The 58,915-nt window shown below is 38.1% G+C and overlaps 3 protein-coding genes across 3 annotated transcripts in view; all 3 read left to right on the top strand.

Moving 5' to 3' along the window:
- Window positions 1-8,486: 8,486 nt before the first annotated feature.
- LOC100554051 (lysosomal acid lipase/cholesteryl ester hydrolase) lies at window positions 8,487-18,304 on the top strand. Its single transcript, XM_062977468.1, has 9 exons — window positions 8,487-8,593; window positions 9,347-9,464; window positions 9,927-10,125; window positions 10,798-10,907; window positions 11,192-11,331; window positions 11,608-11,754; window positions 13,340-13,411; window positions 14,226-14,291; window positions 17,232-18,304. Exons 1-9 carry the CDS (start codon window positions 8,489-8,491, stop codon window positions 17,463-17,465), a joined length of 1,191 nt encoding a protein of 396 aa, XP_062833538.1. The 5' UTR covers window positions 8,487-8,488; the 3' UTR covers window positions 17,466-18,304.
- Window positions 18,305-22,591: 4,287 nt separating this feature from the next.
- On the top strand, window positions 22,592-45,225 carry LOC100553856 (lipase member M). The gene is made up of 10 exons (XM_008116308.3): window positions 22,592-23,384; window positions 24,057-24,207; window positions 28,635-28,752; window positions 29,237-29,435; window positions 29,782-29,891; window positions 34,191-34,327; window positions 36,997-37,143; window positions 38,701-38,772; window positions 41,428-41,499; window positions 44,710-45,225. The coding sequence occupies exons 2-10, from the start codon at window positions 24,070-24,072 to the stop codon at window positions 44,941-44,943; spliced, it is 1,227 nt and encodes a 408-aa protein (XP_008114515.2). The 5' UTR covers window positions 22,592-23,384; window positions 24,057-24,069; the 3' UTR covers window positions 44,944-45,225.
- A 6,508-nt stretch (window positions 45,226-51,733) lies between these two features.
- LOC103282700 (lysosomal acid lipase/cholesteryl ester hydrolase) overlaps window positions 51,734-58,915 on the top strand; it is an 18,722-nt gene continuing 11,540 nt past the window's right edge. The window contains exons 1-4 of the mRNA XM_062976982.1: window positions 51,734-51,790; window positions 53,151-53,249; window positions 54,494-54,599; window positions 55,734-55,932. Of these exons, the coding sequence (XP_062833052.1) occupies window positions 51,734-51,790; window positions 53,151-53,249; window positions 54,494-54,599; window positions 55,734-55,932 (461 nt within the window). The remainder of the gene's footprint in view (window positions 51,791-53,150; window positions 53,250-54,493; window positions 54,600-55,733; window positions 55,933-58,915) is intronic.

The following is a 58,915-nucleotide window of genomic DNA, read 5'->3' as shown; positions in this document are numbered from 1 at the left end:
TTTATCAACAGGTGTAGGTTTAAGGCATCCTGTGATTATTCTGCATGTTTCGTTTAGTGCTATGTCCACCTGCTTCGCATGGGCAGACTTTTGCCAGACAGGACAGGCGTACTCAGCAGTTGAGAAAGACAAGGCCAGGGCTGATGTTCTTATTACTTGTGGGTCTGCCATGCGCTGCCAGTCAGTTTCCGCAGGATGTTATTGCGTGCAGCTACTTTGTGCTTGGTGTTCATGCAGTGTTTCCTATATGTTAATGTTCGATCTAAGGTGACACCAAGATATTTAGGGTGGAAACAGTGTTCGAGCTCTTGGCCTTCCCAAGTAACTTTCAGTTTCCTGTTGGCTTTCCACCTACGTAACCGTCAAAGGTATTGTAGTGGCCCAAGTCAGAAGAGTAGCTATGGTCTTGTTCATTGCCTCATTTTCTTCTAGATCAAGGAGTTCCAAACGTTTTAAGCTGCAAAGCCTTTTCTGAAGCAAAAGTTTCCCATTTAGTGTTTAATTGTATCTCTCTATGTTCTATGAGGCATATTACACACAATATGTATATGGAAGTATGAATAATAAGGCATATTTATTAATAAAGGAAACAATAGTTAAAAAAGAACTGGAGAAAATATTATTCTTTATTTAAACAAGGCAAAAGCAAAAACAGGAATGAATGAATCAGGGTCTTGTTCTCCTTCTAAGGGTGAAAGCTCTGCACAGTCATCAAAGTTAAGGAGCTCAGAGGAAACCTTGAGTAATCGGAGGAGTTCAAGACTGGGTCCCCCATTTGGCGGGCTTTGCACCAGAGGAAAAAACCACAAGGGCAAGATTGTGAGGCTGGGAAAAGGACAGGAGGGTGTGAAGCCTGCTTCTTCTTTGAGGGAAGGGGCTGAGGGACTCCTCATCTGCAAGATATTTGCCTTTGCAAAACCTCATCACTCTCTGCAAAGAAAAGCATGGAAGAAGGCAGGGACAGAGAGAAAGAGCGGCGAGAGACTGGAGGAAGTCTCTGCCTCAGTTGCACCTTGTCATGTCTCATCGCGCCTGGAGTTGCCTCAGGAAACGTTGCCTTTGGTGCCTAGTGTCCCTCTTACCCTGTGAAAGAAACATGGCAATGTATGCTTCTCTCTCCCTGTCAAGACTTGGCCACCCAAGGAAAAAAACAGTCCGGCTTCTTCTTGCGGGTCAACAAGCATCAAAATGGGACTCACGGACATGCACTTTTGCTCTTGCTTTGGGCACCTTTTCCCTCCTGAGATGAATGCAGGCTCCTCTTTCTTTTTTTCTTTCTCCTTTCTTTTTAAAATGTACCCAGTGGCTGAAGGGGGCTTCTCAGGAGGCAGTGAGATTGCAGAAGGAGGAGAAGGAGGATGCAGCAGCAGCAGCGGAAAAGGCGGCATCTTCGGAAAATCCGCAGCCAGCCATGCCTTCCTCATGCTGCTTAGGTGGTGAGGCAAGATATGCCAAAAAACACATACAGTCAAACAAGTTACAAACAAGATAGGTTCTGTAGGTTTGTTCTTAAGTGGAATTGATATCCAACAAAACCACAGCAATGGAGGCTAGGGGGAGGCCGAGAACAGCTTGGCATCTCCAAACTTGAATTTACTTACATTTCTCAGAAGGAGGAGGAGGAAGTGGAAAGAGAAGGATGTGGAAACAGCATGATGATGTGGAATACCAAGGGCTCCATGGAGCACAATTTAGGAATCTCTGTTTCCATTATATTTAGACTTAAGTATTTGTTATCTTGACCCTATCAGTGTTGTTAGTAGAAGTAATATCCTTTTAAACAAATTCGTGGTAGAAACATGCAATAAAAGTTTTATTGTTCCTAATAATAGTACATGTTCCCAGGGACATTGTAATTAATAAGAAATTAAGTGTGTTGTATTTTATTATCTTACTAGCTTTGGTACCCAGTGATGCCCGGGTTATTTGAAAAGGGCCTTGTTTGTTTTTGGATGTTAGGTAATATCAATTTGGTCATATGTTATGCTATTTCTTAGGAAAAAAACTCAGTCTTTCCTGTTGTTTTTTATTGAATGCTCCCATTAGAAAATGCATAAGGATGTGGGTGAATTACAGTTCCCAAAAATCTTGGGTCAATCCTCCCAAAACTCTGCCAGTATTCACAGTTGGCCATGTTGGGGCTGTGTGCCAAGTGTGTTCCAGATCCGTCACATGCTGGGTTCAGAGTTCTCTGAATACGGGTGAACTATAACTCTCAGATGCCAAGGTCAATCACTCAAGTTAGCAGTGTTGGTTCTGTGTGCCAAGTTTGGTCCAGATCTGTCATTGGTGGGGTTCAGAGGGCTCACAGAATACAGGTGAACTATAACTCCTAGAGTTAAAGGTCAATCACGACCAAGGTCCACCAGTATTCCCAGTTGGCCATGTTGAATTTGTGTGCCAAATTTGGTCTAGATCCATCATCAGATGAGTTCCGTGTTCTCTTATTACAGATGAACTATAACTCCTCGATGTCAAAATCAATCACCCCTAAACCCCACCAATATTCAAAGTTGGCTATGTTGGGTCTGTGTTGCAAGTTAGTTCCAGGTACATCGTTGCTGGGGTTCAGAGTGTTCTCAGATTGCAGGTGAACTATACATTCCAGTTCCTAAAACTCCTATAAATCATTATGAATTCTCCCCAAACCTCTTCAGTATGTTCAGTTGCTAATCAATTCCTCTGTTTGCTGTGCACCACAAGAAAGTGTAGGAAAGGTTTAATGGAGAGGCAGTGGGTGGGTTCATGCAAATAGAGAGAGAAAGGAACACTGGGATGTGCTCTCTGTAACCTGGAATATCCTAAAAGGAAATGACTTGGTGGCTTCTCAGCACTGGGAACTATAGCCTGTTTGTGGAGGCCGGAGGCTGTCTGTGTGAACCAATACCCATGCCACATACACACATACAAATTTTCACTTTTATTATATGTAAAGTTGTATGAATGATTAGTATTGTTACAATTACCATCACCTTTATCATATTTATTTGAAACCTGTCATGGAATATAAGGTGACTCAAGGGAAAAGACCTCTTTATTTTGATCATTATTTTAAATTTGTGTTTTTAAATGGACATGCAAAAGGATGATTTACTATTGTGCAATAAATTGAATGCAGTGACATGGAAATAGACACATTGATGTATATCCTATATTTTTAGTGATCTGGTAAACCACGGATAACATTCTAACATGCTACCTATGAAGTACATTTATCTCTCTGACATCTGGTTAATAATTAGGCGGTGCTAATGAAACTAAGAATGCCATACCATTCACCACACATACCTGTGATCAATAGCATAGGCTTTTATGAGGAGAATAAACAAACAACTCCACACTCCTGGCGAAAACATGAACAGGAATCCTTCAGAGTAAGGTTTATGCTGGTGTCATTCAGAAACATCACCCCAGCTCCAGTCTAAATACAACAAGAAGACTTTGGACGGTAATGTGTTTACTTATTCTGTCATCTCAGCCATCTTTTAGAAGGGTGCTCTCTCTAAGGTAGGGGTAAAGTAAATTGGCAAACCTCTTCCTATTGTATTTAGTTTTCCATTATTTCAAGCTTTGATGGTAAAATGTCAGATATTTGAACTTGTTTGAAGTCCTGGAGAAGGTAGAATTAAAGACAATTGAAAAGGCAAAGCATTTGAAGGTAAGGTACAATGATTATTGAATTGTTTCCAGTTGCTTTGGGTTTTGTTTTGTTGTTTGTTTTTTTTAAAAAAAATGGTTTTGAAAAGAAATTCTATAAATCTTACATGAAAATAAGCCCTATTGAAAATAGTAGTGTTTGTTTTTGAGAAGGTGTGCTTAAGATATAATAATATATAATAATAATTTATTTCTTATAACCCGCCTCCATCTCCCCGAAGGGACTCGGGACAGCTCACAGGGGGATAAGCCCTAAAAACATCAATTGATGTTCAATTAAATCACAATACAAATAACAAGATTAAAACATAGCAAAACAATTATTTAAACAATTTTAAATAAACACACAACCATATCAATTACAGAGCAAAAGTGGAACTATTCAAGATGAATGGAAGGAGCAGGCTGTGCAAGCGTGGATAATAGAACCAGAGTGGAATAAAAAGCTAAGAACCAGGCAGGAATGATTGGGACTGTGCAGTAAAGTGCAAGCTGATTTATTAAATTGTGCATTGAAACAACCATGTTTTCAAGTCTTTTCGGAATATGGCCAGGGTGGGCACTAATTTGATCTCCCTGGGGAGAGAGTTCCAGAGCCAAGGGTCCACCACTGAGAAGGCCCTCTCTCTTATCCCCATCAACCGTGCTTGTGACAGTGGTGGAGACGAGAGGAGAGCTTCCCCGGCAGATCTTAGAGCCCACGCTGGTTCGTAGAGAGAGATACAATCACAAAAGTAAGTAGGACCCAAACCGTTTAGGGCTTTGTAGGTCGTAACCTGCACTTTGAATTAGGACCGGAAATTTATCGGCGGCCAGTGGAGCTGCTTCAGGAGAGGCGTGGTACATTCCCTGTAACTAGCTCCTGTTAACAACCTGGCTGTGGACCTTTGCACCAATTGCCATGCTTAAGATTTAAAATGTGAATTCCATATAAAACATACCAAGAGATAATATGTGCATAATCCACAAATCGTATTAAAGCTTTTAAACTTTCCTACATACAGTACTTGAATAATATGTTATTATGGTTGTAATAAGTTCTGAGGATGAAAATCATGGGGTGAATAAAAATAAATGTGGATGTTGTAGGGCTGTTCAACGTAAAGTATGTTGTATAATTCTTACCTACGTAATGTAGATATGCAGTGACCACAAGCTTTAGTTTAGCCCTTGATTCAGTGCATCAGAAAGTCATACACTTAGGCTCAGGCTCATTTGGAGATAAACCATTCTGACTCAAGACCCACACATAGACAAAAAAGTGGAAATTCCAGGAATTGTGCTCTCACTGGTTTCTACTAGAATCTAAAAAATGCAGTTTGTTTGTCTTTCTCTTGGTCATAAATGGATGACATTTAAAGGTATTATTAAGAGATCACATGTAGTGAAATTCCTAGTTCTTAGTCAAACAACCTGAAACTCCAGTTAAAGTAAATTCAAAACCATACTTTATTAGAACAATGAAACAGCCTATAAAATTGGTATGCAATGAATAAATGATATAGGTAAATTAATCAATATAAAGAATGTGTAGCTAATAAGAAATCAGCAGTCTACCTTAGTTTCAATTGAAATTGATCTAGTTGGGCACCAGTTCTCACCAAATATAGAATAAAGCAATGAAGAACAATTAGAACCAACATAAACTTTCTAGTATTTCAATGGGAAATATAGGCCTGCTTTGGCTGATGAGTTAATTAGGATTGTTGCTGTTGTGTGCCTTCAAGTTGTTTCAGACTTCGGGTGACCCTAAGTCTAAACTTTAGGGCAAGGGACAGGTAAATGACCTTTGGGGGGAACCCCTGCCATAGACTATATGGGAATAGTGTGACCCTATTAATCTTGCTGGACCTCTTGGAAGTTTTCAAGAGTATGATACAAATATGGACTGACAGATTGGTTTTAGTATTGGGAGAACATTGTACTCACATGATGTGTTTATCACTTCATCCTTTTACATATTGTATCCCCTAGATTTCTATCCTTCTACCCATCATCATATAGCATATCTACATATTTATAAATGGATGTAATGTAATTGAGAGTTGATTTCAGGGGGAAATTATTTTTAATATCAACATTTATAAGTTGAGGGTCATTTCACAAAGAAGGGGGGGGCAGCTGCAGAAGTCACCACCATCATTTCCCTGCCCAGACACTCAAAAAGGTCAGAAGTAGTGCCACTGTAGATAGATAGAGGAGATATTTCTTTCATGTTATCTTGGGACAGACTCCCAGAAATCCTAATAGCTGGTAAACTAGCTGGGATTTCTGGAAGTTGTAGGCCAAAGCACCTGGGGACCCACAGGTTGGGAACCACTGGACTATGGGAAAACACAAGGCACCATTCTTGAGACACCACTTCTATGAGATCATTTGCCCCTCAAGCCCCTTACTCTAGAGGAGATAAGCATCATTTTTAAAATTCTTTTTTCAGTGGTACCCTCACTATCTTTAAACCAGTAATGGAAAACTAAAGGAGCATTCACAGACTGCCCATGCGAATGCCCACACTTTCACATGACTAAAATGTTCTAAAATTGAGTTGCCATTCCACCTAAAATAAACACCTTAAACAATTTCTTATCAAATGCGGGGCTCTGGACTCAATTACTCCCCGTCTCCAAAAACTGCAATTTCTACACACTTCAGAAACCAAGTCCCACGGGCAACTGACACAAAGTACTCTTGCGTCATTTGACGGGTTCCGTGGAACTTCATATTTAAAATGCCTTTACAGTGTGTAAAAATGGGGGAAGGCCTGTACATGAGCATATGATATGATCTTATCCAATATCTACATGTGGTTTCTGGGTGAGATCATTCAGAGCTTTGTAGGATGATGCTATCAATATGCTGATGACCATTAACTCTGATGACCATTTCCGCTCTTCCAATACTGAGGACATAGCAATACTCTTGAATGTTTCCTGCTTTAAAATGGGCATGACAAGGGTAAACAAACTGAAATGCATAAAACGGAGGTATATAATGCTGATTAAGAGTCTGGGTCAGAGTGTTCGGGTCAGAATGCCTTACTCTTAAAATATCTGATATGTTATCTGGAAGTATTCTTTGATCCTGTTGTGAATGCCCAAATTGCATGGGTGGCAAGGAATGTTTTTACATAAATCTGTTTAGTGTGTTAGGTATGAATCAGACTGATCTGGCAGCTTTAATCTTGTCTTAGTTGCAATAGGTCTGCATCACTGCAATGTGCTCTACATGGAGCTACCTTTGAAGAGTGTCAGTAAACTTCAATTGATGCAAAATGCCAGTAAATTAGCATATTGGGTGGGACTTTTGGATCCGTGTGTTTCAGATGTGGAACGCCCTGCAAATTCCAAAAAAGGGCAAATGGCCATGTCCCATATTAAATGTTGATGTTATGCAGATTAACACATCAGTACATCTGCATTCATGTTGACACTATTTTAAGAATTGGACATGATGACCCATGTATGCTGGAAGTCAAGGATCTGGAGGCTGTGGATCTAGCAGGTCTACTGTGTATGGTATTTCAGTCATATCCCTTGGCTCGTGAAAGAGATCAACTAATTGCCATTTGTTTTCTGTGTCTTGTTTTAATCTTTAAAGCTCTTAAATAGCAAGTGTCTAAATAAGAAACATGTATCTCATTATGTATATATATACTAAGATTCTCAGAAGAGGCTGTCTACAGAGGATCACTTGACAGTTACGTGGGAGAGGGCCTGTCAAAGCATGAGGGATGTTGTTCCCAGATCATAACAGAATGCTTTTCCCTGAATTGCAATTAGTTCTCACTCTCATTGCTTTAAAGAAGAAAGGGAGGAGGACATATATTTTCAGTCTGGCTGTTTAAATTGATATTAATGGTTGGTTAATAGTTTTAATATTTAATAAATAGTTTAAATTGTTTTTACAGTTTAAGTTGTTTAACTCATCTATTCACTTTTTTATTTTTGGGTGGAAAAGTGGGATAGAAATGTATCAAAAGAAATAAAAATAAATGAGTGTTGAATTTAGATGACGTGGACATAGTGATAGTCTGACTGGAGAAGAGTGTCATAGAGGAGAAAGGGAGCTTAATGGGAATCTTGATCTAAGAGAAAAAATGTGGGAAACATGAATGACATAGAAGCATATACTTACAGTAAGACAGGGGTAGAAAGAGAGTGAAGTTTGGGAACTGAAGCAGCCTTTAGCAAAAGGAAGGGAGAGAAAGGGGGAGTTAAAGAAAGCTTCTAGTTACTAATCCTGAATTGTGTATAAGATGCCCTGTGGTTTTCAAGCTGGAACTTTAAATTTGTATTTTCCTATCAAATTTCATAAAGATTCTTTTATTTGTCAATACCAAGAATTCCTGTTTCTTACATCTAGTGGTCTATTATTTAGTTTCTTATTTAAACTTTATCGTGCAGCCAGTATGGTGGAAGAAGCACACCTATTTCCTGTCAATAGTGGTAACTTCATGGTTGATACGTCCGCTTCATTTTCTGGAGCATGAAGGTCCTATCTTTGATAAAGAACTGAGGGGCATCAAGGTTGATTTTGCCATGGTTCTGCCCATGCAACCTCATTGTTCTTAGGAGTCTCTGCTTCTCTGGATAACATTTAAAAATGGGAAAAGGAGATCACACAGGATTTATCTGTGAGCAAGATCTGTTCCAATTATGTATTGCTTGTTTAAATATGTTCTTACTAACATAAAGGAGTATTCATGCAGTCCTCAATCCATCCCAAGTTTTAGACAGAGAGCATTCAGTTTGATGCATATATTTTGTCACTATTGTTGTTGCATGTGTTATTTTTTCTCTCCCCCGCCCCTCTCCCCACAAACAGAAAGAAGATGTGGTGGCTTATTGCAACAGTTTGCCTCATACAAACAAGTGGAAGTTCACAAGAATCAATCAGGACAAAAAGAGATGTGAATCCTGAAGCCCATATGAATGTTGTAAGCGGTCTATCATACGTCACAGATTATTCGGAAATAATAGCAAGGGTTTTTATAGCATGCTGTTCCAATGATTTACCCAGCTATTGATTTGTTTATCGATCTGCTCCATGAGAGTTTGCCATGAGAGGGGCACGGTCAGAAAAGGAATGCAGCGGTTCAATTGATAATGGGCTGAAATGAGTCTTAACATTCCAGCTATGTCAGATCATAGTATCAAAAGTGTTTAAAGACTTCTGTCTCTTTTTAGAATCAGTGGAAATTTATGCATCTCTTTCATTTCATTTATTTATAAGTCTTGGAATTTTTGAAGAAACTGTTTGGAAAGTTGAACAAAATTTAATTATAAATGAGACATACCAAAACTACAAACTAAGGGACCCTAGGACAGATCAGAATTTATTCTTTGAGGATTATGACAAATGCATAAATATAATGTGATGCTCACAATATTACTGCCATTTCATTCCTTTGCCACCTTCCTACCTTCACATTTGAGTGTGGGAAATTTCCTGTTTCCATTTCTGCAAAACAGTTTGATAATTACTTTGTTATTCCCCATCAAGTCAACTTCAACTTATGGCAACTCTCTGAATGGGAAACCTCCAAGAATCCTAGTCACCAACTTCCCTCCTCAGGCTTTACAAACTCAGAGCTATGGCTTCCTTGATAGAATCAATCTACCTGTAAGGAGTTCTCTGAGTGTTTTGCCCCCATGATTGTCACTTCAGGAGGTTTTTTTTCTCCTTTCAGAGTCAGATGATTGTCTACAGAGGATACCCCAGTGAAGAGTATGAAGTCTTGACAGAAGATAATTATTATTTGACAATAAACAGAATTCCCCATGGAAGGAGGCATCTTACAGTCAAAGGTAACCAATCTTTCTTTCAAATTCACAGTTCATCAAAACAAAAAGAAAGTTAAATTTATTCCACAGCTGTACGGTATAAGGTAGACTCCTGCAGTGGTTAGAGGATCCCTCTTATCCTTTGCTGAAAGTAGCATTTGTTGAATTTTCTTAGTGGGTCTGTAGATAGTTTGTGTTTCTTCATCAACTTCCCTGTGAGGTCAGTGCTTCCCTTGATGTATGGTAAGAATACTTTTCCTTTAGGTGAGTCTTTGTCTTTACTCTCATAGAGCTGGAATATGGCTATACAACCTGAAAAACTCAAAGCAACCTATTAAATAACAGTACTTCAGACTGTGACTCAAGTCATAATGTGACCCAAGACTAGAAAAATTGAAATAATGTACTGAAATTAATGCAAGAGAGTTTAATCATATATGTCTGTGTTATGATGGAACAAATGCTCTTTTTTATTTAAAACAACAGGTTCAAAGCCTGTTGCTTTTCTGCAGCATGGACTGTTTGGGGAAGCTAGCCACTGGGTTCTAAATATGGCCAACAACAGCCTTGGTTTCATCTTAGCGGATGCTGGATATGATGTTTGGCTGGGAAACAACAGAGGAACAAGCTGGTCTCGGAAACATCAGAATCTGTCAGCTGATGAGGAAAAATATTGGGATTTCAGGTGGTTTAATTTGAAAGGTGTATCAATTGATGCTATATCTTCTTATCTAACTATACTGATCTGTTGATCACTTTTGGAGCATATATCTTTATTCAACAAGTTACTGAGGCAACAGTAGTCATCATTCTTGTAAGATAAGCAGAGAATGCTGCAAAATTGCTTTGGAACATGCCTCCCTATACTTTGGATAGGTATGGGAAGGAAATAGTTCAACCCTCAAGTTAATTTGGAATAAGGATTTCAAAAGGAGAAAAAACATAGTAATGCCTGGTATGTTTAAAGTTTATTAATTTATATTGAATTTGGCTTTATTATTTATTTATTTTCCATTTTAAATTATACAATCTCTCTCAACAATGCTTCCAGTATACTTCTCGGCCTTTTCCAAGAACCCACATTTTAATCATGAAAATTTCAGTTTATTGAACATGTAGATCTCAAGCTTTCCTCTCTAGATTTCCACATAGCAGTATGTTGAGAGTAAAGCTAAGACGTTACATGACTTTTGATGGGAAGCAAAATGAATGGTTCTGTATGCCCTGAAAACATGTAACTGAAAGACGAGTAATTGTGGAAAAGAAACCTGAAAATGAAAGGTTTGCAAACTACGGTTCTAACCTCTATTAATTCTTTAATATATTAACAGCCCAGTTGTTTAATTTTGCATTTCAGTTTTCATGAAATGGGCATCTATGATCTTCCAGCAATGATCAATTTTGTTTTGAAGAAAACTCAACAGGAACAACTGTATTATGTTGGCCATTCCCAAGGATGCACTATTGGTATGCCTAATTATTACACATTATTTTCACAATTTTTTTTGTTTCAGTTGTGGGGAATAACAAAGGGTTTTTCAGAAAAAGGTTGAGATAAAGGGATGACTTCCCAATAGGAGATCAAGGTAAGTTACTGTGTGTTCACCTAATGCCTAATTTTAAATGAAAACCCTACCTAATAATTCTTATAATCTGATATGAGTGGAGTTCTGAGATGGCATCAGTGAACTTCTTTAACACAGTTATGCACTGTTATAAGTGACTATTGTATTTCACTCTTTCTTCCTTAGGTCTCATAGCATTTTCAGCCATTCCAGAGCTGTCTCGAAAAATCAAAATGTTTTTTGCCTTGGCTCCTGTGATTACTACGAAGTATGCTAGAAGTCCTACACTGAAAATTTTATCCTTTCTTCCTAATTACTCATACAAGGTATTCTCATCAGTTGCTACAAAGGACTCTAAAAGCCACATGTTCCAAAACTCTATAAAAAGCATCTCGGCAACATTGCACTGCTTTTCAGTATCTTGGGAAAATATTAACATCCAACCTTCAATAAGACCCTTCCAAATTAGATTCCAGTCACTAAAAGTGCTTCATGTAACACTCAGGCAAAACAAATTAGATAGTTTCCTGTATATCTAAGAAAATTCTACTGGATTTCAGGTTGTCTATCCATATACACAATAATGTTTTGTATTTACACAGGATATGCCTGCCAGCAGAGACTTTATACTGTCACGCAAGCCTGTGAAAGACATGATCACCAAGTTATGCAGCAATGTACTGTCAAAGAAATTATGCGGAAATCTCCTTTTATTTTCAGGTGGATACAATGCAAGCAATCTCAACATGGTATGTATATAGTTATGCAAGGTATAGTAGAGGATCTTTTTAGTGATGGAAGCCCCTTTTGTGAAATGTCTCCATCCTGAGGTACACTCAGAAAGTCCTTAAATTATGATATTTTTGAAAAATATTTTTATTCTCCCTAGGCATTTTAAGAACATTTTTAGTTTTATGTACTCACACTTTTATCCTGTTTCTGTCTTCAACTACTGTTTTATTTGCTGCTATTATTGTTGTATTTTGCTGTCTTTAATTGTAATTTTAATACTTTTAACACCATTGGGGGGGGACCTGACTAGTGAATGATTTAAAGTGCAATAAATTAGAGAATTAATACAATTTTTTCTTCTACTATATATTCTAAATGCTCACAAAGTAGGGCAAAATAGAAAAAAAAAGCTTTAAAGCACAATCAAATCATTTTCCAGACTTAATGTTACACAGGGGCCTAAATCCTTTTTGCTCTAATTATAATAGATCTATTGTATCCATTGGGCTGAAAAATTTGACATCTGATAGAACAAAACTACTGTGGTTAAGAAAAACCAACACTATATTAGCCTATCAATTTGAGATACAGGATGATATTTTATGCATGTGGTGAAGTGAGCAATTGTCTGCAAACATTTCACCAATTATATTATGTGTTGATGTGCTTTTTTGTTTTGGTTTTCCATATATATCAGAAGTCTTGAAAATAGAGATATTCAAAGCCTGTACATGATCTGATTCCCAACCAGAACTGGTTACTCAGCTCAGCAAGTATTAGTTTAGTTCTCTTCCATCATATCACAGATACTAGCCTGTGCTTCCAAGATACAGCATTCTGAAGTCCCTGTTGCTTTTATTCATTCACCTTCTGCTTGACAAGAAAAAAGCCTGTTAGCTTCCTCCAAAATAATATTTCCCAATATGATTTCCCCACATCATATTGTGGTGCTATCTCAACTAAGGAAGCCTCAAGGAGAAAGGCAGCTGAAATGAGGTTACACATTTGTTATGCTTCCAGTTATAGGAAAGATCTGTGCAGATATGTAGTAGCTGTTTACAATATTATCCCATTACTATAAATATTTGGAAATTCATCTGCATGTGTAATTCTTTTGCTTTGCTCTGTGTTTTCTGTGTTCAAGAATTATATATATTTAAGGCTCTAGGGATTTATTGCAGAAGAGATACATAATGAAGACATGATTGTCTCACCCTCGTTCTTAACTAGGTGTCATTTGCAAGTCAGATGTTTGTAACTTGGGGACTTCCTGTATACAATGCACTTTGTTTTGAATTCATGAAAAGGTGTGGTTGTATCACAACTCCAAGAAAGCTTGACTGCTCTAGCCAACAACAAATTATAAGAGTTGCTGCATTGCAATCCATATACATCTATTTCAACTCTTGGCTAGTGATCAAAGAGATTAGTACATATATTTTAATGCATCTTGTCATGGCTGTATTAGCTGTTTCTCAATAATAATATGTAAAAGTAGAACTGCATGGACATATTTGATTTTAATTGGATTTTCCTTGCCATCAGTTCTTCTTCCTAACTAGGTACAGATGTTCCCTACTGACTTCTCATTTTTTTTCCCAGAGCCGAATAGATGTGTTTGCAGCTCACTATCCTGATGGATCATCAGTAAAAAACATTTTACATTGGAAACAGGTAGAGGGTTACACATTTTAAACAAACGTTGTAATAAATATAAATCATTTCCTCAGCTATGTACTTTTATTAGCAAACATTTACAATACAGATTAAATTGCGAAGATGAATAATTATCTAATATGAATATTACTTCCCCCCCCCCCCCAAAAAAAAGCTATGAAATGTATGGAGCCATCATAGATTGGCAGTTGATGTGAAAACATATGCAATGTGACATTCCTCTATTAAAATGCATTTGATAATGACTAATAATAGAGATGCAATGTATCATGCCTCTCCTTCTACGAACCGATGTGGGCATTGAGATCTTCTGGGGAGGCCCTTCTCTACGTCCCACCACTGTCTCAAGTACGGTTGGTGGGGATGAAAGAGAGGGGGGCCTTCTTGATGGTGGCTCCCCAGCTCTGGAATGCCCTCCCTAAAGAAATTAGGTTACCCTCCACACTTCAAGTCTTTTGGGTGAGTTTAAAAACATGGCTCTTCAGACAGGCCTTTGATCCTGAGTAATCTATGGTCAGCTTGATGAACCACTGCTCCGCAGTTGGATTTTTACGGCAGATAGCCGACCTCCTGCAGGTTCTACTGCATTTCAGGAATTTTTATAATTTCATACTCTTACCATTTTATTAGTGGGATTTTATATGCACTGTTGATTTTACTTATGTCTTTGTATTTATACTTGTGTATTGTTTATATGCGGCACTTGGAGTGCTTCTGTGAGCCACCCCAAATCCCTTAGAGGAGATGGTGGTGGGGTACAAATAAAGATTTATTATTATTATCATCATCATTATTATTATTCTTTTAACAGACCACAAACTCAGGACTATTCCGACATTTTGACTATGGGAGTTACAATCTGATGATATATAACCAGGTAAAAGGAAAAATGTATTATAAATATAATTTAACATTAGAGAGGTTTACAAAATGAACACTTATTTATAATGGGTGAACTATCACTTATCATAATCCAGATGAGATTAGCCATTATGGGCCCTCATCTCAGTATGAAAGTTAAGCATCTCAAATCTCTAATCTCAAATTCTTAATATTTGCTTGATCATACAAATGTTATATTTGGTTGGTTGCTTGTTTTTTTAAAGTGCTTTTCTAGTACAAATTTGATGGATATGAAGTTGGCATTTGCCTCAGCAGTTTTAGAGAATGTAATAAAGATGGAGCAGAGTTGGGCCTTACATTTGCTTTCACACTGAATGACCCACTACCAGCTCCATGCAGGTACAATTGTACACAATGCACACTATCTGTGGGGGAATTTATTCCCTGGCTTCACATGGGTATTAGGGTTGTCCAAAAATTCGTTATGATTCTTATTTCGGAATTATTTCAGATTGTTCTCGCTTTTTGAACCGATTATTGAGACGTTGTCCCTGGGCGCAACTGACAATGTAATTCGAACCATCGTTGGCCCATTCTCTAATTGTGTCTTAATGTTTCGTTAATTCCCCCCCCCCCCATTTTTTTTATATATTTAAAAAAAATTTTTTTAATTTTTTTTTGTTTCTTCAACCTAACTTGAATGGGAGCCTAGCACAGCCTAAAATGGCTGCTGCTCCCTGGCCAATCAGAGACTTCCACGATGGCTGGAAAAGGTGGGGGCTAGCGTCCTCTATGTCCACGTGGAAGATCTCCATAAAAAACCCCTCCCTAACCCTGGCAAGCCATTCGGGGCTGGGTTACCGAGCGGAGAGGGTGGATTCGCAGCGCTAGGAATCAAGCCGCCTGCATTGAGGGGAGAGAGGGTGAAGTTCTGGCAGTAGAGAGACACTGAGACAGGGGGTTGGGTCTGGTAAGGGCTGGCTTTTGTTGCTGGTTCAATACTGTGTGTATTTTTTGGGTAATTGGCTTGGGGCTTGTAGGATCTGGCAAAGAGTCCTTGCTGAGGCTTTTTTTTAGTTTTCAAAGGACGTGGGCGCCAAGGCATTGCTTTCCTGGTGCTCCGATTCTAGTCCAAAGACCTCTGCCTTTTTTTGGATTTCAGCAATCACAAGATCAGCCATTGTTTTAAATCCCAAAAGGGTACACTGGAAGTAATAGTTTCCAAAGGACGTGTGCATTCGTGCCAAGGAATTGCTTGGTGTCCTCTCTAGTCCAAAGACCTCTGCCTTTTTTTTTGATTTCAGCAATCACAAGATCAGCCATTTTTTTCAATCCCAAAAGGGTACACTGGAAGTAATAGTTTCCAAAGGACGTGTGCATTCGTGCCAAGGCATTGCTTGGCGTGTGCTGCGTTTCTAATCCAAAGTCCTCGGCCAGAGTTTCATTTTTGCAATCACAAGGTCAGCCAGTGGCACCATTGATCAAAAGGTTCAAAGGCAATTTATAGTTTCCAAAGGACAGTGACACTCCTGCCAAGGCATTGCTTGGTGTGTGTTGCGTTTCTAATCCAAAGTCCTCGGCCAGAGTTTCATTTTTGCAATCACAAGGTCAGCCAGTGGCACCATTGATCAAAAGGTTCAAAGGCAATTTATAGTTTCCAAAGGACAGTGGCACTCCTGACAAGGCATTGCTTGGCGTGTGCTGCGTTTCTAATCCAAAGTCTACACAAGTAGAAGAGGGACTTTTATAGTGATAAGAACCCAATTGAACAGGAAATAAGACTTTCAAGCCAGGAACAGGTTTCTTCAAATATTGAAAAATAGTGTATTATAAAAAGTTATGAAAATTCGCCAAAAATCATAGGAGACAGGAAACATTCTGCAATTTGTTGAGCAAAGAGTGTTGAATGTGATCTCCCACTGTACCAAATTTGAGGAGGATCGCTCAAGAAATGAGGGCGGGAGAGCCCTGTAAAAGTCCCCCCCCGGTTTCCTTTTTTTTTTTGGCGATTGCGCATGCACGTCCGCCATTTTAGAAACATTAAGAATCATTACGAATTTTCAGAAATATCCGAAATTTTTGGATGGAAAATTCGGAAATACTTTCTATATCGAAGCGCCGGCACCCCCTACTTTAGAAACGAGAATTGAAACATTTTTTCCATTGATCGGACAAGCCTAATGGGTATACCAAACCATTTATGCAGCAATAACCTTAAAAAGTTAGCATCTCTCCATTTATCCCCCCCCCCCCCCACCACCACCAAATAGTGTCGATTTAAGGGCATTATATGCTTTCTAAGGCAAATCCATTTTATCTCCCACAGGGGATTTCCCCATATGTATGCCTAAGCAATTAGACTTCAGCAACCAATCAAAAACCATACAAAATACATAGATGGGGATTATCATTTCTGTTGCCAAAAGATCTTTTCTCTACCTAAGGGAGCATTTATTCCAAAACAGCATGAAATCTATCTTCAAGTTTGCTACTATGGGAAATGTTAGCTTTGCATTTACCACTTTTCTTGAGATTTTTGATCTTTTATGATTGAAAATTTGAGAAAATCTGGCTGAAAAATCAGAAAATCAGGATTCTGTTCACAAAGAAGCTGAAAGAATTCAAACATTTCTATTTAAACATGTAATTCAGGCAGGTTTTGATAAACTTATGGCTCCTGACTACTCACGAATGGGAATGGAGGGATACAAATCTTAATTTGTTACATTATAATGTATAAGCATTTTCTAAAGTTGTCTGCTGGGGAATATTACACGTTTTTTCTTTTGCATTTTGTGGTTATTTTTTTAAAAAATAGGTTAACTGTTGTTAAAACACAATACACTACACAAATGTAGAGGTCTGTTATGGTACCAAAACCTATTGAATACTACTTACATCTCTAGTGGAATGCAATATTTCCCATGATAAGATCTCATTGTATTTTAACTCTTTTTTTGCTTATGCTTTCCAGAGCTATCCTCCTTCATACAAAGTAGAAGACATGCTCGTGCCAACTGCAGTATGGTCTGGTGGAAATGACTTGATTGCCAGTATAGAAGATACAGCAGTTTTACTTTCACGCATTACTAACTTGGTTTACCAACAACAATTATCTGTCTGGAACCACTGGGATTTCATCTGGGGTCTCAGTTCTCCAAAACATATATACTGCAAAATCCTTCAGTTGATGAGGAAGGCTCAATAAATAAATATTTTGTCATAGCAGGTTTAATTGGCGAGCTAGTGTGGTATAATGGTTTGACATTGGACTACGATTTGGGACACTGAGATTTGAATCCTTGCTCTATCCTCTCCTTTCTGCTACTACATTTTCCTTAATTGCAACTCATCCAGAAAAAATGAGTGACCACTAATGTTGAAAATGTGCTTCACCCTTTGCTTTAAAATAGAGCTATCAGTAAAATAGTTTAATGCTTTAGAAGAAAGAATTGGCAAAATTGCCTCTTGCGTATTCCACATCTTAGAGAAATCCTCTGAAATTCATGGGATTGCCATAAATTGACAGGTAACCTGAAGGCACATATACACACAGCTATAGATTGTTTTTAACTTAAAAATTTACATACAAAAATATTTCTCATTCAGTTTGTTTGGTGAAAGTCAGAAGTAAATTCCATTTCTCCTCCAAGAGAAAAAGGGATAAATATGTTTCTCAAATTTCATAATCTTAAAGATAAGCATGTGAGTTATTACATTGATAGCAGAGGAAATCAGATTTTAAGTAAAGTATACACTGAATTGCTTTACTGGATTGTTGCTCAAATGTAAAGGGGCAGGCATTTCATTAACTGAGGTGAAAGCTTTTTGGGAAACAGATGTGAAATTATCTTGTGTGGGACAAAACACGTTGGAAGTCTTAGTGTTTAAAAGCAACCTGGCCTGCTTTTTGTTGTTATTGCTGCTGCTAAATAGATTATTAGCACTGTTACATTGCAAACCTTCTGCTTGGACGTTCATAACTGTGGTTCGGTATTCTACAGTAGAATTAACTGAATACAAATAATAAAGCTTTGAGTTACTTTCTGTCTGTGTTTGCTTCAACAAAGCAGCTTATCTTAGAGCAGTGAAAGTCCATGGACCTCATCACATTGAGGTCCTGAAGCTGGGGAACAGCAGGGACATTCATTGGGCAGTGGGGCAAATCTGGTGGGCAGAGTGGGAACTCATTGCCACACACCCTGCATGGCATACATACCCCCTTCCCCATTCAGTGGGGGTAAGTGTCACACTTTCCCCATTCTACCCTATGAGAACATGGACAGCCTCCCATGCTCTCCTTGCTCTGGTGTACAATGCTTCCAGCACAGTTGCTGGATGCATCCCTGCTGGAAGTACAACGGGTTTGTTTTCTCATGTGATGAAGTGGCAAGATCAATTTAAAATAATGAACAATAGGTTAGCAATTTGAAAATATATCAGAATGGACTCAATATATATAGCATCTTTGCACTTTGCATTGGGTCCATAAAAAGACCAGCAGCGATTCAAGCACTGTATCCATAACCTATAGACATGAGACTGTGAAGAAACTCCTGATTTCTTTCTCTGGATTTAACTTTGTAAGAGCACAATCACCATAACACAATGACTCTGATTCTCAGTAATGAAACTCAATCCAGTAGGATACCATTGTCAATAGGAGTGAAAGTCACTGGGGTGGAGTTCTCTGTCTTTCATTCAATGTGACAAAGTCTATTTCATTATGTTAGTCCAGCCTGAAACCTGGGTCCAAATACTTCCCTCAACAATATCTGAAACTGTCCCAAAATATTCCTTGCCTCCAAAAAGGATAATGGCAATAAAGTGAACTTACCTATGAGTACAGAAAAGTTCTCTTATGGGAAGAATGCCATGAAACTTCTTTCAAAGCAGAAAGCACGCACACCAACTGAGTGAAGAACTCCTCACTGTTGGACTCACACAGTTAATTCACATTGACCTTGGTCTTATCAGCCAATATGGATAAGAATCAAGTTTACTGATGAAGAGATTAAATGATTCAAGTTATTATCCATGTCATCAGGCTGCAGCCAATGAAAGTGAGTACAAAAAACCATGACTAGACAAAACTCTGAACATTCCTCCAAAGCCTGCAGTAATGATGATGTAACATTCTCATTAACAACAACAACAACAATAATAACCTTATTTTTATAACCCACCTACATCTCCCCGAAGGGACTTGGAATGGCTCACATCAGGACCAAGTCCAGAAGTCAAAACAGATAAAAGTTAAAAACACAACAACAATATAATTAAAACAGTTGAGCAATAAAATAAAACATCATAAAATGCATCAGCGGGGATGGGAACTGAAAGGTGGGGCTATTAAAATTACAAGGGAGGGGCAGGCATGTGCAAAATGCAGCACAATAGAATCAGGAGTGGGAGTAAAGTGCTGGAGATCAGGGCAGTAAGCAATTAAGACTGGGCAGTAATAAGTTACAAAGTGACCTATTGTTCAAAATCACGTTGAAACATCCATGTCTTCAAGTTTTTGTGAAATGTGGACAGGGTGAGCACTAATCTGATCTCCCTGGGGAGAGAGTTCCAGAGCCGGGGGGGGGGGGGGAGGGCACCACTGAGAAGGCCCTCTCCCTCGTCTCCACCAACCTTGTTTGTGACAGAGACAGGAACGAGAATATGAATATGAGTTACTTCTTCTCAAATTGGCCAGCTTATTCACTCCAGCTTTCATTCTCCATTAGATGCAGTTGAAGCCACCTTCCTGGTTTCCCCAAAATCTAATGCCCTGGGAGTTTCATGTTATTGCAGTAGATGCTCCGCTATGAGATCTTGCTCAAGTGCTCCCCAAAACCTGAAACTACAACTGGTAGACAATGTTCTCCATACACATTTACTTTAATAAAATATTGATCACAGCTTAGATGTGCATTATTCTGCAATTCTAGAGATAACTTGTATTTCTTAAGGCATTTGTGAAATATGTTGTAAAATATAAAATATGTTATAATAATATAATCAAAGCTTGCTTTTAATCTTATCCAAAGTGAACAGAAATCTCTCTCCTGAAATTTCTTCTCATTTGCCATTCGTTTGAAGGTGCAAATATTTGTTCAAGAATGCACTCTATCAACAGAAATGGCTAATTTCTTCTTTGCAAATTCCTGTAAGCTTAACTGTTAAGCTTACTGGAATTTGCAAAGAACTCTTTTTTTGGGGGGGGGGGGGAATCATCTGACCTTCCTTCCCACCTATTTCTAAATAGCAACTGAGAATCAGTGACCCAACATCAAAGAAATCTTCTCGTCATGTATGAAGTAAGAAAACCACTTCAACAGAATTGTTTGATGTTAACAGTATTGCAACAGGAATAAGAGGGTGAACATGCAGAGAAAGCATATCTGGAGCTCAAATCTGAAGTGGGTGTTTATGGCTATGCAAACAACTCTCTTCAAATTCCCACAAGGTAGTCAGTCACCTTTTGCAGTGAGCAACCCCCTGTATCTCTGGCCCCATCTCTTTGCTAGTTCCAGCACAGCTTTCAGATAATCTCTACCACTGTTTTTCCATGCTCCCCCCCCCACCCCACAAATCCATATCATAAAGAAGAAATCCTCTTTTCTTTCTTTTCACAGATTACTGCACCCTTGCAGGAACTTTGACAATGTGATACAACAGTTGCAGTGTTGGACTAGGATTATGGAAGAACAGAGATTAAATCAGTCATACACTGATAATAAGAAGAAGGTGATGCCAAAGCTCTTCGGAATAAATCTTGCCAGGATAATCTAAAGATAGGGGTCACCTTGACCTGACTTGAAGGCATATAACAACATCAGTGATCAACAAAATCAGCAGGTGACATAGTTAAGTCCAAGATACATTGCAGCAAATTATTATTTTATTTTTCCTTGAGAGGAAAAGGAGACCGAAAGCTCTTCTTGGAACTTTGGGACATTTTGAGTGTTTGAATAAAATACTCAGAAAGCTCTCAAAACTTTTATTAGGCATTAGAGTGTCCTTATTCCTTATTTTTGAGCATTGTTGGACATATAGCACACTGTCCAATTCTGGTACCCTCTACTTAATAAGAATAATTTGCTAGTGTGTAGCTACTGTGTCTTTGATGGACCAACTTCTATATTAACCACAACAAAATATAGTGTTCACTATTATCCATGATTTCAGATATCCACAGTGGTTCTTGGGATGTATCCTCCTTGAATACAAGGCTTGTATTATATAAGTCATATTGACACATCTCACCTGACAGCCTCGTGACTTGAAAGTTGGGTTGCTGACCTGAAAGCTGCCAGGTTCAAATCCCACTCGGGGAGAGCACGGATGAGCTCCCTCTATCAGCTCCAGCTCCATGTGGGGACATGAGAGAAGCTTCCCACAAGGATGGTAAAAACATCCAAACATCCAGGTGTTCCCTGGGCAACGTCCTTGCAGACGGCCAATTCTCTCGCTCCAGAAGCGACTCAAGTTGCTCCTGACATGAAAAAAAAAAAAAACCTGACAAAAGCTTCCTGAATTCTCCTATGGCTCAAAAGAATGGTTCCAACTGCAAAAGCTTTGCATAATGCCTGGAGGTTTTGCAATCCTAATTGCTAGAATGCTACAAGACATAAAAGTGGTATTGAGAGTGGCACAAACTGGAGTTGTGTCAACAGAATCCCAAGGAATGTTGGCAAAATCCAAGAATAGGCAAAATCCACATAAAATCCCATTTGAGGAGACCAAAATATTCTTTTAAAATTGTAATTTTAATTAATATCAGATTATTAAAAGGAGATACAAAATACACTTTGAACAATCCACTTAAGAGTGAACTCTTCTTGTTGGAAAAATTTAGCAAGACCTTATCAAGGGTAGAGAAGACAATGGAAATTTGTCAAGACAAATAATTATGGTCAATGTACCCATATACTTCTCTAAAGTTACAAGGCTCTGTTTGGTTAATTTATATCTGCTTTCTAATGTTCAGTTCAATAGAACGGTTCACATAGTAGAACTGAAAAATATATACCAGTATTCCCTACAGAAAGAACAATGATGACTTTTTCTCAGTTGCTCTGATATCTGCACTTTAATATGAAGCATCTAGAGGTTAAATACATATGTATTAATGGAACCACTATTCTTCTTTAAAGTCAAACTAAAAAATGCTTTCTGAGACTGAGGAAAAATTATTTCATCCAAGACAATTCAGGTTCTTTCGGTATCTAAGGTAGAATCTCCGTCAAACATCGCTTGGCCGTAAAATGCAATAATAATAAATTATATTTTAATACGAGTTTTCCCTTTTGAGAATATTCAAAATGTATTAGCATTGAATCAGCCCTGGACATTGATTGTGAAATACTTTGTTGTTCTTTAAAGCTTAGGACACTACAACAGTTTATATTTTCACACCCTACAGCTCATGGGAGTAGTTCAAGTTTCCCCATATTTGTCTTTGAATTAGTGATGCAATTTATGTTATGATAGTTTATTTAGTTGTGCAGTCCCAACACACAGCTGAATACATTAGCAAAATTATCAGAATGGAAATTCAACTCTTATTTCACTTCAGACATCAGTTAGCATATTTCAGGTACTTTCAGGTGACAGAAAACCTTTAGCCCTTTCAGGGCTGCCTTGTCTTTTAATAGCAATGAACCCAAACCTCTGCCTATAATACTACAATATGTAAACATATCATTCATTATTTCTTTCACAATTCACTATAAAGTAAAGACCCAATTAAGTAAAATGGCATTTTTTTCTTTAGTCTATCAGGTCAACCAAGTTATTTGCACTTGAGATTCCTTCCCATCAATACATACCCCTTCAAAGAAGCTTGAACTTTCCTCTAAACAACCCTTGAGAGTACAAAGAGCATTCATTCGGTATCTAATTTTCAATGACTTCCTTCAGTGTTACTAACTGAAGTGCTGGCTGAATGAACAAAGAGATGGCATAGGAATAAATAATAACTTATAGCATTTAACAATTTCCAAGGAAAAAGCTACATGTGATTGGTCCACTTATCTGTCACCTTTTTTATATATATCTGGTAAGAACGGTAAACCTGGAAGTTTCCATTCTCATCCCCAGCATTTGAACTTGTTTAGTGGAATAAATTGGGCATCAGGTTAGTATTCTTTATTATATATTAGATTGCATGAAGAATAGCCAAATGAATGGTATTAAACATGTATTCTGTGATTCAATTCTTGTTTTTCAGTTAGAAATATTTGACTTTATCATTGTGAAAATGTCAGATTTTTTAAAAAATGTTGCTGCATACTCTAGAATCAATGTTTCATATTCCTTTCTTCTATAATTCTCTTTAAGATACGAAAAAAGAATGAAAAAGGGTTTTATATTAGCAGAATGATACAGTAACATTTTCCTTGTTGCGCAGCAATTGAGCATAAATATTATTTTTGTGCATGTGTATATGCATGTTTATCTGTAAACACAGATTACACATTTTATGTTCTCCCAGCAGCAGCAACACAGTGACTTTTCCCACCAAAATAGGGTTGTTGAAACATAGATAGAAAGCTTATGTTAAGTAAGTAGAATTGTATGCATGTGTTTGAGTAAAATTATCTACTCCAAACAATTTCAGAATTTCACAGTTGTTGCATTTTACATGTATATATTTCCATTAATTGATCTTGACATAGTTAGGGGTACAGGGAGTACAGATCCTACAAATGGGAATTCTATCCCTTTTTATTTTGAATAGGGAGCTTGAGAACTGCTTCCTTCAATGCCACCTATTAACCAGTCACTCTCATTTCATTGGATTGAACAGAATACTATTATTAATGGATGGCTGTACAACACTGTTCAGGAACAGGATGTGGCCATGGATTGTTGTGATATACGTAGTCCAAGGGCTTGTTCATTCAAAAGAAGCAACGAGAACAAAAAGAGCTGTGGATCCAGAAGCCTTTATGAACATTGTAAGTTGCCATTCTGTTTCATCAAAACCAGTGGTAATAATAATAATAATAATAATAATAATAATAATAATACTTTATTTATACCCCGCCACCATCTCCCCATAAGGACTCGGGGTGGCTCACATGGGGCAAAACCCGAAACAACATAAATGAGCAAGACAGCAGCATAAATACAATTTACAATATACAAAAGATAAACAGTAGTACAATAAAACAATAATGGTAATCATTATCCGATTACAGATAGTGGTTTCCACAGAAATGAGTGGGTAAATTAGTGTTGTGTTTTAATATAAACTTTGAAGGAACTATTTGAGTGACAGTGCACAGTTCTTGAAGGGTTTTCTTACTTTATGGGCTAAAGAACTGAGTAGCCCACCCCACTGACATGGAAGCTAGCAACCAATACTGCCATATGTCCAGCAATATTTTATTTTATTAAAACTATTTTATTGAGTGTGTTTCATTGCACAGATTATGAGCTACATCAATTTCATACAATAAACCCATTTGATCTTATTTTTAGATTTCCCTTAAAATTTTCTAAATGAATCCTTTCAGTCATCCCCCTACATAAAACTAAAAATATATTTTTAAAAGGAAAAGAAAAGAAAATTGAAAATTAACTTCCTGTCTCCCCGCTCAGACATGTCTTGCGTCCTATCCCTGTCTATCAGAGCAACTAACAAAAATGGGACTGAAAAAATTTATGAAGGCTTGAGTGAAACATGTTCACAATATAAGACCCTCTTAAAAGGAAGAAACATGAATATAACAGACAAAATTGTATAAAGCTGGCTTTGGAAGTTAAGTAGAGAGATGAGGTTAAATTCTGGAATATGGTGCATTCAGGGCTAAATCCCCTGCAAACTCATTTTGGCTCTCAAATTGCAGCTCTTACATGGCAACCATATTTTGTGGAAATATTCAGTGGCCCATAGCTTGCCAAGGAAGTGCCTAAAACCACAAATTCCCCCGACTGGCCACAAGTTTCTTCAGAGGAAATTGAAGGTTTGCTTCAAAAAATAAAAACAGGAAAAGCACCAGGAGAAGATATGCTCCCGCTTGAATTGTTTAAATGCAACATCACCTGGTGGGGTCCTACCCTAGCCAAACAGTTTACACATATCAGTAAGACAGGAATCATCCCAAATGGATGGAAGACTAGTATAATTGTTTTACCATATAAAAAGGGCAATAGAACTGACCCTCACAATTATAGACCTATTAGTCTGCTGACCGTAGTGTCAAAAATCTATGGTAGGTTTTTGTTAAATAAATTACAGAGCTGGGCAGAGGAGAATAATATTATTGTAGAGGAGCAGGCTGGATTTTGACAAGGCAGAAACACAATAGACCAATACTTTGTGTTTTTTTTTTATCTAATCTGAAGAAACCAACGGGATGCCTATATGCTGCATTTGTGGATTTTACCTCAGCTTTTGACTCAATTGACAGACAGCATTTGTGGGCAAAGTTAGCAAAGACGAATGTAGATGGACAACTTTTGTCATTATGGCATCAGCTATATTTGGAGACAGATTTAAGAATGTGGTTAGGTCTGTCAGATAAGCTCTCAACAACAATGAAACAAGAAGAGGAGTCCAGCAAGGTTGTTTGCTGCCACCTTTTCTGTTCAATTTTTATGTGAACAATCTAGTTGCTGAATTGTGCTCCCTGATCATTTCCCACCATCAGGAAGTGATCAGGGAGAATTCAAATTTTATTATACACTGACAATATGGTCCTCCTGTCAACTACACAAAGAGGACTTAGGAGACTCTTGATGACACTAGGTAGAATTTATGATTAAGAGAAGTTGAGGTTTAATCATTTTAAAACCAAAGTGATGGTATAGTCCAAGAGGAAGCAGATACGCAAATGGAAACTGGATGGTCTCCCAATAGAGCAGTGCCGCAGCTTTAAATACCTGGGCATAAACTTCTCATATAATGGTAACTGGAAGAGTCATATAGAGGCAGCCAAATTATCTGCCTGGAGATTAGAAAAATCAATTCTAGCCTTTGGGAAAACAAAGGGGTGTTCCTTGGTGTGTCCCACAATTAAGATTTTTGCCACTAAAATTCTACCACAATTGTTATATGAAGTGGAAATATTGGGACAGGCTAACATAAAGCAGATTGAATGTATCCAGAATAAGTTTGTAAGAGGTCTCTTAGCCCTTCACCCGGGACATCATCTGCCTTGTTAAGGCTTGAATTGGATCTTCCCTCACTTAAGGCCAGAAAGCATAAGCTTAATATGTCACATGGGAAGAGTCTTCTGAAAATGGAAGATGAGAGTATAACAAAGCAATGATTGATGGAGCAATATAAGCAGAGAGGTTGGGCTCAGTGCTGGTTGTCCCTGCTCCATCAGCATTTTGATGTGTCAACAACAACCCTAATGAAGTTGGACAAGAAGACAATTAGAGATAAAATCTTTGAGATGGATGCATCTGACAACTTGTGGACTAGTAAACAGCAGGGTTTCACTGCTTGGTATCCTCTACAAAAAGAGTGATCAATATTGTCAACATGCTTATTATACTTTTAAACGTTGTATATTATTTGATGACATGGCCTAAGGCTGGTACAATAAACAACTCAATTCAGATGTGTCACGTGCACCATTGTATGTTGTCCCACTTATACTATATATACAATATCTCTTTCTATCCTCTATATTCATTTCTTACAAAAATGCAAACCAACAAGTAACTTCACATTTTTCTTTTTGATGTAAGTTATAAAAAGTTTCCAGTCATTTAAAAATGTGTCTATTGACTTCTCTTGAGTAATTTTACGTTATTTTTCCAAACTGCTTCTGTGTCAAACACCTTCCAATCCAAATGCCAACCATCAATTTCATAAGCCTTTGCAATATCTCACATAGCACTAGTGGACATTGGGTGTATGTGTGCGTGCGCAATAAAACATGTCTACGAGAATGGCAGATGTCGAAGTAAGATATAACTTTTCTGAATAGTTGTATTTATGCTAACACAAAGAGGAAGGTGTGTTAACAACCTTACTTTCACACAACAAAAAATTTAAGATCTCAAAACAGTGAAAGCCCTCTAATCAAGAGGACAAATCCATCCCTCTTGCTTTTATTGATGTTCATTTTCTTTGAAATATCCATGTCTTTCCATCACATTTATGAAAATTCTACAAAATGTGAAAAGTTGTTATGGAATAACATTCAGTCTTATCCTTATCTTTTGTATAAAAGGAACTATGAATTGAAGTACAATATAAAGATATTCAATACTTTCTTTTTCATATAAATATTCTTATTCAACAAAACAAACCTACAATCAAACAAAGACACATACAGAAAGACATATTTCACAAAGCAAAAAGATTTTGTTCTGAATATAAAACACAAACATAAGCAATGAACAAACTCAATCTAACACAATTGTACTCACCACTACCACTTCACGTAACCCTACTAAACACGTCTTACATATAGAACAATAAAAACTAGTCTATGAGTCTTGCGCCCCCTGGCTATTGGTTTTCATTTTTCAATTTGCTGTTTCCTTGAAATATTTCTATATCACCGCTCTTCTGTCTTTTAATAGCATTCTTTTAAGTAAAAAAAAAACCTCAATATTAGATTTTTGTCCTCATCTTTGATGTAAAAATGGTAAATAAATCCCAGTCTTCCTTGACATTGGTCAAGGATTTCTCCTGATACTCAAAGTTTTCTTTACAGATGCAGCCTTGGCTCTTTTCTCTACACAATATAACCTTTTCCTGAGTCATAACTCTCTCAAAAGATCTTTCATGTAGTTTGGAAACAGAGGCCCCAGCAGAGTTTGGAGACAGAGGCCCTAGCTAACCAGATGTTGTGTAGACTCAAGTAGTCAAACCATAGAGCTATGGCAAATATTACTTTCCCTTACCTTTGCACTATTCTCCAAATATAAGTCCCTCTTACTTCCATTGTTTTTTCATCTATATCTGTTGTGCACAGTATAAGCAATGTAGAACAAATATTAGGATTCCCACATCATTTTCCCTCTCCTAAGCAAAATGCTTCCTTACACTGAAATAATCTATGAACTGGGAGAAATATATTACATTAACATTTATTGCCAACTCCATATTCAGCTAAATAAAATGCATTACATGATGCAATTGTACTCCGTATTTTAGTGTCCACAGGAAAAAGTGGACTTTGAAACAAATAGTGAACTGAAGTTTTCTGTGTAATTAAACATTAAAATTGCAATAGTTGCTACTATACATTTATTGCAACATACACAAGAGATCTTCTTACATAAATGTACTGACAACTCTCTAAAACATATACTGTTCTTCACTAAACCATATTATTTTGCAGACACATTTGATTGCCACATATTGTAAGCAGAACCCTTCAAGAGAAAGTAATCATTCTCTCTCTGTCTCTTGCAGCATGAACTTATTACACACAAAGGCTATCCCAGTGAGGAATATAAAGTGATGACAGAAGATGGATATATACTTAGCATTAACAGAATACCATTTGGTGTTAAGAATCAAGGGAATACAGGTATTTTTTATCTGTGAGGAAACATGATGCAAAGTAGAGATGATATGAAGTGAATTAAAGAATAGGTAGATGTAATAAAACAATACAATTAGTTTTGTTGTCAAAATCACAATCATTAACGGGTGATGAGAAAGTATTGCTTTTCTTCTTATTTGTTGGATGAATTGTGTTTCATGTAACAAAATTTGGATTAAAATGCTACTTATGATATCTACAATACAAAGAACTGTGCATAGGGAAAGCACCACAAAGGACCTGTGCTGATTAAGAAACTAGTTCGATCAGATTTTGAAAGTGTGGTTACCTATAATATTTAGCCATATCCTGACATGTTTGTCAGATGACAACTGAAATTCAGAGCAAGAATCTGAGTATCATGAAACCACTTATCATGGTAGACTATCATTTGCTAAGTTAGTTTGCACAAATTTTGAATAATTCTTGTAGTGAGGAACTGTTTTCTAACATTGTGTTTCTTCTCCAGTTTTGAAACCAGTGGTGTTTCTACAGCATGGTTTACTGGGTGATGGAAGCAACTGGGTTATGAATTTCAATCACAATAGTTTGGGCTTCATCCTGGCAGATGCTGGCTATGATGTTTGGCTTGGAAACAGTAGAGGAAACACCTGGTCTAGAAGCCACCAAAATCTGTCTATAGCTCATGATGAATTTTGGGCTTTCAGGTATATTTAACTTGCCATCTTTGTAATTTACAGTGATAACAATTATAATTAAGAGCCTGAATATATTACATGTGTTAATACTTAAGTCTTCTAACAAGCTATCTCCGGCAACAGAATTGGTTGGTTAAAGGACAACAATCCTTTCTCTCATTAGTTCCAACTTCGCACAGGCTGAAAAGTTGATATTTCATAATACCAGTTAGGTTTTTTCATCTCTTTATATTTAAGAAGTATAAATTCACTCCTGATTTGTAGTGACAATGACATTAGTCAGCAACATTTGTAATAACCTAGTTCTGAAAGTAGATTTTGTAATCTTATCAATAGGTTTGTTCCTTTCTTCTAGTTTTGATGAGATGGCAAAGTATGATCTTCCAACTATAATCAACTTCATACTGCAGAAAACTGGACAACAGAAGCTGTATTATGTTGGCTATTCACAGGGTGCTGCAATAGGTATGTTACTTCAAATAAAGTGTAAATCAAATACTTCAGTGAGCTGCATTATATTAGAAATAAAAAGCTGGACCTTTAAATTATGCCAAGGATGAAAATGGGATGCACTTTTTTCACCAACGCATACAGTTGTAATTGACTTTTTTGACCGAAGAGTTGGATAACTTTCATTCAGTAATCACCCAAACAAAAAATAATATACATTTGAGATTATTATAAATGTGGACTGAGAGGGAAGCCAAAATAAGAGAGAACTACATGAATAGTGCTTGAATTGAAACATAGCCATCAAGTAAGGTTTAATTAAGCAGATGAGCCTAGTTACACGTGGATTTTACCAGAAAACTCACCAGGACAGATATTTCCAGACTCAGTTCCAGCTTAAATTGGTTTATAAGATATCCATGGTAAGAGGATGTTTATCTACATACTTTGGTTCATGGTCATCTACAGAAAGTCTTTCTGTTGGCAAATGGAAGATATTGTAATTATGTAGCTAGTGTTGAGTACTCATATAATAATAATAATAATAATAATAATAATAATAATAATAATAATAATAATAATAATACTTTATTTCTACCCTGCAATCATCTCCCAAAAGAGACCTGGGTGGCTTACAAAGTACTCATAATGTAACAATACATATAGTGCAATAAATACAGATCCATATCAAAGGAAAACATACTGTAATTCACATTATCAATACATAACAATACCACAGTAAAATTAATTAATCAGCCCTAAAATAACATCAATAAAATGTTATGATAATTATAGACATAAAATGAATAACAACCAACCAATCATATAAAGTGCTTTCAGGGAAAAAACCAATGGGTCTACAATTTGAACCTTTTGGGCTCTATATCTATTAGAAAGCTTGGTTAAAGAGCCAAGTTTTCAGGTTGGAGCGAAAACATTGGAGGGTAGGGACCAGCCTAATTTCCCTTGGGTGGGTGTTCCAGAGCTTGGGGAGGCCACCACCGAGAAGGTCCTCTCCCTCTTCCCCACCAACCGTATTTGTGAAGGCGGTGGGACCAAGAGAAGGGCCTCCCTGGTGGACCTCAGAGTTTGCACCAGTTCATAAAAAGAGATGTAGTCATGAAGATAGGCTGGATCAAACTGTATAGGGCTTTGTAGGTAATAACCTATACTTTGAATTGGGCCCAGAAACTTGTCAGTAGCCAGTGGAACTGCTTCAATAGAGGCATAGTATACTCCCTATAAGCAGCCCTGGTTAGCAATCTGGCTGCTGATCTTTGTACTAATTGTAGTTTCTGAGCCGTCTTCAAAGGCAGTCCCATGTAGAGTGCATTGCAGTAATCCCTCCTGGATGTAACTAAGGCATAGATCACCATGGCCAAGTAAGGTGTTTTGAGGTACGGTTGCAGCTAGAACACAAGTTCAACTGTGCAAAAGCCCTCCTGGCCACCACAAACACCTGAGCTTCAAGTATCAGTGCTGAGTCCAGGAGGACCCCCGAGACTGTGGACCTGTATCGTCAGGCGGAGTGTAACCCCTTCGAGCACAGGTTGCCACCCTATACCCCAATCAGCCTCATGACTGACCTCTGCCTTATCTGGATTAAGCCTCAGTTTGTTGTCCCTCATCCAGTCCATCAGAGCTGCCAGACACTGGTCTAGGACCCAGGTAGCTTCCTTGGAATTAGGTGGAAAAAGTATTGGAGATGAGTATCATCTGCATAGAGATGGCACCCAACTCCAAAACTCCAGAGAAAAAGAGATGCAGTCACAAAGATAGGCGGGACCCGAACCATATAGGGCTTTGTAGGTAATAACCTGCACTTTGAATTGGGCCCATATGATGCTCAACTCTACTACTCTTTTCCATCTAATTCCAAGGAAGCTCCCCAGATTATAGAGAAGACTTTAGTTCTCCTGAATCTTGCACATTCATTGACAGGAGCCTAAGCATTACATTAATGACTGAGCTGCACAAGGATCAGAAGCTCTGCCCGAGAAGTCTTCACCAAAAGCCAAATCTTATCAGACAGGATTTTAATTCCTCTCTTTCCCACGATTTTGTCATTGTTGGAATCAACTTCTGTTATTGAATCTGCATGCATTCAATAACAACTCATTTGGTAAATGTAATCTTCAAATTATATCTCAAAGGCATTAAGCAATATGAAAACTGAACGTTATACATCATTGATTCCCAAACTCTGATCTTTCAGATATTCTGGACTTTAACTCCCAGAAGCCTCAGCTGCTGTGGCTAATGATCAAGAATTCTGGAAGACTAAAGTTTGAGACACATTGATATACACTATAGGTATACCACTATACTATAGGTATATAGGCATGCACACATACACAAAACAGCAAAATAACACAAACACACACAAAAGTGTGGTGAGTAATTTATTAAAATAAAAGTTTAAACACCAACCCAAAGAATCAAGAGCAGCAGTAGGAATAAGTACTTCAAAATTGAGAACATATTCACCAGACAGTAGTGTTGTGCTTTTGTATGGAATTGCTGTTCGTTTTGTGTAGTTTCATTCATTTGGTTTCATTTTAACATTTGTTTCCACTAACAAAAATGGGGCGCCTATACGAACAAATGTTTTGTCTGGCTTACAAAAAAAATGAAAATTTTCGGACCATTGGCGGCAATGGGAGGGCTCCCGAGGCTCCCCCCACTCAGTTTTTGGGCTAGAGGGGTGAACATTGCCACACACTGTGGGCATTTTAACCCCTTTTAGCCCAACAACTTTTAAAACATTTGGGTCTTCCCCAGAGTACTATTGTTGTTAATAATATTATTATTAACACCCATTGGCACACATCGGATGTAATGGGGAGGCACTCCCCTCTCAGACTCAGCTTAGGGTCCCAGGATAGCTATCCTTATTAATATTATCATTAACACCCATTGACACACATCAGATTTCATGGGGAAGCAGACCTCTATCAGACTCAGCTTAGGGTCCCAGGATAGCTATCATTATTTATATTAATATTATTATTAACACCCATTGGGACACATCAGCTGTAATGGGAAAGCACTGTAGCCTTTTATCAGTACCTGCTTATTGTTAAGGGGCTGAAACAAAAGGAAAACGAAAGCAAGCACGATGACTGTGGCTTTCATTTTTGTGTCGCCTCTCGTTTCCTATGAAAATGTCAGCATTCATTTTGTGTAGATGAATGGTCAAAACAAAATGATAACACGAAGGAAAAGAAGGGAAAAAAATTGTGCACATCTCTACCAGACATCCCAGAGACAAGAAGCTTTCCACCATAGCACTCAAGTTTGATCTAGCACAAAATCTGACTGTTTTACTACCTCCGTCACCTTTGATGTCTTTCCGTAGCATATCCTATCACATTACGAACATCACAGGAGTGCAAACTGTTATGGATCCCAGGGCCCCAAAGTGAAAATATCCAAAGGGGAATATTCTATGGTCTTAATCCTTTAGGCTACCCCAGCTTTTGCCAAACTGCCCATTAGCCTCCTGAATTATATTCAGGGGGACATTACACATTCTTTTCTATGTATACACACACACACACACACACACGCATCCTTTTGAAGTATTTATCATAACCAGAATTCTAGTTGCTGGTATTTCACAGGAAGTAGCTAGATTTGCACCCTTTTTTTACACATGTCCATACAATCTTAAATGGGTGCCATATCCCCATAACTCTGAGAGGCAGACTTTTACAATCTGCATTGCAATAATTTCTGCCAGATTTCTCAAGAGCAATGTTGGGGATGAAGAGAGGCAATTGAGACTGGTTGTTCAAAATTCATTTTCAGGCATCCAAACATTCTGATCACCACACAGCCACTCCTCCCAAATTATCTATTGCATCAAAACATATTTTCTGGTGGCTTTTACAAATATGTCAGTATCAACAGCTAAAAAGAAGTCTTGGAAAATATGTGCCATGGGCACTGGTGATAGAAGTGCTTCAGGTGCTATGGAAGTTTTAAAAGGAAAGATATTATCTTGAAAATATGAAGTTAAAGATGACCAAGTTAAAACAGTTTTGCAAGGAGTTGAAATATGCCCATAATGTTGTTTCTGTGAGAGTGATATCTATCTGTGTGAGAGAAAGAGCATACATGTCTAAGAACAATGAGAAAACAAAAAATATATGATGGAGGTGAAAATGTATTTTCCAGCATGTCACATATATTTTTGTTTCAGGCCAATATTTAATTTTTATAATTTTGCTATATAAATTGAAATTTGGTGGGGCACAAGGCATCTGTGGTCTTTCTTGACTTTTCTTTTGCGTTTTTGACTTCTTCTCTCAGGATTTATAGCCTTTTCAACAATGCCAGAGCTTGCTCGGAAGGTGAAAATGTTTTTAGCATTAGCTCCTGTGGCTAGAATTAAATATGCCAGAAGTCCTGCAATGCAACTCTTGAATCTTCCAGAAAGATTCCTCAGGGTATGTATTGTTTCTACATCCCCTAAATTTGGATTACTCTCCAAATATCATTAGGGTTGTTTTTTTTTTCATACTGTATAAGCTCAAGGTCACCATTATATGTGGCATTTTTCTGTGGAAATCCCACTGAACTTTGGGGTGATGACTTGCAAGTAGCCATGAATAGGACTACAATGGTAATATTTATAATCTCAAGCACAACACTCAAGAATAATTTGGTATTTCTCATAAACTGAATAAACTTGTTCCTGAAGTGCAGGAACAAGAAGATTCTCTAAGTCATGTCTTGCCCCTGATTTTCCAGAACTCACACATATCTTGGTATACTGTAGTTGTTCAGAGATTAAAGCTATCATAGTAAACACTTTTATCTGGAGGGAAGTCCCTTAAACTTTGGAGGAAACCTATAGACAGGACTGTTTTTCTTGTTGTTACACTGCATGTCCTTGGAGATAGACCCTGAAAGAGGTATGTGACAATAAACGTTAATATAAAGAGACATAGTTTGAATGGGTACACCTATATTGAGAGTCTATCAGCATTAAACCCCAATTTGCTGAAGGTTCTGCCCTGTGGAAGAGAAAGCAACCAACTACCTATCTAATATGGCAGTTGTTATCTTCCAGGAAGGCTGAAATCCCAAGAAAAAAACAGCATTTAAATATTTTAAATATCGGTTTCTCTCAGGATTGCAGCCAGATTCCCTCCCGAACCCCCAGTATTTTCCAGGGAGGGAGGTATCATCTCCAACCCCACCCTGCTTTTCTTAGAAATGTACCGGAGAGGACTTCAAATGGAGGCAGGTCTCTTCTATGGAGCTGCTGTAGAAATCTTCCCTCCCCTCTCCAAAGGTCCTGTTGTGTCATTTTGACACAACAACAACTGTGGAAATGCTCCCTCAGGCTCCTGAAGTCTAAAGAACCAGGATGGTTGTGGGGATTGGCTCTCAGGATCAAGGTGATCCTGAGAGTCAATCCCCACAGACCCCACACCTGAAAGATTTGGACCTTATTGAAAGGTCCAGATCTTTGAAGGTGTTTTTTTTCAACCTGGAGCATGGCCTGAGGCATTGTTTGGATGTCTTAAGCTATTCCGGTAAAAATGATGGGTTTTAGGCCTATCTGGGAGAACCCTGAAAAGTTAATCTGAGGCTCCATTTACATTACCATTTAATCTAGTTTCTGAATCCAGATTTGAACTGGATTAGATTGTAGTGTAAACTCATATAAACCAGCTCAAAGCAGAGAATCTGGATTCAGAAATTGATTTATATGTCAGTGTAGATCCATTCTTCAAAGTAAGAGGGGTTAGGTTCAATAAATGTTGGATGAAATGTATGGGGGAAAAAGATAGAGCATCGAGAAGGGAATTTTTGAATGGGCTACTGAAAACTGACTACCTACATGGATCACATAGCCTGAACTGGGCCAAAAGTCACTCCTGGATGTTCAGACGATGTTCAAGGACTCCCAACCCTTAATGTGGAGTTGTCAAGAATACTTTTTGAACCTTGAAATGTTCTTTAATGTATTTTCAGTGGGGCAGGGTACATTAGGTTCTTTCAGAGAAAGAAGTAGACACACAGACCCAGTACTAGTTAATAATAGCTAATACTGATTACACAGACAAAAGGGGAAACATTCACATTTACTCTAACTTTCACTCATAATCCATTCATTCATCATTTATGCTTACCATCCTTTTTCATTAAGTTGATCAGCTTCTTGAGAGAAGGTGGCTGTTCATAATGGTGTTCTTTCAGGTCTAACACATGTTTTCTGATAGAAAGGGGTCTCTTTTATGTAGCATTTTTGCTGTTGTTCTAAATTGATTGACAACTTGTTATTCAGCTAAGACTTGCTGAAACTGCATCAATTCAGAACAGATGTTGTTTTTCTTCCTTAATAAGGACCCATTGCTTCTGACTTCCTTCTGACCATGTAAACATATCCTGTTCACAACAACAGTTCTTGGGTCAGTTATGTCAGCAGTTCAGCAGATTTCTTTGATCAGTGATTTTCATCTGCTCCAAAATGTCATTTTAGGCCTCAATCTTCTTAGGATGGTATCTTCAGTATTGGCAAGTCTTAATAGGCCCTTACCAGACCCCAGTCATACAATTTCATGCATCCATCCTCATATCACAGGGTAAAATTTGTTAACTCAATTTTATCTTGCATTAGCAGAAGTCAAGTAATGCTCCAGAACTTCCCTGTAACTGCAAACAACCCAACACTTTGTGGTTGGTGTGAACAGCTTAGTTTTTAATTCAAATTGCCTCAGGTGTTCACATTGGCTAGTGCTGCCATCCTGTTTCCTCAGTGCACTGTGGGGCAAGAAGAGGGGATTGTAGTTAACTTTTACATTCTTTGTCACAGAGGGCCCTTTCAAAAAGGGCTAAATATTAAAAGGAACCAGAATTTAAAATTTCAGTTTCTCTCGGGATTTAGGCCTCACAGATGGCCGAAATCCCACAATTTTAGGGGAGATGATCCGGCTTGATCAGAGATGTTCTTCATCAATAATTTTTGTTACCTTGACCACATTCTGGTATTATTTGGAGACAATATGCTCTGATTTTTATCTGTGAAATGTAGGAGGGAAGCTGGAAAAGACTTAAAGAAACAAGGGCAATTTCAAATTATGACAGTCCTCTTTTTATATTATAGGTTATACTTGGCAAAAGAGAATTCCTTCCTCAGAATCAATTAATCAAAAGTATTCTTACCACATTCTGTGGCCAGGGACTCTTTCCTAGGATTTGTAGAAATATCTTCTTCCTTCTCAGTGGATACAATACAGAAAATATGAATACAGTAAGTGTTCTGTTGAATTTTGACTTATTGTTTTTATCCATTGAATTTTTTGCAGATGAAAACACGAAAATAAATGTTATTTTTCAGAAGCATGGAACTGCCAGGTGTCTGGGAACTGCACTGCCTAGAGCTCTGAGGACTTTGAAGGGCCTTTTGTTCCCTCTCCCCAAATGTTCTAAATGTTAGTCACATGGGAAATCTTTACCTAAACGGGAAATGAAGAGAAAGTCAAAATGCAGTTCACCTCCTGTAAAGGACTAGGGGCCACTAGTTGTTGTTTTGGTTGTTGCATGCCTTGGAGTTATTTCCAACTTATGGCAATCCTAAGATTTGTTCAGAGAAGGTTTGCTATTGCCTTCATCTGAGGTTAGGAGAATGTGACTTGCCCAAGGTCACACAATGGATTTTCATGTCTAAGTGGGGATCCAAATCACTACACTGGGTCTCCAAAATTCCCTAGAAATGTGTTCCTTAGTGGGAAATGTGTGCCTTTTACATTAAACTGGGGGTACTGAAAGTTCATGGGTTCTTAAAAACAACCTTAGTATAAGGACCTCTTCTGGTGGTGCCCAGCATGGGGTGTGGAAAACCTGTTGCGCCATGCCCTGCATGGCCCGACCCATTTCTTGCCCCATCCCATGAGGGAAAGCATTGACTACCCAGCTTTCCTCATCATTGAACACAGGGCACCTCCCATGCTGCGGCAGTAGTGGCATGCACTGCTTCCTCTACAGCAGTGGTTCTCAACCTGGGGGTCCCCAGATGTTTTGGACTACAGCTCAGAGAAATCCCAGCCAGTTTACCAGCTGTTAGGACTTCTGGGAGTTGAAGGCCAAAACATCTGGGGACCCACAAGATGAGAACCACTGCTCTACGGTTTTACAACAGAGCCCACTGGAAGTAGTTCAATGTCAGGGGATGGGAGCCAGTAAGTTCTGTCATAAAATTTTAGATGAAGTAGCCATGTTGATGAAAGACACACTGTTTTATGAGGATCGTAAAACTGTTAACAACTAAGTAAAAATAATATGTAATTTAAACTCTCAAGATGAATGCATCGAACTGAATGAATTTGGCATTAATAGGGCATTAAAACAAATTATTTCGGCATTAGTAGCATTTGAATCCCCAGGTTGACTTTGAACCAGTCAAATTATCTCATGCTCCGAGAAAGGCAAATGCAAACTCTATCTAAAAAAGTATTGTGAATAAAACTAAACAATAAACATGAAGATATACAACAATAACAAGGCACTACAAATACCAGATTCATCCTAAAACTTAGGGACAAATATGGTATTCCTAGTATGTTGTTGTTGTTTTTGTTATTGTGTACCTTCAAGTCCTTTGTTAGATTTTACCTAGTTTTAATTATAACTTTTCTGGATAATATAATTATTTTTTAATGTTTATATAAAGCAAATTTTAATTAGGTTTCTTTTACATTTGTAAGCTATTTTAAGCTCCAAACTGTAAAAAAAGCAGTGATATAAATGCTAACAAAAATATATGTTTTGTTATGAAGAAATCATCTTCTTTCCTTTCATTATCTTCTAGAGCCGAATAAATGTGTATGTGGCTCATTTACCTGCTGGAACATCTGCTCAGAATATACTGCATTGGAGCCAGGTATGTTTGCCTTGCATGCATGTGTGTTTATGTCTCTCTGTGTGTTTGTATATATACACACAGAGACACACACATATAAAGAGGGAGGGAAAGGGAGGGAAATAGAGCATGAGGAGAAAAAATTCAATATATAATAAATTCTATATATCACTCTATCAAGAGATAACAATTCGGTATGGAAATATGCATATTGTAATGATCACCAACCCTTCAAACAGTAAGCCAACAATAAGCACAAAAATTCATTAAAATATAATATAAATATGAAATCTCTGAGGTAATAGAAAATGTTGTAATCTATCTATACACATAATAAAAGTGAAAATCTGTATGTGTGTATGTGGCAGGATGTCCGCTCACACAGACAGCTTCTGGCCTCCACAAACAGGATAGAGTTCTCAGTGCTGTCGAGCTACCAAGTCACTCCCTCCCAGGACATTTCAGGTCACAGCGAGCACATCCCAGTGTTCCTTTCTCTCTCTATTTGCATGACCCCACCCACTGCCTCTTTCTTAACCCTTTCCTAAGATAAAAACAACACATTACAAAAAGTCCAATTTAAAAATCAATAAAACACAGTAGAAATTGCCATAAAATGAATAATACAACATCCCAGCAACAGCCCAATTCAACCAATAAAGGGCTGGTGACCATATTAGATTGTTTGGTCCTTAGATTAGCAGATGTCTTAATCATTTCCAAAGGCCTGCCTGAAGAGCCATGTTTTCTCCTCCTTGCATAAGCACTGTATTTATTTATTTTATTTATTTATTACATCACTTTATTTATTTATTTATTTATTTATTTATTACATCTATCCTGCCCTTCTCACCCATCAGGGGACTCAGGGCGGCTTAAAATATAAACATATACATCAGAAAAACAGTTTACATCAGATTTAAAAGTCTTTCAAAATTAAAAAGTTACAATAAAAATTAAAATATACATTAAAAACCTACATAATTATACATTTAATGTGGGGGCAAGCCTAATATCCCTGGGGAGGGTTTTCCAAAGCCAGGGGGCCACCACCGAGAAGGCCCTCTCTCTCATCCCCACCAGCCACAGTTGAGACGGAGGCGGGACCGAGAGGAGGGCCTCCCCGACAGATCTTAAAGCCCATGCCAGTTCAAAAGGGAGATGCGGTCATGAAGATATGTTGGACCTGAGCCATGTTGGGCTTTGTAGTTAACCTGCACTTTGAATTGAGACTGGAAAATTGTTGGCAGCCAATGGAGCTGCTTCAATAGGAGTGTTGTGTGTTCCCTATAGCTGGCAACTATTAGCAATCTTGCTGCCAACCTTTGCACTAATTGCAGTTTCTGAGCCATTTTCAAAGACAGTCCCACATAGAGTGCATTGCATTAGTCCATTCTGGATGTAACTAAGGCGTGGACCACAGTGGCCAAGTCAGGCTTTCAAGGTATGGATGCAGCTGGCACACGAGATTTAACTGTGAAGGCCCTCCCAGCCACCACAGACACCTGAATTTCAAGTATCAGCTCTGAGTCCAGGAGAACCCCCAGACTGTGGACCTGTGTCCTCGGGGGGAATGTAACCCCGTCAGGCACAGGTTGCCACCTATACCCCGATCAGCTTCATGACAGATGAGGAGGACCTCTATCTTGTGTGGATTTAGCCTCACTTTATTAGCCCTCATCCAGTCCATCACAGCTGCCAGGCATCAGTCCAGGATCTGGGGAGCTTCCTTGGATTGCGGTGGGAAAGAGTAGTAAAGTTGTGTGTCATCTGCGTAGAAATCTCTTCTTAATTTATCTTTAATGCACATACAGAATCATGGGAGAAGAGATTTTCATTTGGATGTTTGAACTATATGCCACTTTAGTACTCAAAAATGAAAACAGTACCTTGAATTCTGCTTCCTATAGCAAAGAGCCATTATAATTTGTTTTGAAATAATGTAATTGGGCTCCATCAAGATGAAGCAAGCACAGTTCTAGTTGCCATACTACACAAACTCGAACTTTCATACTGTTTTCGAGTGCAGCTCAATGTATAACACCTAGATGAATCACTTACAAAGCTATTCTTTTATTCAATTATTTGGAAAGCTGAAAATTACGCTTGATGCCTTCTAATGAATATACACAACTATAAAAGAGATATAAGGAATTCAGGTCACTTTTCTAGTTCTTTGATCTCCTGCCATTTTCTAAGGAGGTAAAGCCCTGCCCATCAAGCACCGATACTATCATGAACACATGACTCATAGAAACATATAATTCTATCTAGGAAATAACTAGAGTGACATGGGAGATTTCCAAATCCAAATTTGATTTATAGCAATTGTATTCAGATGCTCTTGTCTAAATGGGAAGGGAATTTTTTAAATTCTCATTTTTTTTCTACTTTGATCAAAATCTGGATGTACAGATTTTTTTCTACTTTGATCAAAATCTGAGTGTACAAGCCAAACCCAAGTAAGATTTTACAGTATCGTCCTATACATGTCGTCTCAGAAGTAAGGCCTATGGAGTTCACCTGGGCTTGCAATTAGGTGAATAGATCGTGCTCTTGGCAGATCTCCCCTACACTTCAAGCCAAATATAATCACCTACACTTGGCATATTTTTATGTTCAAATAGTACTGTTAACCTAGCAATCTAATATTTAATTTATTGTCTTTCCTATTAGGCCTACCATTGTGGATTATTCAAAGGTTTCGACTGGGGTGATGAGAACAAGAATAAGGAAAAGCACAACCAGGTAGAGAACTTTACATTTCTTAACAAACACCACCTTTGATAAAGAAAAGAAAGCTGAAAAGGAGCCATAAAGTGGGGAAAAATAAATTAAAACACACAAAATGATTTTTATTGATCCAGAAGGATAGATAACATTTATGCAGAGAGTAAAATTGAAGATTCTATTTTTGTTTACATAACTTATATCCCATATTTCTTCCACTATGGTACCCAAAGAAGTTACTGGCTTGACTTAAAGCAAAATACAGCTAAAACAAGGGATACTTCTATTTGAACAAAAATTACATTGCAGACAGGGATTTAAAACTGTTCTAGAGTAAAATTATCATAATAATGATAATACAACACAATCCAATTAAAAGATGCCTGGGTAGACATAAATCATATAGAGAGGGATCCCAGCTGAATGTCTGGGGCAAACACAGGGGTTATACCCCGTGTCCTCACCAAACATGCTTTTAATGTTAGTGGGACAATGGGGACAGTATGTCATGTAGAAAATCCAGAGTAAGAGCATCTCCAACAAATGATTTAAGCACATCATTGTGGGATAACTCTCCCCCCCCCCTTTACTAATGTCAAGGTTACCTATGTTAGAATAGTGCTGCCCCGGAACTGCAAAAACAAATGTTTACTCTCTTCTGTGTGACAATTTGAAGAATTTTATCATTTTCTCATCTCTAGTTTAGCCATTGCTAAAGGGATTTCAGGGGGCACAATCCCTGCTATGCCCTCTTCCAAACCTCTTTTTGATTGTTCTGGGAAATCTCTGGGCATTCAGAATGGTCCCAAGGACCATACATAAACCTTGACCTACACTTGACTACACAATGAGCTTCTAGACAATTCTCTGCTGTAAGAAAAGAGGTATGGTGGTAGTAATACAACTTGCTACAATGGTTGAGAATCTACAGAGACATTCCACTGGGAGAGACATACAGAAAGATAAACCAGAAAGGAAACGACAGGGATGGGAGAGCAACAAGAAGTAATGTGTTCAGGCCTGTAGCGGGGGGGGGGGGGTGTTAGGGGTTCAACCCCCCCCCCCCAAATTTTCAGGTTATAAAAAAAAACCTGGTTTACTCATGAATTTTAACTGGTTAACCAAATCCCCATGCTAAGTCTATGAGATGCAACACATTAAGAGTACCTCCAGGCACTATCTCAAGCAGATATTGACAGGTTTGTAGCGGGAGGGGGTGGTGCCAGGGGTTCAACCCCTCCCCCCAAATTTTCAAAAAAAAATTCTGGCTACTGTGTTCCAGTGGTTATTGGTGGCTATCATGTCAGTAGGGCAGTGAATCTATACCCCGTTTTGGTTAACTTCAAAGGAGTTGTCAGTATTTTTTGTTGAATACCTTCAAGTCATTTCTGGCTTGAGATCCTAAGGGAAATCTATCAGGGTTTTTTCCCCTCAAGATTTGTTCATAGGGGTTGGGAGAGTATTGCTTGCTCAAGATCACCCTGAAGCTTTCTATGGTCAAGGGGAGATTCAAACCCTAGTCTGAGGATTCAGCACCTTGAAGGATTCTTGTAAAGCCTGCATTAAACCATGGATTCCCCATTGTACTTACAAGGGATCTACTGGATGCCATTGGTATATTATTTGTGATTTGGCAATCCTTCAGACAACACCTAGCCCCTCTCCCAATATTTTAATTACATTTTTGACAATTAAAAACACACACAATTTGTCAAAAATACATAAACATAGAAATACTTATTTCTTTATTTGCCCCATTTATACCCTGCCTTTCTCACCCCAAAGGGGACTCAAGGCGGCTTACACATGGCACAATTCAATGCCTCAAAACACATATAAAATTATAGCTAAAATATTAAATATTTAAAATTTAAAACATAGAAATGTAAACATTACTTAGACAACAACTGCTCAACAAACATAATTATAAAATGACCAACATAAGCATAAATTGGTTTTAAAAGTAGATTTCCAGCTTCTTTGTTGGTTTCTCTATGAAATTAACATTTTTCTTCCACTTTATATCCGGCAAATTATTTATTGTTTATTTTAACTTTTACAAATGAATATCCCAACATTTTGTCTCCAAACATACATAAAATATTTCCCTTTCCCTCAGATATATATTGATAAAATGGTTTCCATTCTTCTGAGAATGTGTCTAATGACTTATTCTGTAACAACATTATTAATTTGTCTCACATTCCATGCACTTTTATCTGTGGTCCCAGGTGTAGAAGTTTAACCTATCTCTTCCTTCTTGCACTTCAAAGGGAAAACCAAATAAAGAAAAAACAGAGAATGGCACATAGAAATTTCACTGTACTGAGATATTTAGGGTGGGAGACCCCATGACAGCTAGGTGCCTGCAAACATGTGATGTGCAGCCCTCTATACTTTGCTCCTGGTAGTAATTTGTTCTCTGAAATGTTCAAGTGGATATCACAAACTAAAGAAGAAAATCCCCAATTTCCCGAAGAGTACTTTCTTGCAACATGATTCACCCCCAAAACATTTCAGCTAAATTGCATTTGAAAGTTAGCTGCCATTCTTAGCTCATCCTATTTTTTTAACCCAGTGGTTCTCAACCTGTGGGTGCCCAGGTGTTTTGGCCTACGACTCCCAGAAATCCCAGCCAGTTTACCAGCTGGTAGGATTTCTGAGAGTTGAAGGCCAAAACATCTGGGGACCCACAGGTTGAGAACCACTGTTTTAACTAATCATTTTCCAAAGTCATTGTTCCATGGACAATATTTGCTTCATTTTTTAAACTTCACTATCACTCCATTTGTGAATTAAGATCTAGGGTAGAATGGTGTGAACTATTGTATTAGCAGCCCTCACTGGGTATAGAAATTGATAGTTGGAGAATTAAACAATTTGACAGATAAAGGACTTCACAGAAAGGAAACAAGGAAGAAGGCAGAGATGAATTGTCTCAGAAAAAGCTCTGTGTTCTATGATATAAGAAGCCTGAGAATTATAGGAAGGAAATGAGGGGAGGAAATGCCATTATGTGAAGATTGTAATTGGGGAAATGCTTGGGCTCCACATTCCTAAAAATGGACAATGCTGTGAGTGATTAAATAAAAAATGAATGAATCTATAATGTTTTTCTCTCTCTTGAATTATGACAATGCATGCATCCTCTTTCCAATTCATTTATTTTTAGTGTAGATAAAATGCATTGATTTAACAAGTCACTACTAATATATATATTTTTTCTAGCCTGTCCCTCCTATATATAAAGTGGAAGATATGAATGTGGCAACAGCAGTGTGGTCTGGAGGAAAAGACCTGTTCTCTGATCCAAAGGATGTTGCTATACTCCTCCCTCAGATCGGAAATCTTGTTTTCCATAAAGCAATTCCAGAATGGGCTCATCTGGATTTCATCTGGGGACTAGATGCACGTCAACGCATGTATAATGAAATGATCACTCTGATGAGGCAGCACGCCTAAATCTTCTAATACAAAATTTTGTCTTGTTGTTTTACACACCAGCCAAAACATCTAGAAGATTTTTTCACTTCAAACCTTGCAGCCCATTTCCTCCAATCTTTTTGCAAATTCAATAACCATTGAGATTCATGGAACTTACTACTGAGAAAGGAAATTTATTTTTATTGTACATTGCTTAATGATAGTTTCTTCTGAACTAAATTTCAGAATACAATATGGCAAGTTTTTGTAGCAGAATAATAAAAATTAATCTTGAATTATTTCCTTTGCAATAATTTCAAACAGCTTGCGCTAACCATTCTCTCGACAATTTCCAGATTGGTAGATTGTTCATAAGCATCTATGTTATTTTCATGTTTTTAAAACTGAAAAAAGATTTGAAGATAGTTGAAAATTTCAGAAATATTTACAGTTCAAGCTTTGGACACATAAAGCCATTGCACAAGTTACATTCTGTCAGCCAGAGAAGAAAGCAATGACAAACCTTTGAAACAATTTTTGCAATGAAAATCCTGTGATAGGTTCTCTTTAAGTTTGCCATAAATAAGAAATTACTTGAAAGCTTACAACAAGAAATTATCAAGCATACTACAAGCTGAAAAGACAGATACATCATTACCATCACCACTTTCTTACTGGTAAGGAATGTAATAGGGACTGTTAGTGGTTTGTTCATTCATTCATTTATTCATTTATGTGATTGGTTCAGGAATGCAAACCCAAACAAGTGCAGGGAAGAGTACTCTTTTGATAGCTTCCATAGTAAGAGATTGGAAGACTTTGTGTATAGCAAAAGGATCCAGAACATGGCATATTTGGGGCCAGTATCATAGGCTCTGGCCACTCTCTTCTGTGCTTCTTTGCATGATTTCAAGACATAAAGAATGGATGGCCAGCTGTCATCCTGGACTGATCAGTTATTTTGCCAAACCACAGAGAGATGTGGAAAAAAGAGGTGTGGCCCACTTTCTTGCACAGTCTGTTTTCATCAGTCAATACGCTACAGGACTGATGGGAATCATTTATCAGAAAAAGGGAATTTGATCTTCCTGGGAGACTTGCAACATAGAGTGTGTGCCTTATTGGCTAGCTCAATGGGGTAAAGGGGCTATTCAAACCTTGCTCCTTTACCATAACTGCTAGCAGGTACATCTAGGTATCTATTTTTGTTAAAGATTAGGACTCTGGAATGGCCTCTACCAGTCCTCAGAACTGTGGGTGGGAAAGAAGCCTACCCTTGAAGCTGGCCTGGGACAGGAAGTGGTTTGGTCTCACTAATAATTAGGTCCTGGGATTTGGTTGAGTCTGGGTTTACCTTCCAGTAAGTGGCTGGCCAGAGAATAAACCAATTATTGGATTATCCTTGTAGCTCAGGGGTTTTGCTCTAGAGAAGATTCCAGAATTAGTTGAGTGTAGACACCTGGCTTTTTGCCCCTTTCAGATCCAAGTAAATTAAATAGGATATGAACCAAATAAACTGGTCCTTATGTAACTCAATGTCGTGTGACTGGTTATTCGATGGTTGGTAAAATTGGCCCACACACATCTGGTGCCTGAAATGTGAGACCCCTGTTTCTGGGAATATTTTACTTGCTGCTTCCAAAAATAGCGCTAGGTTTTTGAGATATAGAATATATGCCATCTACCAATTTTCATCTGCTCACCCATAGAAAATCATGATAATACATCTAAGAAGCTAGAGCTGATGCATCTATCCAAAGCAATTTTCTTCAGCAATGCCTAATTAACCCCAGGAATAGTCCTAAAAATCAAGACACTAGGGGGAAAATTACTGGGATGTGTACTCAATATATACTTTGTCCTCAGTGTATACCTTGAGTATTACTATTCCAGTGCTATCAAGGAAAATGTTCTTCATTTGATGTCCTTCATTTGGTGTCCTTCGTATGAAGCATTTCAGTAAAGAAATCCTCTATAGCTTCATTGCTTTGGTCATTTATTTCACTCTGGCCCCTTCCACACAGCTGAATAAAATCCCATATTTTCTGCTTTGAATAGGAATATATGTCAGTGTGGACTCAGATAACCCAGTTCAAAGCAGATATTGTGGGATTTTCTGCCCTGATATTCTGGGTCATATGGCTATCTGGAAGGGCCCTCTGTAATACATGACTGGCATAACCTTTTTCATTGCATTGCCTCTGCCATCTTTTATTGCAAACTCTTGCAAACTGATTTATCTTCCTGAATTTATTATAACATTTCTATAAGTTGGGCATTTCACGTCAGCTTATGGCAGCAACCTCACTTAGTGCATACTTTAAAAACATTTTTATTACTTTGGAAATTACTTTTACTGTTTATTACTTCTCTGAAATCCTACAGCTAATTTTATTACCAACTCAGGGGGTCTTAAAAATTAAATTACTATGAACACTTTGATTTCTAATCATTTATACTAACTAGATACAACTTTCAAAATGAAATAATCTTTTGCTTATTAGTAGAAGGTAACAGCAGCTGAAAAGAAAAATTGGTTTCTATTCACCCTGTCCACTGATGCATACCATAACAGTACTGTGAAATCCAGTTCTAACTGCAATGGTACATTAATTTAGCTAATGCTCCAATATAACTCCAAAACACAACAGCATGCTACAGTAGAAACAAAAAACATCAGATCAAATGACCCTTCTTTTTGGGAAGGTGTTTCTTGGAAAGTGACAGTACAGCAAAGTACTTGAGCTCTCTATCCTTCAGCAACCAAACCAGCATGCCTAATCTGCTGGTTCTGAGGGGAAAGCAGGAAGACCTATAGAAAGATTAAACATTTAAGGGTTTTTTTCGTATCAGGGGCAACTGGAGTTGCTTCTGGAGTGAGAGAATTGGCCGTCTGCAAGGACGTTGCCCATCCGCACTCTCCCCGGGTGTTTCCAGGTGATAATGGGAAGGGGGAGCAGAACTCACAAAATTGTGGGTGGTTGTGAGGTAGGAGAACTGACATACTGTGCAAACCAGTTTTCATAGTCCTTCCTGACTCTTTAATCCAGGATGGTGACAGCCCATGCTCAGTTGTTCACTTTCTGCATGCTATAGGCATTGAAAATGCCTATGTTCCCTCACCCATCTAGCTCACATTCTCCTGACTTATGCAAACATATTAAGATAAGCCATCTTGCTCAGCTTATCTGCCAGCAGTTTAAGGATGGGAAGCGTAAGCATTTAGCAGCATCCTAAAATTAAGCTGGCATCAGCTCCAGTCGTCCAGAGGAATTAATTTCCACCTGCTATAATGATGAAACATGCACTCACTGACTTGTTTTGACATCAAAGTCAATGGGGCTTACTTCTGAGTAGTAACTCCCATCAAGAAAATACAATTCAAATTACAGCTCCTTTATGCAGTAACATGGGGATATCTAGTTAAAAACAAAGTTGAAATATAAAATGGGACTTAATTAAAACTAATAAAATGAGCATGTCTTGTTCCCAAGAAGAAAATCATGAGATTAACATTTCAAACACCTCTCACTGCCTATTTCTATTTGCCCACCCCACTGCTATGAAACACCTTCCTCCAGTCCAATCTTTGCTGCACACGTTCGGCAAGAAAAATAAAGTGAGGAAATCTTCATGCTCACTCACTAGATCTCTCCCTAGAAATCTATACTGTTGGAAAATACTGCTCCAATGCAACATTCTCTTCACAGCCCTAATTCTATTTACTATCAGAACATTTTGGACTTCAGGCAGCAAAGGGCTTTTCTGTAGGCTTCTGCTCAATACTGCCTTTCAACCAATCTGTATTTGTTCAGCTGTACATTGTAATACATGGTCCTCAGTAATCAATGGAGCTCTCCAACCTGCTCTTGTAACTTTAGAAACTCTCAGGTGTCTTTGGTTACAAAGTGACCATACCCTCTCTCTACTTATTTCTTCTGCCCCCCCCCCCTCAGTATGATGAATCAGAACTCCCTCCTCCTTCCAAACTGTTCACTTAATTGGTTGAAGTTAGTCTCAGAGGGCTATACAAGAGAATCTTCATTTTTTCTGTAAACCCTGTGTAAGTGGATTATCTATTAACTAAGGTTTTGAAAGAGGCTGGCTTTTGATGAACAGATTTATTGCTTTTACACATCAGCCCTAATTGACCACTGTAAAAATCTGAAAGACTGGTATCACCTTAGGCAGCCCTTTGACAAGGACAAGGGACATGATTTACATTCTACTGGGTTCTCCACACCTACAACTATACATATGCTTTATGCCTGAGGATGTAAGATTACTCAGCACTGCATCTAAAACGTAAGTTTATGTCCATGAAAGCTTATTTTAAAATAAAAAAGTTAACTTTAAAGGCACTGCATGTTGTATTCCAGCCTGCTTCTGACCTGTCAGATGAGCCTGGGTTGGGGCCTAGGATTCCCATGCAGCCAGAGGTAAATGATTATGTACAGCCACCGTTAGATGAGGATTCTGGGAGCAGGAATACAATGGTTTCAAGCAGGCAGTTTGAACCACATTCCTTGGGAGAGTCAAGGTTGAGTTATCCCTTGGCAGATGGGCATTCCAGTCTTGATAAGAGTAATGAGGTTGACAGAAAGAAAGCAATATGTCAACAGAGGCTTTGTCCATCCTACAAAACCCGGGATTTGGATTGATTGGTCTGAAGGAAGGAGCCAGGTTTCCTGCAGGGCAACGATTGAATTCTTAGCCAAAAAGTCTTGCAGTTGTGGACAGATAGCTTTTCCTGCCCACCCTGCTAAGTTCCATATAAGCAAATTGGGGAATAGATTGTTATTGCATTTTAGTCAGTCTGGTGATTTTATCAGGTTCCCAGTGGATGCTGCCATTTTTATTATGTTTAAGAGAGAGGCTACGCTTAATAACAGAAACCCACGTGGTAGTGTTATTTTGGCCTAGTTAGTCAGTTTCTAGATATAGAAAGTTCAAGTATTCTTGTCTAGACCAATTTTTTGTTTTTAATTCTCTGACTAGGAGCAGCAAGGTGAATCTGTCACCCTGTATGCAGCTCCCTCTTGGCAATGTATTCCCCCCCCCCCCACACACACACACACACATTGCGGGGAGGCCCTGCACTGGCTCCTTTGGAGTCAGTACAACACAGGAAGCCACTCGTGTTGCCAGGGATGCATCCAACAACACTTTCAATAACTATAAGACTAGATTTTATGCAAAGAGGTCATTATGTTTAGAAGGGAAATTTCAATAAAAGAGAAATGGTTGACCTATAAAGGCCTCCTGTTGTTGAACAATGACTAATATAGATTAAAGATGAGAGAGCAGTTATTGCTAGAGGGTTTCTCAATACAGAGCTTTGCTTACAGACAAATTACATAATAGTTTAAGAAAGATAAAAATCTATTTGGATTTGTAACTGATATGTCTGAACATGAAAGTGTTCTAGATTCTGGTATTGCACTCCACTACTGGAATACCCTTTCACCCAACACCACACCAGATTCCAGTACTACAATTAAAAAGGCTTATTAAAGAAAGTATATAAAAAGAGAAAAGGCAAAATACAAAACAGCCAATAAAGATATAAATGCAATTCTCAAAAGAAGTCAGAGATCAGTCGCAGTAATTCAAAAAGGCCAGGTTAGAACACAAAACCAAGGAATCCAAAATCCTAAAATTAATCCAAAGGTATATCCATGAACATTAAAACAGGAACTTTACCAAAGTAAATTCTCCAAATACATACAGGCTTAAAAAGGAACATGAAACAGAAATCTTAACAATACATGAACCAAGAACTTAGAACCATAAACAGGAAACCAGTCTCCTTTAACAGTGTTGTCTCTTCTGAAAAGTCTGAAAGCAAACTGCTTAATTTAAGCCCTCCAAAGCACCTATGACATCATGCTGCACACATCCAGACCCCTGGGCAGCCTTATATCTGAGCCTCTGAGAGAATCTCATTTGTTGGCTTTTCACACCCCGTGTTCTAAGATCCAATCTTCTTTCCCTTGAAAACTCCTCGCTTTCCCAAGGCCATTTCTCAAAGGAACTGGTATTTTGATTTTCCCCTGTTGCCTGAGAATGAGCTGAAGAATCAAAAATTCTTGACACAAGAGACTGAAATCTCCCTGACCAAATTTCTGAGCAACCGTGAAAGGTACCTAATTTATTAGATAGGATTTTTTTTGTTCTGCTTTCATCAAATTCTTTGTCGTTGTTTTCTCCTTGTTAATTTTTTATCATGACATCTTTCCATATTCATTCAAGATAGGGTTCAAACTCACACCTGTGTACAGAGGATCCTCTAAGAAAATCACTGGTCCATCTGCAAAATCTTTCAACTTATAACTTTTGCCTTTTATCCTTAATCCTTTAATAACTTCTCCCATTCTTCTGCCATTGTTCAAAACCTCTACCACCAGTAAAAATAATAATGGGGAAAGAGGACAACCTTGTCTAGTCCCTTTCTGTAATTTATCAGACTTAGCCAGTTCCCCATTATCCAGAAATTGGGCACTTTGTTAAAATCTGCTTAACCCATCTTAGGAAATTTAGCCCAAAATTCATGTTTTCATGATGGCCCACATAAACAGCCGAGAAACATTGTCAAATGCTTTTTCAGTATCTAGAAATATCACTGACCTGATATGGGGTAAAGGAAGTCCCCGCAACCCGTGCTCCAAGTCCCGGCTACCTGCAAAACCCACAAGACAGAACTTTTCCTTTTCCAAGAACTGTTGATGTACAGCATCACATAAGGGGTTAGTTGGGGTGCAGGGAGGTTATCTAGAGGGGGAAAGAAGGAAGGAAGCCCTGCTCTGAGGGCTGTGGGGGCTATGGGGCCATGTCGGTTACCGGAGCCAGCTGCAAGAGGCAAAAGGGAAAGAGAAAGACACAGGAGGCAAAAGATACAAAGAGTCAAATATAGAGGATAATACACCATAGTGCATGTTTATTAAGGGGTGATTTTGTAATAAAGGGGGAAGATAGATTGTATCCAGGTTGCTGGTAGCTGCTGCAGGGCTCCTCTGTATTTCTGATTGTTTGCAAAATCGATTCTTGTGGGACACCAGGCTACCGTTCTCTGAGGCTCTTCCTGCTGTGGCTTCTACTATATTTTATTGATAATTTTGACCCGGGGAGGGGTTTGATGCTTAACATCAACCAGTAAGCTATCTTCTATCATCCGAGTATTAGGATTGCTCTTCTATCTAAACTGCTGTATTTATCCCCTTCAGGCTTTGCAGCATTCTGGAGGGCAACCTCCATGATGTTATTTCCAGCATAATATCACCAGAAATATGAAGTTCAGTCATGAATTAAAGCCCACCCTCCAAGCAACCTCTTAGAGAATGCCAAGCAATACAGGCAGTGTTAAACTTCATGCTTGATTAGAGTATATATCTTAATTTTAAAAGGAATTTATCTATGGAAATAGTAGGAAAATATGGCTGGTATTCTCTAAACATGCAGTCTGGACTACAAAGGAGTAGTTGTGAAATTATTTGGATACTTGCCAGTTTACTATAATTACCCTACCTTCCCTTTGAGTAATTAGAGTTCCACCTACAACATCTTTACTACTGGTCACTTTTTATGCAATACTTGGCTTACTCTTATAAAAGCTTCTAAGAAGATTGTTTGTGTTTCCATTTCTTTCTGGAAAGCCTTGAATACAATCAACTTAAAAACTCCAACTTCTGGAAAATTTGATTTAATCTAAAAACTGAAACTTCAAATTAAAAAAATTGTCTCTTTCTTAGCTGAGAGAAAAACAGTTTGAAGGAACAAGAACCATACTTTAGGTGAGTGCACTCTCTCTTGATAGAAATATATTTTCTGCTTTAGAAGAAAAACCTCTTTTAAGATCAGCAGAGGTAGCTCTGGTATAGACTTTCCCAATATGGTACCTCATTCCCATATTTTGGACAGCAGCTACCTTCTTCCATTAAAATTGGCTGATGGGAACAGTAGCTAAAACATCTGGAGGCTATCATCTGGGGAAACTCTTTTACAACTGGGATTTTCAGATGCTTCCCCCTCTTCCCTGAATCTCAAAAAAAGAGAGGAGTATAACCAAGGATAGGACATTCATTACTATAATTCTTTTGGTGTAGTAATGCAATGTAAACGTGAACACTATTTTCAACAGAATCATAATTAACCTATGTTTTTCATCTTTTGTTCCTATCTCTGTTTAAATGTTTCATTATAAAGCTGCATTATTTCATCCAGGATGAAGGTGTGGATTGTCATTATAGCAATGTTTGTTGGAAAGAATTATCACTTTAGGAGGATTCTACACTTCTGAAGAACCTGAAATCAAATATACTGTGAATCCAGAGTGCTTTTTAAATGTTGTAAGTTAAATACAGATTTGACAAGTGGCCTTTTGCTAGATGGTGTCATAAAGAGCAGTAGTCATCCATATCAGTCATTGTGAGCAGCCTTCCCTTGAGATGCCAGAATCATATAGTATAATCTGTCTAAACTGCACACACCAGACTGCTTTATTCTTTATATCTAGTACAAAATATGCATTTGATCAGCCAATGATTTACATTGTTATCCCTCACTGGGTTGCTACTGGGTCTTCTAAATTAAAATTGAAATATCAGCCAATTTTTCTATTGTTAGTTGCATTACTGTACTACATTTGTCCAGTTAGATAAATTGTTTTAATTATACAAAATACATTTTTGGATTTGACTCTTCTGTACTGCTTTTTTATTTTAGTGTCTATAGTTTTTTAATTTGTCTAATTTAAAATATATGTCTGAAAATCTATGTTTTTTAAAATGACACACAACAAAAAATTTCATTTGTTTCATTTTAAATTCTAATTATGGAATAAGAACAACATGTATGTGGACATTAAAAAAACTTAAGTTTTTCTTTGAAAAAATCATAAGAAAAAGAATACAAAAAAGCACAGTCACAGTCTTTTTCATTTTATTTAATTATTAAAATACATAGATTTATTTATTTATTTATTTTTATGTGAGAAAAATCTTCCATGCAGAACAAGTATAAGTTGTTTATGATTCCCAAAAGAAGCAAGTAGATTTTCGTATGCGTCCTTTCACTAGCTTAGCTTGCTTTCTTGCCTTGCACTAAATGAAACTGACTTTGGAAGCCTTCCAAGCTTTACAAAACTAAAACAAAAAAGTTTGGGGTCAGTTTCTACTCTTAAGTTTTTGGTGTGGGCCATGCAAACACTTTGGAATGGCTTCCAACCTACAAAACTTCTGATTTTCTTATGAATTCCAATTCATCTGCTTTTTTGCACATCTCTATCAGCTACCTTTGTGATTCCTTGATGGCACCATTACAAAGTGAGCTTTTGGGGGGGAGGGGGGGGGACTTGACACAGCTTGGAATGTATGATATATTTCTTAAGAAGATGACCATGTTCTCACTTAAGTTCTGCTAAATATTAGTGGCTATTTGCATTGGAATCCTTGTAACTCATCCAACTTGTGCCATATGAATGGTGCTATTTTTCTCAGGCTTCTATAAACACTTGTTGCAATCTTCTCTCAAAATGATTGCTTCCTTTTGGTATAGAAAGGATCCATATAAACAAGCCTACTGTGATTTGCAGACTGAGATTATCCAATATCACGGATACCCAAGTGAAGAACATCATGTGGAGACAGAAGATGGATACATCCTTACAGTCATCCGAATACCTCATGGAAGACATAATGGTACAAACAAAGATAATGCTATAGAAACAAAGAAATGCCCAATTCTCTCCCGCCCAACCTTGACTTGCTAGTCTTTTATATTGTAATTCATTTGCTTGAACATCTATGCATTGTTGACAGTGAATATTTGTCACTGTTCCTTTGCAAGAAGCCAAGTGAGGAAAAAGACACAGAGGCAAACCTCAGGGAAGATGTGTTAAGAGTTTTGAATGGGCACAATAGTCTTAAAGATCCGCTGCTGAATATGTGACATGTCCATCAAGAATTAAGATATGTTTCCTGTTTTCCTGGACTGGTGTGACACAATAGACAAGGTGTTCAGGGAAGTGAAATGTTACTGAATCCATGTTGGGTTATTGGTTTGAGGAAAATCTAACTTGAACAATGTCAAATGCTCAGTTAATGAATTGACAATCTGCTGATGGCAATCTTACAGAAAGTTCTGCACCAAGGCAGAAGCTGTCAGATCCCCAATGCAATATTTTTGAACATACAACAATTTCACATTTATTTAATTATGCGTTTATTTTATTTTTATTTAGTATTTAATGACATGGGACTTGAGCAGTTTCATAACATAGACAAAAACAAAACATTGGCAGAGAATCAATGATAATGAACTTTTTTTTTTAAAAAAAAAAGATTTATTCTGTGAAAGCACCACTGATTTAAAGCTAAATAAAAGCATAACAATAAGAATAAATGTGCAGTGTGCATGTTCTAGTTAAAAAAAATAAAAACCTTCTTCATAGCTAATTGATGATCCAGAGCTTTTTTGAATTAAAATGTCTTTAGAGGATGGCAGGAGAGTAGGGAGGCAGCCAAGTTCACATTCAAAACAAAAATAATCTTGTCTTGGAAGTTCAAGAACAAGCTTAGCGTCCTGTTTTCAAGATGAGCAGAGGAAAAATGCAAGGCACATTAAAGTAACACTACCTGAACAGTGTGATTTAGTGTTTAATATGAAGTTTCATTGGCAAATCTAGAACACATAATTTTAAACATATTAATTTTGGCTAAAGCTTTGGTAAGTGAATTGTGTCCTGACCACACTGAAAACTGGAGCTCTGTTATGGAGAACATAACAATGCAATAAAAACATCTCTCCTTTGTTGCTGTTGTTGTTTTTTGCAGGTTCACGGCCTACCATATTTTTACTACATGCTGTGCTTGGAGATGCTTCTCATTGGGTTTCAAACCCACCTCAAAATAGTTTGGGTTTCATCTTAGCAGATGCCGGCTATGATGTCTGGCTTGGGAATAGTAGAGGAAACACCTATTCTTTAAACCATAATAACCTGAATCCCAAGGAACAGAAGTTCTGGGAATTTAGGTAAGGATATTCATAATGTCCACCATCACATTGGTGAAAGGGGTTGCTTAATGTGTCTAAGGACCTCATCACATGGACTTTGTGAAGTGTGGTGGACCATCAGTCTAGCAAAGGGAATTCTACCTTTTGATCCCCTATCGTCCCGTTTCAAGTTTTGTTTTCCCATCACACATGTTTCCCTCTTCGGTTTCCCCCCCAATGTTGCCTACATTCAAACCATCACATGGAGAATCCTTTTCTCTACCCTTTCCGTATTACTTATTTTTTTTTTAATTAGGATAGACTTCAATATTGAAAGCCAAAATTACTATATACCCCATCCCAACTGCAGAAGAGGGGAGGAAGCGGGAGAATTTTAAACCTCTTTAGGTCTTTCCCCTTCCTTCCTTCCTTCCTTCCTTCCTTCCTTCCTTCCTTCCTTCCTTCCTTCCTTCCTTCCTTCCTTCCTTCCTTCCTTCGTATAAATCACTTTGCCATGAGCCTCTCCTGCTGGGCTATGATTCCCTTCATTAGACCAATGGAATTATAAATCACTTTTTCCATGATCCCCTCTTGCAAGATTGTACTTCCCTTCATTAGACCAATGTAATTATAAACCACTTTGCCATGATCCCCTCCTGCTAGGTTGTGCTTCCATTCATCAGACCAGTGTAATTAATTATAGACCACTTCTCCATGATCCCCTCTTGCAAGGCTATGCTTCCATTCATTAGACCAGTGTAATTATAGACCACTTCGCCATGATTCCCTCTTGCAAGGCTGTGATTCCCTTCATTAGATCAGTCTAATTGTGAAGTCTTGGCTCTGCCTTTTCCTCTGCTTTGTTTTATTTCCCCCTATTTATAGGTTTTCCCAATAATGTAGATACCTCAATTTGTATTAGTTTTGGGTGGAGCATAAAAAACCCCTAGAGGCCAGCCTTAGTTGATCTATTCCATTTGCCTGCACAGTGCTCTCTTGCTAGACTCCTTTTCTTTCTGCAAGAGGTCTACTGTGTTTAAAGGCTTGGGCATTGTCTGGTAAAGCCTAAACCCAAGGCAATCCAAAACAGGCATCCTTAGCACTAAACACTGCATTCAGCAGTATTCATATACCACCAGTGCCAGAGACAACAGAAGCTTTTGATCAGCTTACTGCTGCTCAGTCGTTTAGTCGTCTCCGACTCTTCGTGACCTCATGGACCAGTCCACGCCAGAGCTCCCTGTCGGCCGTCACTGCCCCCAGTTCCTTCAAGGTCAAGCCAGTCACTTCAAGGATACCGTCCATCCATCTTGCCCTTGGTCGGCCTCTCTTCCTTTTTTCTTCCATTTTCTCCAGCATCGTGATCTTTTCCAAGCTTTCCTGTCTCCTCATGATGTGGCCTAAGCTTCACAAAGTAACAGATTGAGACAGCTTGTAAGCACCAGTCTGTAAAGCATTGTTTTGCATCAGAGGCAGAAGACCTTTACACTATTTTATAATAGTCCTGGGTGGAGTTAACCTTTTATTCATCTTGTTTTCAGTAAACTCATTTTGGTTATCTTTTCACCTTTCATAAAGTGTGTGTGTATGTTAAGGGCAGAGCCGGTCCTAGGTATTTTTCAAGTGTAGGCGAACAGAATTTTGGCGCCCCCCCAAACCAATCACTGAAAAATAAAAGCGTTGGATAAGCGAAAATGTTGGATAATAAGGAAGTATAAAGGAAAAGCCTATAAAACATCAAATTACATTATGATTTTAAAAATTAAGCACCAAAACATCATGTTTTACAACAAATCAATAGAAAAAGCAGTTCAATACATGGTAATGTTATGTAGGAATTACTATATTTGCAAATTTAGCACTAAACATTGAACAGGGATATAGGGCAGTGTGGACTTAGATAACCCAGATAGCCCTCAGTATTAAAAAAACCCCTCTAAAATCAGGACAATAAATAAAGAACAACACTCTGAAAACAGAAGAAATCCAGACAGCAAACAATCAGGGTCAGCTAACTCCTCCCAAAAAAAGATTCTCCCAGGCGAGAAGAAGCCAGGCCTTGAAGCCACAGGGCCATTAAATGCTAATCAAGGTGATTAATTACAACATTCACACCTGCTTCAAAGAAAAGTTCTTTCTCCCACCCTGGACCTTCTACAGATATATAAACCCCACTTACCTAGCTTCCAAGTTCCTACAGACCTCACAATCTCTGAAGGCCCCAAAGGTGGGCTCCCGTGGTGCGAAGGTGGGTCTGCGCTGGCCGGAAGGCCCAGCGCGGCCGCTGGAAGGCCCGAAAGAGAAGGAGGTGGAGAGTGGTGCCCTCCTCCCAGGACGATGGTGCCCCCGGGACGATGGCGCCACAGGCAAATGCCTATTTCGCCTTATGGTTGGACCGCCTCTGGTTAAGGGTCTTGATCTTAACAGAAGGTATACAAATAGCTCCCAACTAAAGCTAGACTCTATAGTTTTTCTCAAAGGCTTGAGAATGCCATCACTGTAATTATAAACCACTTTGCCATGATCCCCTCCTGCTAGGCTTTCCTTCCTATAGCAAGAATATAATTTTGAATGTTAATTACTATTAAGGAGAAAATGCAGTGAAAGTAAAGTAGTGAGGAATAACTATTCCACTTCGTCACTGAAATGATTCAGCATGGGTGAATCTGTCAAGTCTCATCAAATGTGTTTTTAGCATTAGCAACAGTTCTGGCATGTGCCAGGAGCTCAGAACACAATTGTGGGTACATCATGCTGACATCAGCAGATGCTTCTGAATTACCAGAAATTGGGAGAGTAGTGAAAGCAACAACATGGGCACAATCTATCTCTTTTGCCTGCACTGATGAGTGCAAGGGAAAGGGCATGGCAACAGCCTATGCAGTTAATCTCTCTGACTCTCATCATACTGATCCCCCCCTGTTTTGTTCTATTTCTCTAGCAATCACAGGCAAAATGGAAGGCACATGTGGTGCCTTGTGACAGCCTGCACACCCTTTCTCCTTCCCTCTTCACATGGGAG

Source organism: Anolis carolinensis, chromosome 3 (assembly GCF_035594765.1).
Source record: "Anolis carolinensis isolate JA03-04 chromosome 3, rAnoCar3.1.pri, whole genome shotgun sequence".
NCBI classification, from domain to species: Eukaryota; Metazoa; Chordata; class Lepidosauria; order Squamata; family Dactyloidae; genus Anolis; species Anolis carolinensis.
This window is presented reverse-complemented; position numbering and strand designations above follow the sequence as displayed.

What these genes read in the sequence shown, in the direction of transcription:
- LOC100554051 (XM_062977468.1), top strand. Translation starts at nt 8,489, where the DNA reads ATGTGGTGGCTTATTGCAACAGTTTGCCTCATACAAACAAGTGGAAGT. An exon ending in CTGAAGCCCATATGAATGTT is followed by an intron (nt 8,594 to 9,346) that starts GTAAGCGGTCTA and finishes TTCTCCTTTCAG; the next exon opens with AGTCAGATGATTGTCTACAG. An exon ending in ATGCAAGCAATCTCAACATG is followed by an intron (nt 11,755 to 13,339) that starts GTATGTATATAG and finishes TTTTTTTCCCAG; the next exon opens with AGCCGAATAGATGTGTTTGC.
- LOC100553856 (XM_008116308.3), top strand. Translation starts at nt 24,070, where the DNA reads ATGGATGGCTGTACAACACTGTTCAGGAACAGGATGTGGCCATGGATT. An exon ending in TTCACAGGGTGCTGCAATAG is followed by an intron (nt 29,892 to 34,190) that starts GTATGTTACTTC and finishes TTCTTCTCTCAG; the next exon opens with GATTTATAGCCTTTTCAACA. An exon ending in ATAAGGAAAAGCACAACCAG is followed by an intron (nt 41,500 to 44,709) that starts GTAGAGAACTTT and finishes TATTTTTTCTAG; the next exon opens with CCTGTCCCTCCTATATATAA.